Below are 60,948 nucleotides of genomic sequence, written 5' to 3' on the forward strand. Positions count from 1 at the left end.
GATCACACGCGCTAGCCAGCCCTTATTGGGCTTTTCTAACCCTGTTCCATTCCCCTCCTATACAGGCGTCCCAGATATAGGGGAAAAAGGTTTTAAACAGTGTCTACAATGGTGGACTGACACTCGAGAGGGGTGGGTCCCCCCCAAGTGCGTCTTCCCAAAACGTAGACTAGTCACTAATTGGAGCGAGGTGAGAAGTGTGTGACCAGTCACTTCTCTCACAATAGAAATAGGAGAGGATAGAATAATAATATAGGAAGTATAGAAAAGGGAAAAGGCAAGGAAAAATCCTTAGAGACAGACACAGGAGTTCATGAGACTCCTAATTAAACAAACAAGACAACAATACAATTGAAATACAGTGCATGCATCACAGTTCAAATGAAATCAACAGTAATCCCTTTCCTTTACTCGTGTGCTTACTCCAAAGTCACCTCCCTTAACCTCGTAGTGACCCCGCTCGGAGAACGACTTTCGTAAGTCTCACTACCAGCGGCCACGGAAAACAACTGACACCGGTCCGAGTTCCGTCAGCCTCCCTCTGCACAGTAGCCCACAAGAATGTGGCCACCTCTATCCTCACTCCCGTAGTGCCCCTATAAAACCCACTTATAAGTCTCACTACCACGTGATGCGGAAAACAAGCAATGCCCACTTGAATTCCCCCAGGAAACAGAGTCCCCTGCCACAAGACTAAACCCCCCTCACAAATAAACAGAAAACTGGAATTCCACCAGCCCCAGCGCTCAGGGTTGTGGTTACCAAAGAAAACCGGACTCCCCCCAGCCGAAGCTGTGGGTTACCAAAACCGGACTCCCCCCAGCCGAAGCTGTGGGTTACCAAAACCGGACTCCCCCCAGCCGAAGCTGTGGGTTACCAAAACCGGACTCCCCCCAGCCGAAGCTGTGGGTTACCAAAACCGGACTCCCCCCAGCCGAAGCTGTGGGTTACCAAAAAGCTAGCTAGGCTGTAAAACAGGCAACAGAAGACCCAGGCAAATCCCCTCAGGTCCACCCCCCTTTATCCCAAAAGGGGTAAAATGACAAACAGATAGACTAACAAACTGAAGACCCAGGCAAATCCCCTCAGGTCCACCCCCCTTTATCCCAAAAAGGGGAAAACAAGCAAGACAGAGAACCCCAGGCAAATCCCCCGCAGGTCCACCCCCCTTTATCTCAAAATGGGGAAACAGGCAAACAATTCAAACACACCCAGGCAACAGATAGACTAAAATGCAGGTAAACAAGTGAGTAACGAGACACCGGGCAAGATATTACCTGTCTTTGATGTCCTCCCGGGAAGCAGTCACAGACACGTGGACGGGTTAATCAAAGGGGCCGGAACATACCGGTGGCTCTGCAGAAGTCTCTACCGTGTACCTGGAGGTGATCAGTCTCCTTTCCTACCCCCAGGATTCCCCCGTCCGACAGCATCTTCCTTAGGACGGCTCACCGGCCAGAGGCCATAGCCCGATGCCCCACGTTGGAAAGCGCCAAATTGATGTAGATTAATTTAGAAATAAACAAATATGTTTAAATGTCTATCTGTTCCTGTCCAAATCTGAGATGATTAAATTGCGTATACGCAGAAGTAAGCTCACACTGACACATGGAGTTCAGGTTAAAAGCACTTCAGAAAATTTAATGCAATCTGGTTGGAAAACAGTTGTGCAGATCTTTTTAAAAGCAAAATGACATCATCATTGAATATCAGATAATAACAAATAAACATCATTAATTGGATTAAACGTTATGTGACTATATCAGTGTCCACCCATCAATATTATTAATTGGATCAAAAACTAAGTGGTTAGCTTCGTGTCCACCCACCAAGAGGTGGTATTATTTTGGACACGGGTGGGGACAAGGGGGTCTTGAGCGTCATTTTACACGGTCGGTGATGTCAGATCTCGTGGTCAGGTGCAAGGTCTCTTATGAATAGAACATTTCATTACTACAGTGTTCTCATGGCCTTCAATTTATACTATGTTGCGAGTTAGGGGAAAGTCAGCAGTTCCTGGGTTAGTCATATCTTTATGGAAAAATACAGTCTTTGTCTATTGTGTTAGATGTGCTGAGCAATTCTGTCATGTAATGTAGTTTTCATATGGAGAAGTCAGGTTATGAGGACAAAATGGAGGATTGAAGAAGTCAGGTTAGGAGGACAAAATGGAGGATTTGTCACAGCATCAGGTTAAAATGGAGTTAGTGCAATAATTCAATACAAGTACAATAAAGATTTTTAATAATTCTACATCACCGGGTAGCCCATTGATAGAGAGTATAAATTAACTTTGTGTCTGATGCAATCACTAAATCCCACAACTTTCCATATTTACAGTTTCCCGTATTTAAAGGACCACTATAGGCACCCAGACCACTTCAGCTCAATGAAGTGGTCTGGGTGCCAGGTCCACCTAGGATTAACCCTTTCTGCTGTAAACATAGCAGTTTCAGAGAAACTGCTATGTTTACTTTAGGGTTAATCCAGCCTCTAGTGGCTGCCTCATTGACAGCCGCTAGAGGCGCTTCCGCGCGTCTCACTGTGATTTTCACAGTGAGAAGACGCCAGCGTCCATATGAAAGCATTGAGAATGCTTTCCTATGAGACTGGCTGAATGCACGAGCAGCTCTTGCCGCGCATGCGCATTCAGCCGATGACGGGGAAAGGAGGAGTAGAGTCTCCAGCACCGAGGGAGCCCGGCGCTGGAGAAAGGTAAGTGTTTAACCCCCTTCCTTCCCCTTAGCCCGGCGGGAGTGGGACCCTGAGGGTGGGGGCACCCTCAGGGCACTATAGTGCCAGGAAAACAAGTAAGTAGATTTAAGTACCCAAGCCTATCTACAGGCGTGGTTTATGGAGTATATATAAAATAAATTTGAAACGTGTGCATGAAAACTCCCAGGGTGTCATTCAACAAATAATGAATTGCAGGGAATTGAAAATAAAATTGTGAAATGTAGGCTGGAATAGTGAAATTGAAGCGTCGCTATTTTTGCCTTAATTTTACAATTACATTTTCAATTCACCGTTTAGTGAACAAACTGTTAAAGGGCAACTTGCAGAGGTAATCACGGACAAAGTCTGCATGTCCTGAGCAAACCTTTTATTGTGTCCTGGTGAAGTTTCTATGACGTTTAATTTGATTTGTTATATGGTTAATGATAAATAGTGGTCGATATCAGTGGGCTTGAGTAGTGTGCAGGGTGTGGTGGACCGTGGAAACCTGTCAGTATTTTGTATCTATAAATATCTAGTGACTGTTAGTTTTAACAAAATGTTAACAATGACTAAAGGCACCCAGACCACTCCATCTCAATAAAGGGACCTGGATACAGCCGCCATGTTGTTTTATCCCTTCAATCTAAAACATTGCCATTTAGTAGATACAGCAATATTTTGATTGAAGACTTAAACACATTTCTAGTGACGATCTTCCCGACAGCCACTAGTTGCACTTCCATTGCAACAACCAAGTTTGTTTGGTCATGTGACATTCTACGTCCTTGACGACATCGGACGTCATCCAATGCAGCTCATAAGGAAAAATGAATTTAGTACACGATTACATAACAGGGGTGGGCGATTGCTTGCCCGCTAAAAGTTGGGGAACTACAACTTGAAAAAGTGCAGAGATGAGCTACAAAATTGATAAAGGGAATGGAGCATTTCAGTTACGAAGAAAGGTTAAAAAATTTAAATCTGGTTAGTTTGGAAAAACAGTGCCTGAGAGGGGATTTGATAACATTATACAAATATATTCGGCGCCAGTACAAACCATTGTGTGTAAATCTATCCATAAACAGGGCTATACATAGGACACGAGGTCATACTTTAGGCTAGAAGAAAGGAGATTTCATCTAAGGCAAAGAAAAGGTTTTTTTTACAGTAAGAGCAATAAGCATATGGAATTATCTGCCTGAAGGGGTGGTTTTATCCATACAGATGTTTAAACTGCAATTGGATAAATACTTGCAAAAACATAACATACAGGGATATAATTTCTAATTAGTGGGGTAATAGCTGCTTGATCCAAGGAGACATCTGGCTGCAATTTTGGGGTCAAGAAGGAAATTTTTCCTAGTTTATTTCAAAATTGGAAGAGCTTCAGACTGGGTTTTTTTTGCCTTCTTTTGGATCAACAGCAAAAGCATATGTGAGGAAGGCTGAACTTGATGGACGTGGTCTCTTTTCAGCTATGCAACTATGTAACTATGTAACTCCCTTTAGGGTATCTAAAGTGACACTTTTCAGATTTTGATTCTAAATTAACTCTTTTTTTTGTCCCAATATTTCTCCTTGTTTTTATTGTTTTGCAGTTCACCTTAGGTCTTTAGTCATACATAAAATTAAGTAGGTGCTACTTTTCTCTGGGGAGCGTGATCTTTGCCAACCTTTGGCAATGGGTGGAGCTTGAGCAAAGTTTCCATTACATTTGCTAAGCTAATTTACCCACAATCCATCAGTCTAAAGAGTCCCAAAGAAGGGCAAACTGCAGACTTCATGGACAGACTAGAACAACATGGCTGCACCCGGCTATTGGCATCCGGCACAAGAAAACGTAAATATAAATAAAGGCAAATTGCAAGAAAGGGATTCTAATCTTTAAAAACTATTTATTTCGGGGGAAGTTGAAAGAAAAAAAACATTACTGTGCTGCTTTAAAATCATAAACATAAGACAAGCTTTTCGCTTAACCAGCCCTTTGCTGAGTGCTCTATACTCTGACCTTAAAGGGTCCTCCCTGCATGTGACTTGCACAGCCTTACTAAACACTTCCTGTAAAGAGTCATCTAATGTTTACACTTCCTTCATTGCATTAATTTAATTTAGAATTTTGTATCTCCTGTTCTGTTAAAACATTGTTAGGCCTCACAGGACACCCCTGTGTGTGCTTAAAGTTCAGTTAACAGAGCATGAGATAAAAACTTGTAAAGTAAGTTAACATCTGATTGAAAATGTCAGGGGAGATGTGGCTAGGGTTGCATAAACAGAAACAAAAGTAATTTAAGTCATAAATGACAGAGAATTAAACAGTGAGACTGCGGGGACATGATCAGTACACCAAAACTGCTTCCTTAACCTAAAGTTGTTTTGGTGCCTATATTATAGTATATTCAAATTTGAATTTCATGGCGAATTCCTGACAGTTCTCTCTGTATTAAATAAATGTGTAAAAATACAGTGTGAATATTCTGCGCATATTCACCCTCGCTGTCTAGCAAAACCATAATGTGGCCATAAAGAGAGCGCCAGAAAATAGAATACTTTTTTTTTTTGGTGAAACAAAAAAGGAATAATTTATATTAATACATAGAACGCACAAGACAAAATGTTACACAAAAGAAAAAAACTATGCAAAAGGAGCAAAAGTCAAATATAGTGAAAGAGGCCAACATAATTTGATCATTTACACTGGAACAAAATACAATAAATGCACAAACTATTGTGCAACACTTTTATATACAGTTTTTCCCACATGTGAACGTAAGAGTCTCAGACGAGTGTGAAAGAATTTGTATTAGACAGTGTCATTACAAAAGCACAAACTTACATATTATTATTATTTTATTATTTATATAGCGCCACAGATTCCATAGCGCTGTACAATGGGTACATACAAACCAAGGTCTATTTGATGTTAATATTTGGCTATTATAACTCACAGAAATCTCATAAAGCTGACGTAATTGATGTGTTTTTATTGCCCTGCTTGTATTTTCTATGCCCATATAACCCTGCTGCCACGTGTCACTAAGAGTCCCACTAGTATTATACAAACGTATTATGGACCTTTACTACCTTCCCTGAACCTAGACCTTGCCACCAGTTTGTCCCACAGACTCTACCTATGTTCACTGTTGCTTGCACAATTTGAGGTATTAGGAATAAGTGGTGACTTTTAATATATTAACTGTGATATGAATCCAGTTCACCAGAAACCAAATAAAAATAAAAAAGAATTGAAAAAATGTACCAAATACAAATTAATGTAACAGTATTTAGGTTGTGTCCACTGGATGGAGAAGGAAAAGGGTAGTGATAGTTGCTCCGAATGGTTTTATTGAACATCTGTATGGGTTACATATATAATAATTTATGTGTGTGTGCATCTTCTATATATTATAGTAAATAAAAGCCACAGCAGACATACGTCACAGGTATCCTAGCCAGAAATGTTATATTACTTTAAAACAGACTAGAATTTATCAACGACCACTAATTTCACACAAAACGTAGAATGAAAACGGTTCCTTAGGCCATTATTTCATGTAAAATGCAAACCTGACTTGATCAGACTAAACCGGTGTGTTTTCTGCCAAAATTCTCTTTGAATCAAACCGAGTCAAGTATAACTATTTTCCTGTCCTGTTTGCTGCGATAGGTTTACAACAAATACATTGAATGTCACAAGAGGATAGAAGGTGTTATTATATACAGAAAGTTACATTTCCTAATTGGTCTGTGATCGAAAACAAAGTCATAGAGGTCATTGTGCGCCCCCCCACCCCCTGAATTTTAGCCGGATTTTTCCTTTCTGCAATAGTTTCCGATGCAAGCTTTTATTTTGTGATTCTGACCTATAGGCCAAATAGCTTTCTAAGAGCAGCTGCTGCGTGAATTTTACAAGGCAAGATGCACTCTCTGCCTTGGTTACGTGTAACAGGATATCTGCTCTGTGGTGGCCACCTCTTAAGGCTTGATGTCAGGAGGTTAGATGGCAACAGGATACTCCATGGAATGCAGAACTTAATGAAGGATAATACCGCCTGCGGAGATGAGTTCAGTATAACACTCTTTATCCGCTGTCCGCCAAAGATGGACCGAAAAGTCAAAATGTAATGCCACGCTCCAGAAAAGGTCGACTAGGCAGAAATCTACGGAGTGTTCAGGTGTTAGATCTTGAAAACATTTGTTTAAAAATATATATATATTTAAAGGAACACTATAGTTAGCTATACAAAGCTGTATTCCTAACACTATTGTGACCCTCTGCCCTCCGCCTCCACCCACCCCCTTCCAACCCATAGCAATTAAATTTTAAAAACCCTTTTAACACTCACCTTATTCCAACACCGAGATCCCTCGGTGGCTGAGGAGGAACCTAATGCACATGCACAGTGAGCAGCGCGCATGCATTAGGCCTTTCCCATCGGAATGCCTTGAATTAGTGCGTTCTTACAGGGGATTTGAAGACACTGGATTTGAAGACGGTGGACCCCTAGCGTTGTTACATGAGTTAAACTCCGTAAAACAGCAGGAAGCAGCCTCCAGTGGCTGCTGGTAGAGAGTCAATAGAGGCAGTCTTAGAACTGCCATGCAAACAATGAAATGTGTATATTGCAGGGTTAAGGGGACAGGAACAATGCACCCAGACCAGTTCAATGAGATGAAATGGTCTGGGTGCCTATAGTGTCCCTTTAAATGTCTTAAGTTTTTAGTGAAAAGTTACATTCCAATAAGCTGATCAAGCAAGTATTGGGAAGCAAGCCCGCAGGCACAGACTATAGACACCTAAATAACTACATTAAGAGGTAGTAGTTCTGGTGACTTTAGTGTCCCTTTAATTTGAAATTTAGTTGTAAAAAGACAAAATGAAAGCATAGCTTGCTTGAAATCAGCTATTTTGGCCTGAAATGATAAGTTTACTTTGAATTCACTTTGATGTTCATAAATTTAATCTTATTGCTGTTTTACTATATAAATGGATTTTAGGAGCAGTAAACCCTGATAGAGAAGCTAAGCAGTAAACACTTAGATCATAGCGGCCGGCAGGTTTTTATATGTACATCAATAATCGCTTGATAAAAGAGACATCGAATTTCTGTTATGGGAGGTTTACAGAACAAAGAATAGGGATGGGTTGTGTCAAGCGCCCTCTGTGGTTATATACTGAACTGCATGGAACAAAGTGTTGGCTTTGTGATTAAACATTTCTAAACTAGAGGATTTACAATGATAACAGGTAAAAGCATAAAAATACACAAAATACAATAATGCATCTCCACATGTCATACATCCCTAAATAGCTCCTGGTCCCAGCTAAGATCCCTGCAAATTGCGGAGCTATCGCATGTACAGAGCCCGAGAAATCGTCGTACAAAGTCTGGGCTTGAGGATCTGTACATACCCGAAAACAGCTCCATAGTTTCTGCCGGTGGTGCGGCAGCCAATCAGGAGAAAGTGTTTACATTGCCCCCTAGGAACACCTCTATTGGCTGTAACTCAGACGGCCACTAGAAGTGCCTTACTGAGTCAGTGCTGCACAGCTCTGAGGTGCTGAATAGTGATGTCCCGAACAGTTCGCCGGGAACCATTCGCCGGTGAACATAGCGTGTTCGCAGTTGCGAACATGCGCGATGTTCGGTCCGCCCCTATTCGTCATGGAGGTGGGAGGGTCTGGGAGGGAGGGTCTGCTGCTGATTGGCTGGAATGTGTCTGCTGACTGTGAGGTACAGGGTCAAAGTTTACTCAATGATGACGAATAGGGGGCGGACCGAACATCGCGCGTGTTCGCGACTGCGAACACGCTATGTTCGCCGGTGAACGGTTCCTGGCGAACTGTTCGGGACATCACTAGTGCTGAACTTTTCCCATTGAGATGTATTAATTAAATTTTGCTGTGCATGTGCGGTAGCCATCCAATGCTTTTCCTCATCATCAAGTTTGATCTCAGCCAAGGGTGTTGAGCCAGCTGTGACGAGACCCTATCAGCGCTGGAAAAGGGTGAGAAAAATCAGCTTGTACCTTGCTGATAGAGAGGCCAACCACCTAAATAGCTCAAGTAGAACTATAGTGTCAGGACTTTACATTTGTATTCCTGATTCTATAGTGTTCCTTTAAAGTGGTATTGTCCCCGTCTGGGGGATTTTTATGAATTTGACGGTGGTCTGTGGAGTGCGAGAGTACAGCATTGAGATCTATGAAGGACTCTGTGAAACAGTGGGATCCTCCACAGACACAGTCAATTCACTCCAGCCACCACTGATGACGACTGCGGGGATTGACACTTAGACTCCGCCCTCAGTCTAAGAAAGTCAGGTGGACGAGAAATACAGAGACAAACTGGTCCCTACTTGCTATATGCACATTGGGAATGTGGGTCCAGGGTCTCGTACAGTTGTATCAATATTTTAGATTTATGGGGGGCGGGGCCGGACCGCCGAGCTGGACGGTCGCAGGCAGTAGGAGCTCCTGCTGCCCCAACTTTAAATATGCCGGAAAAACTGAACTTCAGCCAAGAAACGACCGACCACCATCACGACCAAAGCAGAGGGCCTGCTGGAGCCAGGGTGAGGCTGGCTTTTTAAGCTACAGTCCCCTGGAGGAGAGGACTGCGATACCCCGGCCCTCTCCCGCGGTGAGTGGAGCGGACGGCCGACGCACCACTATCCCGCCACACAGCACCCAGACTGGGGCTCGAATTTGAGCGGATCCGGCCTTGGTCCCCCCCCTATGGACCGGGGGGGTGATCCCGGTCCCCACCCGGGGGCATAGCAGCCGAAAACACAGGCGCCACAGACACGCTTGAGGGCCCGACCGCACCGCACAAGATGGCGACTGCCACGTGCACTGAGGGCACCTAACAAGCACGGGCCCAAGAAGCCTGAGATGACGGAGGCCTCACTCTCCTACAGCTCGCCAAGCGATATCTCACCTGACAGAGCAATAACTTATCGGAAGACAGACAGCAGCAGAGGCTTACTGGACACGGAGTGGCGGAGACACCAACCTGCAGGGACTCAGCTCCATACCCACGAGTCTACCGCCAACCGAAGGGAGCCACACGCCAGAAAAAGCAAACCACCCAATGCCGACCTTGGAGACCGCTCCACCTGACTCCCAATAGTGGCAAGCCCAGGCGACACATCTGGAGAGGTACCCCAGCCTGCAAGACTACCGACACTGGGTCGCACTGAAGGGCTGAAACAAGCACTGGCCGATTATACGCTCACGGCCACCCATGAAGCAACAGACCCACCATGACAGTGATTCCTGAAGAATCTGCCGCTATACGAACTCTTGAACGGACTGGGTGATATTATGATATAAGATGTCTGTAGATAGCTGCCTGGCTTTAACATATATAACGCTTACATGCTACTCTGACCACAGCATACTGTTTACACCTCACTCATCATAACATATACCATGCTAGCGCTTAGGGCACCCTACCAGTGCAGAAACTGCTAGCCAGCCTGCACTCACACCTCGCCTGCAACAACTATGTTCTAGGCCATACTGTCTATTATGTGAACCCACAAGCTGCCATGTAATTATAACACGCACCCTTGCCTCCCCGGGTGAGTCACTAAGGAGCAATCCTGAATAAGCAACATCAGCACGCAGAACACAGCACCTACACATGTGTACCGCATCTACTTGTTTAAATAATTTTATTTAACTTGTATATCCTGCCTGCATAACTCATATAACTAATCGACTTAATATTGTTGTACATCTTCTTATCAGAACGCGACCTTTTAAAAAAAAAAATGTGCACATACAAACGCATACCCCAATGTACTTATTGTCTGACCAACACGAGGATTGCCTTTGGGGTACCCCGTGTAAAGCTGTAACATCTTATGCACTGCAAAAATAAAAAATTTAAAAAAAATATATATATATATTTTAGATTTATAGTGAAAAAAAAAGTATTTTGTTATTAAATTATTAGTTAATTGAGTATTACTTGTTTGTTTGTCTCGCTTTTACTATCAGACTTGAATTATGTTTTATACGCCATGTGCATGGCGTGCGTTTAATTCCCCAGTCTGGTGAAATGTAAAATATAGCGAACCATCCCTGTCCAAGGAATGCTGTTCTCACAAATATTAAAGGCATGTGACGTTTGTCATCAACAAACTCCTTGGAGGATATTTAATGTATCACGAACACAGAGTGAGCCTGTTTTATTGTGACAGTAATGCCGTGGTATGCACTGAGTCAAGATGAGCTATCTGAACACATCTCCAGATGTTCACAGTGAATCGCTGTGTAACGGCAGAAGATATTTGAACAACACCTGCTTGACAATGATAACTGAAGATACATAGTATACAAGCACAAATCAAGGTTAGTTTTGTGCTTCAATCTTTGTTTAGATTTGGAGAGGAAAAACTGTGCGAGACGTGAGGGATAAAAATAACAATTTTATTTTCCTATCTGTCTGAAAAAGCTACGGATGCTCATACACAAAAAACAGGAATTGTGGTGACTTGACAGCGGTTTGAAAATTAGCCACTTTCAAAAAAATTATCCAGGTCAGCTGTTTTCCAGCTTAGTTAAATATACAATTCCCTTCTTTTTTTTTTTAATAAATCCTTAAAGGAAGAGTATATTAAAAAAAATAATTGTGCTGATGTGTCTGTGATTTTATTTTATATTCATGGGCCTTCCATTTTTTGTAAACAAACAAAGTGTAAAAATCAATTGAACTCACTTTTATTCCAGCTGAGACAGACTCCACAAGGCTGTCGATCTACCTACTTTGAAGTAATCGAGCTTGATGACGTTCAACCAACGCTACTCTGCTCACAGCGAGGCATTGAATGCTACACACCCTATTTGTAGAGTGCGGGTGTTCACAAGTGGTCACCTTCAGTTAGCACATGCAGGTGTGCTGCCTACTATGTACTAAAGCGTGATGAATGATGCCAGATATAATACCATCGAAAATCGAAGGATCTGATGGAGGAAATGGTTCTAGTAGCTGTCTGCTTGACGGCCACTTGAGGAGTGTTTCCAGCCAAATGTAAACATTACTGTTTCTCAGAAACAACAACAGTTTACATTTTAAGAGAAAAGAGACAGCATCGATGCCTATCATTGATCAATCATAAAATTGTAATATAATGTGGTTGACGGATTTTCTTTAAAAGAAAAGAAAGAAAAATAGGTCCAAAGATTTTTTGGCAGCAATAACCTGATTGGGGTAGCCATTGTGGTTATATTGCTTAGATCAGGGGTGCCTAAGAGGTAGCTCCCCATATGTTGTAGAACTAAAACTCCTATGATGCTTGCATGTCTTTAGAATGACAAACCATGATGGAAGCTGTCGTTTTAAAACATTTTGGGATCTATCTGTTGGGAACCCCAGGCTAAGATGACTCATTTGACGCATATAAACATATAAAGCATTAGCCTAGGGTGAAGGCTATTTGGATTCAAATTGAGCAAAGAAAAGATGAAAACTTTGAAAATGACACTGTGGGGAATCCAAGTGAGGGGAAAATAGTGTCAAACTAGATCAAGCTCAACAAGTACCATTGCACCAGCCCAGATAGCTATTTGATAATTGTGAGTTTGTTTTCGGTAACAGTGCCATATTTTACAATATTTAGGATTTTCATAGTGGAAGTCAAATTGATGAAACAGCAGAGGCAACTGACAGATACAAATGTTTATGTGTCAATCAGTGGTCGTTTATTAATTCCCAAGTAAGGAAAGGTGTGAATCTGTTAATATGGAGACAAATGACAGGGTATTTCAAAACCTCAAGTGATGTAACCCAAAAATTATTCGTTCAAGTTCCATCGTGTCCAGTCATTTGGATAATCATTCCGTTGGTAGACAACATTACAAGGTTCTTTTTAAAGGTCAACCTTGGAGCCAACTTTCCTTTAAAAATTATAGAAATAAGCATTATTTTAAAACTCTAACAATAAAATATAATTATACTGTTTTAAAAGATAACATATTTTTTTGTAGAAACAGACTTTTTCCACAATTACGTTACACACTTAGTTGCAAATAGCAAATAATAGTTATTACTGCGTGTTGGGGTCCTGCGTAATTCTGACATTCTGATCCTCTTCTCTCTCCTAATGTCCTATTTTCTAAGAGCTCCGTTCACTGTGTGTGAGTTTATAACAGAGCTTCACAGCAATAAACCTCATAGTACTGTGTCTTTAAACAAAAATAGATTTGTGTAAATAATATTCTGTTGATCTTTTGCTAAACTAAATTTTTTGTAGGTCACAGGGCAATCTAGTCCTAACTACAACTCCAGGCAAAACCTCTAAAATAGCATTGGCCATTTGACATGTTGGAGGGTATAGGATTTGGGCTCCAAAACTGCTCTCGTAAAGAGAGACTGGCTGGAAAAATGAGAAAAACCACACACACAAACGCACACACACACAGACACACAGGCACAAAAAATAAATATTTATTCTGCTCTTATTGCAGGCAATAAGTATTCCTACACTAACTGAGCTTCAATTCACCAGATACTTTAGACCATTTGCAATTAGGAGTCACCTATGTGCAGGGCCGGGCTGGCCCACGGGGATACCGGGAAATTTCCCGGTGGGCTGGCATACTATTGGGCCAGGGCGCGGCCACCTAGTGCGCATCAGCCTGCGGGTCGCACGCTGCAATCACACGGTAACTGGCAGGTGGGGATGCGCTTTCCTTCTGCCGGTCACAGAGTGTAGCGTGGCCGAGCAGGTGGGCCGCGGTAGAGGAGCTTCTGTTCCCCTACCCAGTCTGACAGGAAGTGCTCACAGAGAGCACATGACTGCTTCCTGTCAGACCGGGTAGGGGAACAGAAAGTCCTCTACTGCGGTCTGCCTGCTCGGCCACGCTACAGCAAGGTACAGAGGGGGGAGGGGCTATAATGGGACACATGGGGGCTGGGGAGGGCTATAATGGGAGACATGGGGGCTGGGGAGGGGCTATAATGGGAAACATGGGGGCTAGGGAGGGGCTATAATGGGAAACATGGGGGCTGGGGGCTATAGGGACACATGGGGTTGGGGAGGGGGCTATAATGGGACACATGGGGGCTGGGGGGCTATAGGGACACATGGGGGCTGGGGGGCTATAGGGACACATGGGGGTGGGGAGGGGGCTATAGTGGGACACGTGGGGGCTGGGGAGGGTGCTATAAGAGGAAACATGGGGCTGGGGGGCTATAGGAACACATGGGGGCTAAAATGGGACATATGGGGGCAGGGGAGGGGGCTATATTGGGACACATGGGGGCTAGGGGGGTATAGGGACACATGGGGGCTATAATGGGACATATCAGAGCAGGGGAGGGGGCTATAGGGACACATAGGGACTGGGGAAGGGGCTATAATGGGACACATGGGGGCTATGGGGGGCTATAGGGACACATGGGGGCTGGGGATAGGGCTATAGGGACACATCGGGGCTATAGGGACACATGAAGGGCTGGGAGGGGTTATAGGGACACATGGAGGGCTGGGGGGCTATAGGGACACATGAAGGGCTGGAGGGGTTTAGAGGGACACATGAAGAGCTGGGAGGGAGATATAGGGACACATGAAGGGCTGGGAGGGGGGCTAGTGGAACACATGGAGGACTGGGAAAGAGGGCTAATAGGACACATGGAGGACTGGGTGCTAATGGGACACATGGGGGGGCTCATGGGACACATGTGGGGATGCTGCTGACACACATGGGAGGGCTAATAAAACATACAGGACTGGGAGGGGCTAATCGGATGCATGGAGGGCTAGGAGGGGAGTATATGGACACATGGAGGGCTGGGAGGGAGGGCTAATAGGACACATGGAGGGGGCTACTGAGACACATGGGAGGGCTAATGAAACACATACAAGGCTGGGAGGGAGCTAATAGGACAAATGGGGGGCTAATGAGACTTTGTATTAAAGGGACACTATAGTCACCAGAACTACCACAGTTTAATGTAGGGGTTCTGGTGTCTATAGCCTGACCCTGTAGGCTGATCATTGTAAATACTTCCCGTTCAGAGAAAAGGCAGTGTTTACATTGCTGCCTAGGAACATCTCTAATGACAGTCACTCAGACAGCCACTCGAGCTGCTTCCTAGTCCAGTGCTGCACAGTTTGCAGCACCTGTGTTGAGCATCTCTACGCTCTGCATTGATGAAATGCATCTCTATGAGTAGATGCTGATTGGTGCGGTGAAGCACTGCGTTTTGCCACACATGCGCAATAGCCTCCCAATGCTTTGCTATGGGAATTGAATTGGCGTTGACTGAGATAAACCAGTTGTCAGTCAAAGTGAAGGGCACACTCTTGTTACTTCAAAATAAATAAGATAACGTCCTTTTTTACTGCTGTGCCATAGCATACATTCACAATTTCAGTCCCATTACGAAAAGTTGTACTGAAACATTGATTATATGCAAATGCAGGTCTGCTTACAACTAATCCGCTCTTTTGTTTATTTTGAAGCCCTATGAGTGCTTTCTTTCTCGTTTGAGTGATAGTTTTCAGTTTTAATGTTTTTTCCCCACTTCCATATCTGCACACTATGCTGGCGCGATGCATTATGGGGCTGGTATAGAAGTTTTATCCAGGGCTGTTTTTCATTCCCAGTCCGGCCCTGCCTACGTGAAACCAGTAGTTGCTCTCTCTCTCTCTCTCTCTCAGATAAAAGCATAGTATATCATATTTCTTTCTGTTACGCCAGCTATAAGAATTCACATTCCTGGCAGACAAAATGCTATTATTCTGATATGCTTTATAAACTCAAGGAAGGTTCCTGGGTCATGCTGCCCTGACCATCATATCACATTTTATTGAAAAAGTCTGTTCTATCTCTGGAAAAATCAGCTTGTTTGTTTATAGAGAACGAGGAACGTGCCTCTCATTTCCTGCTCAGAATTTGTTTGCCTACTTAAAGCGGTCTTTATTAAAATAAAATTAATTAAACTTCATTACGGTTTGTGCGTCTGAGCTTGTGTGTTTGTATGTGCTTTCAACATTGCTTAAAAACTGCAATAATTGACATATGTGTACATAAGGTCACAGTTAGAACCTTATATTCGTATATAGATTATAGAAATAACTGGAATATTGTTGTGGTTTTAAGATTACTTTTTTCTTTCACAAGACACATCAGAGAAAACTGGGCATTATGAGCAATATAAATGGAATATTGGAAAAGTATTCAACGTTTTTGCAACTCGGTTATTTTGACCCAAAATTTGCAATCCTTCCATCAGTGTTACTCGATCCTTGCTGTGGCGAACAAACTCCAGGTGTTTATTCTCTAAACAACAAATTATAGCGGATAATGATACAGAAAATTATAATTGGCCAATCTATGACTATATCTGAGGTGGAGAATTTGTATAAATCAGCCATTTTTGGCTAAATTTTGCAACATTATTTTAGTGAATAATCCCATGCATAAATGTATTCACAAAACAGTGGGTTGCAATGGAGAGTGAAAATAACTTACATACAGGGTGTTCTTCGATCATGTGATTTATTTTCTCAGAACAACCCTAGCTTTTTGTCTTATATGTCAACATGATCAGGCAGAGTTTTCTGGGTAATATCATGAAAATATCTGACTTGCCAAGTTTGGCCACCAATGAAACCAGTAGAGATTTTTAAGGATGGTTATTTATTAGTGTGAATCGTTGGAATTCCAAAGTGAATTTCAAACGGAACACATGGCTTATCTGGGAAATTATTTTATTTTGTCTCTTTCGGTTGAAATTTGCTTTTAATTCACTTTGAATTCCTGACAGTTCTTATTTTTTGGAAATAACCCAGGTTTTTTTTTTTTTTACCACATTAAAGAAACACTATAGGGTCAGGAACACAAACATGTATTCCTGACCCTATAGTGTTAAAAACACCATCTAGCCCCACTGACTACCCCACCCCACACCTCTAAATATAATAAACTTTCCTTTAATCCAGTCTGCTTGTGCTGGCTCTGCCCCTGACCTGCCTGCTTGGCTGACATCGCCAGAAGTGGTGATCTCAGCCAATTACAGTGCTTTTCCATAGGAAAGCATTGAATTGGCTGAGATTGTCAAGGAGGAAGATCAGGGGCACAGCCAACCCAACTCTGGCCAGTCAGCATCTCCTTATAGAGCTGCATTGAACCAATGCATGTCTATGAGGAAAGTTCACTGTCTCCATGCAGAGGGTAGAGACACTGAATGTCAGTCACATTGTGCAGCACTGCCCCAGGAAGCACCTCTAGCAGTCATATGGGGAGCGGCCAGAGGAGGTATCCTTAGGCTGTAATGTAAATACTGCCTTTTCTCTGAAACAAAAATGGGTTTAATGCAAAAAAACCTGTGACTATACTCACCAGAGCAAATACAATAAGCTGGACTTGTTCTTGTGACTATAGTGCCCCTTTAACCCCTTAAGGACACATGACATGTGTGACATGTCATGATTCCCTTTTATTCCAGAAGTTTGGTCCTTAAGGGGTTAAGGTCAGTAAAATTATGTATGGGTCTTACCTTCACACTGCAATTGTTTTGGTACATGTGCAATTGTATACTGTAACATGTGCAATTGTATACTGTGGGTGTAGAGCTACTATGTGATTTGGGGCAATTGTGGGGAACAGTATTTTTAAGACTTGCTGTTGAATACCTGTAATTTCTCCATATCCTTCCCCTTCAGTGATTTGACTGGCAACAGTGATCTGAGTTTCCCGCTGCACACATCTACAATTGTATGATTTCTCGCAGTTTAGGTGTTCTAACAACAGAACTAGCATAAAATATCCATTACTTTGTGAATAGGCGGAGCACATGATGACAGGCAATTAAGCACAGCTAAAGAGATCTGTGCTGCATTCAATCCATCCAGCAGCAATAGACAAACAGAGATGTGTCGAAAAAAATAATAAAAATAGGGAAATATTATTCTTATACTTTCACAATCTGCCATAAAAGACTGTATTCAAATCCCAGCTGCAGTAACCATGGCAACATTTATCTTCAGAAATCGCATGTACGTAACACCTACCTGTGTACATTTCAATACCTGGGCATGTTAGGGAAACAAACTAGCTTGAGTAACCTCTTCATGGCCCCATTACGCGATTGAGACTGTAGTTTTACGCGTAAGAAAAGATGGTTATTTAGCTTAGTGATAGAATTAAATGTAGAACACAATACTTTGCCATTGAACTTTATAATTAAATAAAAAATATAATGATAAATGTCAGAATCAGATACCCTGGAGACACATTCCATTTCATACAATATAGAAATGTCAGACCAGGTATAATATTACAACAAAAGGAAACAGATCATTGTGAAGTGGTATTATGATATTAGCAGTATATATTTGTAGTGATTTAACTAAAAACACACAAAAAATATCAAATATACGTAGCTTTTTTTAAAGTGAAAACAAGAGAGATTTTGCAAAATATTGTGGTCTAATATATGGAGATGCTATACGTTTTGCAGTAACCATGGATACCAATGGAATCCTCACCTGCATGTCAATCACGCCAATTTTTGACATTTTGATATATCTCCCAGTAAGTCACCGAAAATGATGGACACATAACACTATAGACTTGGGAATACAAATATGAGTACATTAATAAATTAAATTTACTTACTATTTAGCCTTTGCAGTGCCTCTCTCAGTGGATGCCTTGCCTCCCTGGCTGACATCATCAGTCTTTATGATTTCAGCCAATCCACAGCCACTCCAATCCACAGCCAACTCACATAAGGGAGCACTGGGAGATTATTATGCATGCGCAACAAATCCCTGCGCAACACCAATCAGCATCTCCTCATAGAGGTGCTTTGAGTCATTGCATCTCTATGGGGAGTGTTCATCGTCTCCATGCAGAGTGTGGAGGTACTGAACGTAGGTCCTGCAAAGACTGCAGGAGACTTCATCCATTAAGTCCCTCTAGTGGCAGCCAGAGTGACAGCCACTAGGGGAGGACTTAAGCAGCAATGTAAACACTGCCTTTTCGCAGAAATGGTAGCGCTTACATAGCTCAGCCTGCAGGGCCAGTCTCTGTGACTGGGAACTACTATATTACGCGTTATTAGTTCTGGTGCCTATATTATTCATTAAATTGTACTATTGATAAATTAATTGCAAAATGTCATCAAAAATAGGTCAAGGGAAATAACTGCTTATGGGTATTTGTAGGGAACCTGATGTGATTTTTCAGAAAGCAGTTTCACAAAAAGGACCCCAAAATTTAGAATTAATACCAGTATACAGGCATAGTAGGCCACAAAAAGCTGGTTTATAGTCAGTGATTTGAAGTGGTCATGGTGGTAGGAGTATGTATGTGCAGTGGTTCAGTTTGAAACACCCTGCATACTGAGGTATTTGTAATTTTGTGCTGGGGCAAGTTGCCAATGTCAATTATGTGCACATTTTGTCGTTCTGTCGTTAGTGCGCACTGACAACAGACGTAGACATCTTTTCCCTTGCAGAGCAAGACTGCTTCCTCCTTCCTCCCAATGTGTGCACCCTTCTACCTTCCTCTGTTGTCCTCAGTATTTTTTTTTTTTTAAAGTGCTCCGCTCCATCCCTCCCCCCGCAGGCCCAAAACATGAGCTTGCGCTCTGAAACGAGGAAGCCTGTGATGGGATCCAGCAAGCCCTCAATGACATTGGAGGGGGCGCCAAAGATCAGTGCTGGGAGCTTCCCCTGGTACAGGAATCCAGTTAAGTAAAATGCTTTTATTTGCAGGTTATACTGCAAACTGAGGGGTGCAGACCTTCTCCATAGTATCCAGTAGGACATTGTACACCAGAAAGGTTCCCTCCTCCAAAAGTGTTGACGTAACCCTTTAACTTATATTTATATATATATATATATTTAATTTAATTCCCTCTAAGATACATTTTTTTCCAATATACACAAACTAGGCTTTCCTCGTAACCACATTCCTTCCATTCTCCTAATTAATATAAACATGAGCTTAATCTCTCTATAATCCTAAATAATAAGTTATTGTAATGCAATGTGCTGCATTCCAGTCCGTCAATGAAGGGGTTTAAATTCACATTAAAAAAGGATACTTGACATTACATGTTAACTGATCCTCTTCCACTGGACACCGGGGGTGGTCATACGTTTATTAATACTGTTGCCATTTGAGGAGGGAGGAGGCCTATGTTCTTATTGCATATATAATAATAATTGCGAAATGCAGGCTGTCAGTGTAAATACATATAAGGGTTATACGGTTGTTATTACTAAGAGGGAATGGTTGTTTAATTACGTGACTCTGTGCCAACTGTTCTCTAACTAGGTGTTAGCACGAAGTCCTGATGAAGCGATACATCTCCAGAATGTGTAATTAAACTCCAGAGGAGTTATTTACTAAAATACACCTCTTAATAAAATACTGAAAATCACTTAGAACTTGCTTTAACCTTTTTTTCATGAAATTCTCTGTTTTCTTTAAAATTTAAATTAAAATTGTATTAAATTACATCACAATCCAATCCAGACAAGGCAAAACCAGGGCACATCATGCAAATCAGGAGTAGAAATAGAAACATTGTTTCATTTCTTCTCATCTCTGTATGCTGACTGCCAGGAGTAAAGGGCGGAGCTTATAATAATTGTCAAGAAGCTAAGATGGATGCCCCCAGTTACAGGATAAGAGGTGTGGATTTCTACATTTAAAATTATGTTTCACACCTCACAAATGCACATATACATTTTTTTTTTAAAATACAGGGATAGGTAAACATGTTGAAAGTCGGAAGAAGTGACAGTTCCCCTTTGAATCGATATTTTAATTTCAACACGTACAACAGTACTGAAGTACCTAGTATTTCTTTTTATTGGATTAATATAATTTTACACCAATAAGCTTTAGGACCCCAAGTCATGTCAGCGCCTCATTTTCAAACAAGTTACATGTGGCAGATGCTATATCCGCGTACATGACAAGTTCGTTTAAGAGGCATTTGGCAATGGAATTTGCCTGTTACATCCAAACTTTTTTTGGCTGTGATTTTTGAATTCAGCTGTTAGTAAATACTTTATATCTGGCAGCTTTTCCTACTGGTGAAGCATGATGACTTGAAACATATTTCATAGTTGTTGTTTTTTTAGGAGCTTAGCATTGTTGGCGTATTGGAATGGATCACTGAGCGATAGAGAAATAAAACAGTAATCAATTGGTAATTAAACCAATGATTTCATTGTTCAAGATATTGTTGAGACAGGTTTTAAAATTATGGGCTTGGCACTAGCCTTTCAATTGTACAATTAGCAGAGTGACCCATTATTTTATTTCTGACCTCCCATCATATCAGATGGCTGAAGAGAGACTATTTTTCATTTTAAGGGAGTGTATCCTGGGGTGGGCTATGCCAGGAGTTTTTGTGTGATTTCATGACTTACTGATAACCATTTGTGATTGAAAAAATATTTAGGATAAAACAACATTTAATTTATACAAACTATTTGCAAAGGCAGTGTTTAAAATCTGATTTTTTTAGCCTTCCATATATATATATATATATATATGTATATATATTGTGCTTATCAAGTACAATAGAACACAGCTCATAGTGATACAATAGATACTAACACAAGGGTAGAGAGTCCATATGCAACAGTGTCAGAACTTCCAGGGCCGCAATGGTCACTATTGCGACAGGACCTTGGACTTCAGCTATCCAAGGTGATCGGGCCCTCTCCCCTCTTTTAGACAATACCTTAAATAATTTGACAGTTTGAGAGGGAGTGCTTGGTAAGTTCTCCTCGTGGTCCTGGTGCTCATTCAATGAGTCCGAGTGCTACAGCCAGGTTGTCATGGCAACGCTCTAAATGATTGAAAGCACACCGACTGGGCCAAGTGTCTGATGTGGGACCATGCACTCCTCCACTAGACCACCAGAGATCCTTCCAGGCCCTGTTATTTCTAGTTGCGAGAACTAATACGGAAGAAACAATATTGCTATTTTTTACAATATTGAATATAAAGAAGTTGTCTAAATTAGGAACAATCAATTCTCAGGATTTTTAATATAATGTTTACTTATCCCCTTTTTTTAACAAGTTAACGAGAAAATAAACTTGATAAAAATTTCATTTTGATCTTTTCATGCAATCTAATTTTGTTACAGTGACTTTGGAAGGTACATTTTTTTGAAAATACCTTAAGCCATTGGTTAAAAGTGTAAATTAAAGTTTTTATATGTGCAGGTGCCCCCATATTTTTTTTTCTCTTATGAATCATATTTTAGAATGTTTGGGTCTCAAGCCTCTGTTTCTGAATAATATGAAGACCACTACATAAAAAAAATTAAACAACAATGCGTCATAAATAATTTGTTAATGGTCTAACGATTCTACAAGCTATGTCTCTGGCTCTCACCAAATCAGTAAGTTTCTAGTGTTTACATTTCATTAGCACTGCTGGGAATTCTCCATAGCTATTTTTCATGGGCAAAGCAAACCAAGGTTTATAATGGGTGTGGTTGTTTAATTTTCTGTTGTAGAAAGCTGTCAGTTGAACAACATCCAAAAACAATGACATCGTGTACAGTGGTACATTTGGAGCAAAAAGGCAAAACTAATCTAAAAAAAAAAAAATAAAAAAATAAAAAAATATAGCAGCCAAATGTACACTAATTGCCCGGAGTGGCCCTTTAAGCAGGAGCACTACAGCACTAAGAATGTAATACTGAGATTATCTGAGATCATCAATCTTGATATCCAATAACCAACCCAATGCTTTCCCATAGGGAAACTTTGGGAGATTGGTGTGCATGTGAGATGCATTTGATTGAATAACCAAGTTTGAAGCACCTCTAGTGGTCTTCAGGAATACAGCCACTAGAGGTGTGTTAAGCCGTTTCTACAAAATTTAGATTATCAGTCTTTATTCCAGCTAACACCCCACTCTGACCTTGTTACTGGTGTAAATTGAAATTGAAAGAAAGTCATAACCTACAGATCAATCACTCTATGCACACACCAGAATTATATGAGTTTCTTATTATATGACGATTAGTAAACTATTTTTAACAAAAATTATCAGTGCAGAACCTGTCAAAACCTGGGTATTATGATAAACTGGCATGTCATAAATGTGACTAAATATCTATTTAATTGCTATTACTGCTAATCTTTTATTTTAAATGCAGTTAATTTATTTGAGAAGAAATGTCATATTGTATTTAATAACTTTTAATAATGCTGATGTGGAGTTTAAACAATTAAGGAATGTATATGTTACTTAGTGTCACACAGACATGATTATTTAGTGAAATGTGAATATTGGGGACCTGTAAATTGTACATAATTGCAGATAATTAAAATCTAAGCTGCAAAATTGAAGATTAAATTGCCAGTATGTGCCTATAGCAGATTTGGACATTTCTTCGCATGGGATATTTTTGACTCGGTGAGTGTTGAAATTCAAATTTTATTTTGCCAATGTTTGGAGTTTAGAGACTAAATCTACAAAACATGCAAATTGGAAACATTCACCAAATTGTCTGATTTGATTTAAAGCCGCTCTATCACATTTTTGGCTCATTGCATATTTTGAAAAGACCCCATGATGGTGACTTTGTCGCTTGGTGTGCGGTGGCTGTGGCCCGGGTCCATGTTAAGATAGATTTGAATTACTTGAAGCTGTCCCTCGCAGCCACCGCAATCTGCATTTGTTAAATCCTCGTCAGTTCCTGGAGCTTCATCTTCTAGGAACTCACGTCAGTGTTGTAAATTCGCGCATGCATAGTCACTGTGTGGATATAATAGCCTCAGTTTTGCGATTTAGATTTCAAATCGCTACAACTTAGAATTTTGAGAATAAACACCCATTAATTAGCTATAGAATCCGCTCAATGAAAAAAAAATTAAATCGTAGCTATAGTTATATTATGAGAGATGCAGTACTGATATAGACAGTACATTTAATGTAAATTAATTTAACCTTATATCCGTATATACTACTATACATTGAATGCTGTGGCTCGTAAGCATGACTCCGCTGCGGCGGGGCGCAGGACATTCGTGGTGTTTTAATGGTGTTCTGTGAAGATTTGTGCTTTTCATTTACTGATTTAACGTGCATTATCCACCCTAATAATAAGTTAATGAGGGAAAGTGGAGTGGTCACTAACAGAACATAGACAGTTCTGATTTAATTGAGTTATTTCCCCACACACTGACCATCTGAGTCTGATAATGGTGCTCTGTGGGAATCTGTCATTTATTTACATGGTTTAAATAGGATTTTATTTATTTAACAGTTTATTGAGGAGAAATGACAAGGGGATGGTGGCACATTTTATACCAGACTAACTGAGCTGGTAAAACAGCTGGTAAAACTGTTAATCTAGATAATTGTTTATTATTATTATTATTATTATTATTATATAATGTGTATATATATGTATATATATATTATTTTTTTGTGTGTTTTTACGTTTGCATGTTAGGTATTTTGTCCCAAACCCTCCCCCGTAGTACCAACAGCAAAGCGTTCAGTTTAGTAAGTTTCAGCCTAGAGGCAGCGCGCGCTCATGGCGGGAAGGGTCGCGCGCCTCTCAGTCCCCGCCCCCTCCCTCGCGCGCTCTCGCCGCCCCCAGTCCCTGCCGTACGGACGCACGCACGCACGGCTGCCGGGGACGCGCACGCACGGGCCGCTCACTCTGCTCACACACAGAGCCTGGCAGATCCCGAGCGGCGCTGACCGGGGCATGGCTGCCAAGCGGAGCCCGCACCGCGCTGCCCCCGCTCTGCCCGCACACCGCCTGCCGCGGGAGGCTTGATGGGGCTCTGGGGAGCGGAGGGCCCGGGAGGAGAGCCGGGCTGTGTCCGAGGTGAGCTGCTCCGGGGGGGGGGAGGCTGGCGGCAGGGCCCCCCAGGGTCATCCTTCTGGGAGGAAACTTTCCAGGCTGGAGAGGGATGCCAGGCCTCGGAGCTGCCGCAATGCCCAGGCTGGGGGGGCCACAGGCAGGGAGTCCAGGCACTAACGGGGGCTCTGCTATGGGTACTGGGTTATATAATGAGCAGGCCTGGCTGCAAGCTCGGGGGCTATGGGGGTACAGGGGGCTTTAATAAAGGAAAGGGGCAGGGAGGGTATTTATACAGGTAGAGGGGGCAGTGAGGGTATTTATATAGGTAGAGGGGGCAGGGAGGGTATTTATACAGGTAGAGGGGGCAGGGAGGGTATTTATACAGGTAGAGGGGGCAGGGAGGGTATTTATACAGGTAGAGGGGGCAGGGAGGGTATTTATACAGGTAGAGGGGGCAGGGAGGGTATTGATACAGGTAGAGGGGGCAGGGAGGGCATTTATACAGGTAGAGGGGGCAGGGAGGGTATTTATACAGGTAGAGGGGGCAGGGAGGGTATTGATACAGGTAGAGGGGGCAGGGAGGGCATTTATACAGGTAGAGGGGGCAGGGAGGGTATTTATACAGGTAGAGGGGGCAGGGAGGGTATTTATACAGGTAGAGGGGGCAGGGAGGGTATTTATACAGGTAGAGGGGGCAGGGAGGGTATTTATACAGGTAGAGGGGGCAGGGAGGGTATTTATACAGGTAGAGGGGGCAGGGAGGGTATTTATACAGGTAGAGGGGGCAGGGAGGGTATTTATACAGGTAGAGGGGGCAGGGAGGGTATTTATACAGGTAGAGGGGGCAGGGAGGGTATTTATACAGGTAGAGGGGGCAGGGAGGGTATTTATACAGGTAGAGGGGACTATAATAAAGGAAGGGAGGGTATTTATACAGGTACAGGGGGCAGTGATGGTATTTATACAGGTACAGGGGGCAGTGATGGTATTTATATAGGTACAGGGGGCAGTGAGGGTATTTATACAGGTAGAGGGGGCAGTGAGGGTATTTATACAGGTAGAGGGGGCAGTGAGGGTATTTATACAGGTAGAGGGGGCAGTGAGGGTATTTATACAGGTACAGGGGGCTTTAATAAAGGAAGGGGGCAGGGAGGGTATTTATGCAGGTAGAGGGGGCAGTGAGGGTATTTATACAGGTAGAGGGGACTTTAATAAAGGAAGAGGGGAAGGGAGGGTATTTATACAGGTACAGGGGGCAGTGAGGGTATTTATACAGGTACAGGGGGCAGTGTATGGATACAAAGAGAATGAGATACGGCTGTATATAATCTAAAACAGAAAAAAAAGAGAGCACATAGTGTGATACAGTAAAACAAATGCTACTGTGCTGGGATTATAATGCACTCACGAGATCAAGGTGAATAATGCGCCCCAAAAGGTGCCTGCCCCGATGAATTTGGGCGACTTAACGCCTCCAGGGGGCAGTGAGGGTATTTATACAGGGGGCAGTGAGGGTATTTATATAGGTACAGGGGGCAGTGAGGGTATTTATACAGGTAGAGGGGGCAGTGAGGGTATTTATACAGGTAGAGGGGGCAGTGAGGGTATTTATACAGGTACAGGGTACTTAAATAAAGGAAGGGGGCAGGGAGGGTATTTATACAGGTAGAGGGGGCAATGAGGGTATTTATACAGGTAGAGGGGACTTTAATAAAGTAAGGGGGGAAGGGAGGGTATTTATACAGGTAGAGGGGGTTTAATAAAGGAAGGGGGGCAGTGAGGGTATTTATACAGGTAGAGGGGACTTTAATAAAGGAAGGGGGGAGGGAGGGTATTTATACAGGTAGAGGAGGTTTAATAAAGGAAGGGGGGCAGGGAGGGTATTTATACATGTAGAGGGGTCCTCTGAGGGTATTTATACAGGTAGAAGGGACAGTGAGGGTATTTATATAGGTACAGGGGGGTTTAATAAAGGAAGGGGGCAGTGATGGTATTTATACAGGTAGAGGGGTGCAGTGAGGGTATTTATATAGCTACAGTGGGGCTTTAATAAAGGAAGAGGGGGAGTGAGGGTATTTATACAGGTAGAGGGGGCAGTGAGGGTATTTATATAGCTACAGTGGGCTTTAATAAAGGAATGGGGCAGTGAGGGTATTTATATAGCTACAGTGGGCTTTAATAAAGGAATGGGGCAGTAAGGGTATTTATATAGCTACAGGGGGGATTTAATTTATGAAGGGGGCAGTAAGGCTATTTATATAGCTACAGGGGGCTTTAATAAAGGCAGAGGGCCAGTGAGGATATTTATATGGGGGCTTTAATAAAGGGATGGGGCTTCTGAGGTTATCTATACAGGTGCAGGGCATTCTGTGAGGGTATCTATACAGGTGCGTGGGGGGGGGCTGTGAGGGTATCGATACAGGTGCGGGGGGGGGCTGTGAGGATATCTATACAGGTGCAGGGGGGGCTGTGAGGGTATCTATACAGGTGCAGGAGGGGGATGTGAAGTTATTTATACAGGTGTACAGGGGGGCTGTGAAGTTATCTATACAGGTACGGGGGGGGGGTCTGTGAAGTTATCTATACAGGTATGGAAGATGCAGTAAGGTTGCTTAGCTAAATTGGGGCTGAAGAGAGAATTTATATTGGTGCATGCGTTGAGTTGTGAGGACGTGTGTGTGTGTGTGTACACAAGGGGGTTGGAGGTATTTATAAGGACTGGGTTGCTTATAAATGCACATAGGGAGACTGGACGTATGTCTAAAAGTGCATGGGGCTGTGGAGGTTTTTTTCATAAAAATGCAGGGGGCTGTGGCAATATTTATATGGGGACTTTTTATGTGCTCGGGAGGTTATAAATGTGCAAGGGGAGACTGGATTTTTTTGTTTATATAAATATGTAACGTGGTACTGTTTTTTCATATATATATTACAGGGAGAACTTATAAGGGTGTGGCAGGGAGACTGGAGGTATATCTAAGGGTACAAGTGTCAATTGTGAGAGTGGCTGCAGACCTCCGTTGAGAATTTAGAAATTTTGTTATTGGCAGCTCGATGCTCATTGTATGTCTAAATGGAGCATATCCATTAAACAGAATACTGGATGAACTTGATTTGCAAGTCTCAAATCCCATGATCTGCATCTCTATACCAAGGGAAAAGGAGAGCTTTAGCGGAGCAGCCTGTGCACATTGCATTGATAACTTTATCCTCGAATAGCCAGGTCTTATTGGACGAACCACCCTTAGGGTCCACTTTGCCTTATCCTGACATCTACACGTGCATTGCTTCACAGTCCCTGTTTATGTTTTGCTTTCTGTGTCAACATTTCCTAAATTATCTACCTCTTTGCTTTGTAATCCTTGAGTTTTGTTATTATTTTCAGCAATGTTGATCAGGATCAAAATAGATTTTGCAATAATTTTATATAATAAGTGACAACTGAAAAAAATATATATATTTTTTGCATTTTGTAAGAATGTTTACCTAGAACAGCAGATTTCCAACCTACTTTGTGTCCAAGTGGATGGATTATACCAGAAAGGTACATTGATGTTGTAGCTGTATCTTTTAAGATATCCATGTTGAAAACGTTCATCTCTTGAAATGTATTTCCTTACAGTCCTCCGAGTACGTGTGTGTGGTGACGTTAGAATTTATTTTTGAATAAGTCGTAAATGTACAGGCTTTTTGAGAAACAGTTTTAAATATCTGGCTGATTCGTGTAATAACTAAGCGACGCGTTTGATCTGGTTGTTTGAATATCTTCATGGAGCGAGAAAGTATTTTATCACTCTATTATCTTATTCTCTTACAAGTTTATTGTAGTTCAAAGTACTGATTGCTTTATTGGCGCAAGAGAACATTTTGATTGTAGCCGGTGTTCCTTTTTTTTTATTTTTACTGAGCAACATAGCAATAAATCTTTGTAGATGAATGGTAGCGCTTTGCGTATCTGGCTTTGTGATATTTTTTTTCCCTCTCCTTTGCTGATCTAAAAATACTGCTCGTCAAAAGGAATCCACTTGCTTATAGTTAATAGGGCAGCTAAGTGAACTTGGCATTCTGCAAGACTTTGGTGTAACTCCCCTAGAACAGAGTATGGTTCCATTAATTTTTTTTAAATTTTTTGTTAAAGGAATAAGAATCCTTATATTTCCAGCACAATCCCTTGGTTTCAACATCCATTGCTTTGTATCCTGTTTTGGGGCATTGTCCGCCAGTTTTTAGATGGTTTTATAAGCGTTTTGTCAGTTCCACAAATAATCACTTTTATTCCATTAATGGTTGAATGAACTGTGCCCCAGCTCCCAAACCTTAACCCTACTTGACTGATCTGCCAGGACTGTCAGAAAGAGTTTTGCCTCACACTTTGTCATGAAGGAGTTACATTTTGTCTGTAATATGTGCAGGGAACTAGTTTCTGAGAACTCTGACAAAAGCTGGTAGCCATCTTTTTTTTAAAACATTTTAGAGTGAATAAAATCCATGAAGCTTTTTCCATTTGAAAAAGATGTTAAAAAAAACCCAACCAAATAGGACCCAGCAAAACCTTTTGAATTCCACCTTTGAATTTTTAGGGAAACTTCCCCCTAGTGGACAGTAAACAGAGCAAGTGGTGACTGTTAACTATAGACCATAGGGGGGAAATCCTGATGTTTACAAGTCCCTAGACACCCATGTTCATGTAAATCTAACTTTTCTTAACAGAAGTCGAGCAGATGATATAGAGAAAATAAGCATTTTCAGACTATCCAAAGGATTGTCCTTTTTTTGGGAAACGTTTTAAATATTTTATTTTAAACTCTAAAGGATGAGCCCCACATACTCATCATGTTATGGCTGTATCTGTTGGACCTCTCAGCACATTTATCAGCTTGTGTTCAATAGGGTTACGAAGTCATGTAACATGTAAAGCATTTCAGTAGCTGACAAGCTTGCAAACATGTTTTCTGTAACCTGACAGAATGTGCCATGTTACGGAGGGATAGGCTGCTGTGGCAGGCATGCAGGCAGTGAGATGTTGTTGGTCAAGGCATTAAAGCATTTACAGGTGCAAATGTATATATTGCTATTGCTTAAAAAGGATGCGTTTTTTAGTTGTCTGTGAACAGGGATAGTTTAAGGCTAGAGGGAAATGTCATACATGTTTAACCATGCCTTTGTCCTTTTATGTGTTTCTTTGGTTCCTTTTATTTCAGCTGTCTTCTTTACTGGACTATAGAAAGTCAATTTTATGTTTATCTTCTGAACTGTCACATAGGATGGGTCTTTCGTTTTGCTAAGGTTTTTAACTTGATCTCTACAAATAGTTTTTGATTAAAAGCCTCACAGGTCTCCATTAATGTTTCTGCTCTGTTTTTGTAGTAAGCCATTAATGTGTTGTGCATTCTGTAAATGTTTGATGCAAGGATGTTTTGTATTACTACAAATTAAAATGGTATTTAAAAAGGTGCATGTAATGGTTTTATCGTAGTTTAGCAACTTGCAGAGTTGGTATGTAGAATGGAATGTTAATTAATATACTATTTTATTTTACAGGAAGCAAACTTTTATCCAGCACCTTCTTTAAACAATGCAGAGATAAATTGGAGGATTAATTATCACTGTGTAAGCGGACACCATCAAAATGAGTGTCCAGGGGAAAGGTTTCCCTTTGGACTTGGGGGGAAGCTTTACTGAAGACGCACCAAGACCACCTGTTCCTGGCGAGGAAGGGGAACTGATTACAGCAGACCCTAAACCGTTCAATCACAGTTACTACTCAGCAAAAAGCGATGGGATCAAAAATGAGACCTCCACGGCCACTCCAAGGCGGCCAGACCTTGATTTGGGCTATGAGCCGGAAGGCAGTGCTTCGCCTACGCCTCCATATTTAAAGTGGGCAGAATCCTTGCACTCTCTGCTGGACGATCAGGATGGAATTAACTTGTTCAGAACTTTTTTGCAGCAAGAAAATTGTGCAGATCTTCTTGATTTCTGGTTTGCTTGCAGCGGCTTTAGAAAGCTGGAACCCAGTGACTCCAAAGTGGAAAAGAGGCTAAAACTGGCAAAGGCGATCTATAAAAAATACATTCTTGACAGCAATGGCATTGTGTCACGGCAAATCAAACCAGCAACTAAAAGCTTCATAAAAGATTGTGTCTTGAGGCAACAGATAGACTCAGTAATGTTTGACCAGGCCCAAACAGAAATTCAGTCAATGATGGAGGACAACACTTACCCTATATTCCTTAAATCAGACATATATTTAGAATACACTACTGTAGATGGAGAGAGTCCTAAGATTTATAGTGACCACAGCTCGGGATCTGGGACGGGTAAAGGTCCTTCTGGATATTTGCCTACCCTGAATGAAGATGAGGAGTGGAAGTGTGACCCAGGCATTGCAGATGAAGGAGAGCGAGACTCTTCTTCAAACAGGATTAACAAGAGGCTCATTCTTGAAGCTGCATCACATTGTATAGCGCCCACCAGAAGGTTGAGCGACTCTCTTGAATTCAGGTATGTGTGATGTAAACTCCTCAGTATCCAGAGCATTGTGTCTGGCTTTCAAAGCGTTGATGGGGCCTGTTTTAAAATCAGTGCTCTTTTGGGGATTGTAGCACAATTTCACATACTAGGAACCGTGCCAGGGAGCTCTGGCAAACTTTAAGGTGGCAGAAATAGTAAATCAAGTATCTTAAAGAAACTCGTATACTTTTATTGAAAACTATTTTTATTTACAAGATAAAGTAAGTTTTATACCCTACGTTAAATAAAAGGCTATATTCCTTTTTACAAGTTTTTGCTGTCACATAGAAACATAGAATGTGACGGCAGATAAGAACCATTCGGCCCATCTAGTCTGCCCAATTTTCTAAATACTTTCATTAGTCCCTGGCCTTATCAAAGTCTCGCCCTTCTGCCTTTGCCAGTTCCCGTGTTATTATGAGAATGTATTGAGGATGGATTACTCAGTCTTGAGGGAACATTGTATTATGTCTATGAAATAGTACGATGTCTGAATGTACTTGGTCAATGGTGAATTCAGGGTACACGTGGGAGTAAGTGCGGACGACATACTACACCCCTCGTGATTGGCTAGAGAGCAAGAGTAGCATAAACAGGAACAAGTGGGAGGAGAAGTCTGGCTCTCTTACATATATTCATATAATTGTACATGCTGTGTATGTTATTTCTTTGTCCTGTAAGTAATTTAACTAAAGATTCATACAAATTCATTGCATATTTACTGCGAGTAAAACCAATGTTAAATTTCAGGAGACATCTCTTGTTATTTTTCTTGTGCCACAAATTGATGAGTAGTGTTTTTTTTTTTTTTGTGTTGCTTCCCCCCCCTCATTTCATTTTTCAACGGACAACCCCAGACTGGAGATGACCTTAAAAAATAATAATAATAATAATTATTTATTTTTTTAAATTTATTTAATTAAAACTTTTTTTTTTGGTAGTTCAGTGTTAAACACAAGCTTAACAATGACATTTAATAAAATATATGATAAGACTTGTAGTCAAGTTAAGCTGTACTTTTTTTTTATTTGTTTAGTAAAATGAAAACACATGATAGAGATCAGTTTAAAAAGAAATACCATTGAAATGCAGTATCCAAATGTATGAGTGTAGTGTAACGTAACCGTGGTCTCTCTTCACTAACAAAAAAAGTGGGGGACCAACACAAATGATAAAGGTGACTAGGTCACAATCATGAGCATTAGCTAAGAAGTGCGTTAACATATGAACAAATTGACCTGACTGGTGTGCCAGTGTTAAAGAACGAATAGAGCTAAAAACTAAGAGGGCTAACCCTCAACGATACAGAATTTTTTTGACCTGCAGTATCTGTAATAAAGGTCTCAATGACCGGCGCTAGGTTAATGAGCAGCAAAGTGGATTCCTCAAACCAGATTAGGGTCTTCCCCTTTACAGCCGCCTGGAGTAGGGCCTTGTGTTGTAGTGATTGGAACTGGACATTGAGGTCCGGAGCTGCTGTCGGCGGCACACCTACTGGTTTAGGTATGCAAAACATGCCGTCTAGTTTTAATGCTTTTATGTGTTTAAGTGGTAGGAAGGCTGTGAATAATTGCCAGAGAAAGCCAGGTATGTCTACTATCCCCAGCGACTCAAGTACACATCTTTAGGTTGTACCTTCTTCGTGGATCCTCCCAAGGCATCCACTCTACTTTTGGCCCGCAGCTTTGGCTGCTGGAGTTCCTCGATTATTTGTTCCATGAGTACTGTGCGAGGCCTCCAACTGGGCAATCTTTGTAGTTGTGCCCTCCAAGGCTTTCTTAAAGTGGGCCATGTCCCCTGCAATATTTGTGTAGAGCTTGGCAAGCATTGCCTTCCACTGAGCTGCGGTGAACGGTTCCCAGTCCTCCGTTGTGTCGTTTAGGTCCCAAATTCTGACTGAGCGAAGCCCTTTCTCCTGGGGGGAGATGACCTCTTTTAATTATGCTTTGTTTGGAGAAGAGGAACATTAATCGGTATCCCATTATCCAATAGTTTAATCTGTAAGCAGCATAGTGAATGGGGGCCGAGAAGCCCTTGCACCATTACATATAGAAGATTCCTGGATTTTTATGGTAGTTGGAGTGTCCCTTCATAAATTTCTGAAACAGCCAGCCTGGATTATAACATTTGGATTTAGCGACTGCTTCTGTAAAAGTGAGCATTTGTTTTTCTTTTCTTTCACAAGGGAAATAAATGTTATATATTTAATCTATAAAGTACCATATATAACAAATGTTTGGTTTACCACCTTGTAATCTTTTAATTGCTACCTTATCTCCTGCGTTACTTATTCTCATATTCACCTTGGTATATCTGTGTTTATTTGCTATGGTATCATAATACTTTTTTAGGCAAGTGCTAAATGATTTTGTAGTCCTGGTTTAACTCCAACATTGTCTATATGGTGGTGAGATGCTTAAATGGTTACTCCAATCATAAACCAGTTTGTTAAGAAAACATTGGATTTGTTTAGAGTAACCCTTCCAATGATTGTTTCCACAGTTTAATATAACAATAATAATAATAATAATATATAATCTCGCGTACCTCCATTCCAGAGCTCATGCCAAGTTCTCAGCCAAGCCAAACACTACTCTTAGCTGCCAGGGGTGTGAGGTGGGGGAGGATACTATACATGCTATGCGTGTTAACATCAGACGTCCATTATGCATAGAATTAGTATTAGTCTTTCTGTATCTCTTATTCTGGGCTGGATAATGACGCTGCTAGATGTTGAGTTAGAGGACTGGCAATAGAAGGCTTAAACTCTGTATTCGCAGCGTTTTCATTTCGAAACACTGCACATCGAGACTTCAGTGATTTTAAGTGGTCATGGTGTCTGAAGTGCTCATTTTGCTGGGAGCAACCTTTTAAGGTGCAGGAAAATGAACTATCCGCTTGCTGCCTATAGAATGACAAAGCGTTAGGAACTTGACATTCTACAACAGGGGTGCCCAAAAGGTAGGTCCCCAGATTTTTTTTAAAAACCACCACTTCCATGATGTTTTGTCATTCTAAAGGCATTTTAAAGGTATGCAAAGAATCATGGGAGTTGTGGTTCTACAACTTCTGGGGAGCTACCTTTTGGGGACCCCTGCTCTACAACATGTGGGGATTTACCATATGCCCATCCCTAGCCTAAAGTCTATATATTACCCAAACTAGCCTCATGTTGATGAGTTGCATTACTAACGAAACAGCTGTCGTTGAGTGGTTATCTGTCTTTGATCCTCTTCCTGAGTTGCGCTTAAAAGCGGTTGTATACAGCAGATATATGGTGCAAGGAATCAATGTATAAAAATGAATAAATGAGGCAAAAAGGTGGTTCTTTGTTGAATATGCCCACCCATAATCCCTTGCAGTAGTAACAAGTCTTATGGCTTGTTTGGTGTGTGCAGACCTGTGTTTAACAATGTATTTACTATTACCCAGACAAAAAAGGCTAAACTGTGATGCGTTCGTTCCACAGACTGGGCCAAGTTTCAAATCTTCTCATGCATTTCGTGTGCCAACTTGTACATTCATAATAAATTTTACTATCTACTGTTATAAAATTTATTTTTTTACATCACCTCATCTTATATACCGCTTTTACAGACCTCACTGGAGAAGAGGGAAGTATTGCTTAAAGAATTACTCCAAGCTCCATGACCACTTCAGTGATTTGTAGAGGTCATGTTGCCTGTAGTCAAATTGTGCATTTGAAATGCTTCACATACTGAGTTTAACTGCTCTGCCTCCAGAGGTTTCCTTCACTTACGGTATAGTCATTGGGTTGTCCATATCCAGTCCGGAACAAGAATTCTGTGTTTATAGCTATACACAGTCCCTCAGTCATTGGCTGAGAGTGATCAGCTGAAGATCTCAGCCAATGAATGAGTGGCAGAATCGGTATCCGGCTTCTGCAGTTCTTCTAAAGTTCTCAATGATGTTACCCTTGTTTTAGAGTAGACCCGACGCCTGACTGGACTTATTACCTAGCAACGCGCATTGTAGTCCTCATCTTAACCCCTTAAGGACTGAGGACGGTTCAGGACCGTCATCGGCATTTTTGCATTGCCGACCGAGGACGGTCCTGAACCGTCCTAACGGTCCAATGTACTTACCCGATCGCCGTCGTTCCCCCGGCGGCGATCGGCGGTGCTCCCGTTGTGGGGAGACTGCCTGCAGCCCAGACAGTCTCCCCATGGCGGATTAGGACCCCTGTGGCCATGTGATCGCCCAACAGGGCGACCACATGGTCACAATAGGTGTCCATGTCTCTGCCTGCAGGGGGACTGTCTGTGCTGACAGGCAGTCTCCCTGCTTAGTGTAAAATCATAAAAAAAATTAAGTTTAAAGTTAATAAATAAAAATAATAATTATATATGTGTGTGTATATATATATATATATATATATATATATATATATATGATATATAGACGTATATTATATATATATATATATATATATAATATACGTCTAAATATCATATATATAATGTCATACTAAGTGTATTTTTATATTAATATGTACATATATTAATATAAAAATACACTTATAATTAAATTACACACGTGCATATATATAATATATATAATAACTATATATATATTGTGTATATATTATTATAAACTACAAATAATAAGTAATTTAAATTAAACTAAAAAAATTAAAAATAATAATAAAAATTTTAAAAAAAATTATATATCTATACGGAATTTTATTCTAACTGTATTTTGATATTAATATATATATATTTATATCAAAATACACTTAGAATGAAATTGTATATATATCTATGTATATATAAATAAAAAAAAAGAATACGAACTATTCATATGTCCATATACAAAATTACATAAATAATTATATAAATATACACGTAGACTTCAAATATATAAATATGCATATATATTTAAATTCTACGTGCGTATTTATGTAATATTTTTACATAATTAAGTTATTTTATTGATTGCAATTTAAGGGACCTGCCTGCCAACCCAGGCCGAAAGTCCAGAGAATTTAATTTGCTATCACTGTATTTTACCCTGTAACGTTCTACGACACCCTAAAACCTGTACATGGGGGGTACTGTTTTACTCGGGAGACTTCGCTGAACACAAATATTAGTGATTCAAAACAGTAAAACATATCACAGCGATGATATTGTCAGTGAAAGTGACTTTTTTGCATTTTTCACACACAAACAGCACTTTTACTGATGATATAATTGTTGTGATACATTTTCCAGTTTTGAAACACTAATATTTGTGTTCAGCAAAGTCTCCTGAGTATAACAGTACCCCCCATGGGTCATATTTTTACATTGAAAATGGCCAGGTTGGTTACGTTGCCTTTGAGAGCGTATGGTAGCCCAGGAATGAGAATTACCCCCATGATGGCATACCATTTGCAAAAGTAGACAACCCAAGGTATTGCAAATGGGGTATGTCCAGTCTTTTTTAGTAACCACTTAGTCACAAACACTGGCCAAAATTAGCGTTCAATTTAGTTTTTTACTTTTTTCACACACAAACAAATATGAACGCTAACTTTGGCCAGTGTTTGCGACTAAGTGGCTACTAAAAAAGTCTGGACATACCCCATATTGAATACCCTGGGTTGTCTACTTTAAAAAAAATATGTACATGTGGGGTGTTATTCAGCGATTTATGACAGATAATAGTGTTACAATGTCACTATTGATACATTTTAAAAATATAGGTTTTGAAACCTCAATATCCTACTTGTACCTATAGCCCTATAACATGCAAAAAGCATGTAAACACTGGGTATTTTTAAACTCAGGACAAAATTTTGAATCTATTTAGCAGTTTTTTTCATTCGCTTTTGTAGATGAGTAAAAGATTTTTTTACACAAAAGTCAAAAAACATGTATTTTTTTCAATTTTTCATCATATTTTTTCAAAATTAAATTACATGAGATTATATAAATAATGGTATGTAAAGAAAGCCCCGTTTGTCCTGAAAAAAATATATATAATTTGTATGGGAACAGTAAATGAGAGAGCGGAAAATTACAGCTAAACACAACCACCACAAAAGTGTCAAAAAGATGCCTGGTCGCAAATGTACAACATCGCAAAAAAAGTCCGGTCCTTAAGGGGTTAACCACTGCAATGGGCTGTCATGGTTATGATGCTTAGAGTACCCCTTTATAGAGATACAGGGCTCCATAACCACATCACTTGGAGTGAATATGGTACCTGGGTCTATGGCACCAGATCCCACATCAGTTATGCGGTTTACCCAACGTTTCCCCTGCATTAAACCAAAGCCCTCAAATTACAATTAGATGGAGTTGTGCTTTCTCATGACCTACTAGCTCTCAGCAGGGATTTCTATCAGTAAAAGGCTGAGCGTTCTGTTTTTTTTTTAAGCATGTTTGATTTTTACCTGGAGTCCACCAGGCTTAGATGGATGGTATAAAAGTGTATTTTTGTATAACATTATTCAGTTATATTTCTGCAGAATTTTGCATTGCACAATCCGTTATAAATTCAGATGAGTGTTCCAGCTAAATGTTGTTGTATTCTTTGCGAGTGTTTGTGTGGTCAATTCCCCCACCTTGGCTATTGCAAAAGGTAAAAATCAGTCTATAAAGTCACAGCAAGATGTGTTTTACACCAAAGCATAGAAAGTATGTTTGAGAGCAGCATTAAATGTGCATGTCTTTTTATAACAAGAAATAACAGGTGCTTGAGAATTCAGTCGTCACCTTATGTTTTTCTTTTCTTCTTCCATTTATTAATGGAAAAAATGTAAGCCAACCTCCGCAACTCTCCACGAGGAATGTTTCTCTATGCAGCAAGCTTTCGGCTTTATTTCCTTTAATGACTCTAAACACGTTAACTCTTGTAGTTCCTCAGGAGTGAGCAATATGTGGCATATATTGTTTCATGACAGTCCCTTTCAGGTCTCGAAAGTTTAAATGGCTGATCGTAAGCTGCCAACTACCTGCAGTTGTTGCCCGCTCTGCCATTATAGTGCAGCTTGCATTATTCGGCTAGTTTTGCTTTGCATTTAGCAATACTTGTGCAGATACTTAAGCTGTGGTGGGGAAAATTTTGCTTTTCGGAAGGCTCCTTATTAAACATTCCACGAACAGAAGCATTTAGGCAGTGTTCCTTTGGAACACATGTGTATATATATCTTTGTTTTTGAAGACATCGGAAATCTCCTATTCCCACAAATGCTATCTGGAATCCATACTACATGGTGTCCAGGTAGCTATTTACCATCTTATTGGTCTGGCCTGTGATCCAGTTTGCCAGTTGGATCCATACATGATTACAGCCTAACGGCCAAAACGTTGTATCCTTGTGTCTGCGTTCCACAATAAAACTATCTTGTCTATCCTCCACTGCGCAGCCTGTGGTTCTTCTCTTGTGTCCCAATCAGTAAACTGTAAGAAGCGTCCTTTTTAATTTTTATGATGCAGAGATCACCAACTGCATGGTCCAATTAGGGGAGATCTGGCTGTACCACATGTCATCCCCTAAAACAAACTAAAAAGGCTCCAAAACAGAAGTAAATAGCTTTCCTGCATATTACAAATAAGCAATTTGTTCATCTTTTTGACATTGTCTGATACAAATGTTTACCAATCTATAGTTCAGATAATTGTGATTTCACATCCCGTTGTTACTTTGTGCTGGCCAATTCAATGCGTCAAATCAGCCACCGATCGTTTTATTTTAGTGACGTGTCAGTGGATCAATTAATTGGTTATATATGTTGAATCTCATGTCCTGTAACAGTTTTTGCAGAGTCAACTCCGACATTAGCAGAGCTTTCCTATTCCGTTGTAATTATTGCAGTTCCCTGCACAAATTGGAAAATTTCAATCATTATGGAAAAAATCTCCTAACTTGTTTTAACTTTTGAGTAAATCTTTGAAGCTGTCGATACTGTGGAAATCGTGTTTAAACAATCAGCTGACCTGATTTTCCTGGAAACCGTACCTGCTGAAATCCCAACTTGCTGATTTTCCATTTGGCTAGACGCCATCGAACAAACCTTGTGCCCCCTGTTTACTCTGTACATTAAAGATCTGTTTTATTTCTGATTCTATGCTGTCTTTGTAAAGCTGCTTTCAAATTCATCAGAGTAACGCGTGGACTAATTTAAATGAATATATTAATAAAGTATGGAGCACTTCAAATGTCACACAATTACATAGCCTACTTAGATGCAGGGAGAGAGACAAATGGGCACCTTACAACCAAATGTATATAAAAATAAGCATGCCCTCCAATATGGGCAAGTATAGGTGACTTGCCTAGCCAGACTTTAAGCTTATTTGGTAAGTGTTTTACTTTGTATACAGTGATTTCAATAGCTATAACACTCTTGGGAACTTTATCTATGTTGGAACATGTTTTTTATAGTTTTTTTTCTCTCTCTGATTTCCAAAATCTTAGACAGTTATATGACTGACAGGCTTGTAGGGACACTCTAAGCACCAAAACAACTTTTAGCTTGAGTGTTTTTATGTATAGATCATGCCCCTGCAGTCTGCTTGATACTCTGCAATTTAGGAGTTAAATTGCTTTGTTTATTCATCCCTAGACGCACCTCCCTTGCATGTGACCTACACAGTATTTCCATTCCTGAAAGTGAGATCTAATATTTTAACTTCTCCTGTATTGTTAATAGCCTGCTGGAGTCTGCAGGAACATCCTGTGTGTGATTAAAGGACCACTATAGTGCCAGGAAAACAAACGTGTTTTCCTGGCACTATAGTGCCCTGAGGGTGCCCCCACCCTCAGGGCCCCCTCCCGCCGGGCTGAAGGCGGAGGGTTAAACACTCACCTTTCTCCAGCGCCGGTCGTCATCGGCTGCACGCGCATTCAGCCAGTCCATAGGAAAGCATTCTCAATCACTGAAAATCACAGTGGGAAGCGCCTCTAGCGGCTGTCAATGAGACAGCCACTAGAGGCTGAATTAACCCATATGTAAACATAGTATTTTCTCGGAAACATAGCATGTGACGGCAGATAAGAACCATTCTGCTATGTTTACAGCAGGCAGGGTTTATCCTAGATAGACCTGGCACCCAGACCACTTCATTGAGCTGGGTGCCTATAGTGGTTCTTTAATGCAGGAAACAAGAACACCGAAAGCGTATTAGATATACTCCACAATGAAACAATATCTAATTATATATAAACAGCTTGTAAAAGCTGCAGATCTCTTGTCTGTAGCCTTTGTAATCCCTCCCCTTATAACTCTGCCTAGACTTCCTGTAACTGTCCAATCACAGACTTTCCAATGCAGCTCAGTGAGACATCTTTGCAAGACAGGTGCTTTGTGGAATTGCTGCCTCTTGAGTTTAGCTTCACTGAACTAAACAACCAGGAAGCAACAGGATCGGTTGCCTGACTGATGGCCTGGATGATGTAACCAAGTTAATTTATAAAAGTGCCAAATTCTATTGAAATTTGTACTTATTGTCAAAAGAAGAGCACACACTCTTAACACAATGCTCTTCAACAAAGCTAAAGTTGTTTTGGTGCTCAGATTATCCACTTTATTACTTTGATTTATAAAGCACCAGCAGATTCTGCAAAGCTATACATAAGGTGGACTAATATTTGCAACAAGATCGGATTGATGGATGTTCAGGGACAGAAGGTGGTGAGGGATCTGCTCAAAAGAACTTAGTCTAAAGAATATAATAATAATTAAAAAAAATATTAATGTGTCTGTGCATTTAACAGTACAGGATTTAGAGCTACATTGGCCTCTGTCTTAGTATACATGTATTTTGATTTGTATTATTGATACTAATTGTGCTGTCAAGTTTTTTTTTTTTTGTGTTTTTTGTGTTTATATATGAACCCTTTTGCTAAATGTATGTAGGTTTTTTGTTGTTTTTTGGTAATGTAACCTTTTTCAATCTGATATTCTATTTTGTGATTTTGTTACTGTCAAACTTATTGTACATACTGCTGGAATACCAGTCTTTTTTTTTTTTTTTTTCCTCTCCCTACCACGAATTTCCATCTCAGATATTCCAGTATGTGTTCAAACATTTGACATTCACAGTGTGACTAATGGCTGCTGCTGGGAAGGGGAGAAATGAACTTGGGGGGCAGACCTCTGAGGGGTTCCCTGTGGGGCTTTCTTACCTTCCAGTCAACCTTTTTGAGCAACCTGACAGAATAAACACTGCTAAAGGCCTCCCGCGTGTGCAGCACTTAACCTTATTTATGCAACCCTAACAATCATGCACTCAATTATTTCCCATGCACCTTGCTTCCAATAGGCACCTGAGATGCTTCCCTCAGATTCGTGTTAGTATGATATAGGCAGCACTCAGCATTAGATTAATGATTTCCTGAGCTCTTTGCAGTATTGGCATCCTAACACAACGTTGTAGTAAAGGCTTAAAGCTAAATATCGGCAAATGAATCTGTTTACTGCCTAGTTGCATCATGTATTTTTCCCTTAATTCTAAAGCATGTGTCTTTAACCCTTTTGTGTCAGTGTCCAGATTACTTACCTGACATTTGCTTGGCTACACTTTCTTTAATTGGAAAATGAGCTTAGTGACCCATTCTTTTAGAACAAGTTTCTCAAAAACACCTTAAAGTGGCAGTCATGTGGGTTTTTTTTCTTTCACTTTTCCTTATGCTCCTTCTATCATGATTTATAATCCTTTCCTTGTCCTTTGCCTTTTTATTTGGTAAATTCTATGTTTTTTCTTAGCACTTCATCTTAAAACCTGAGAGCCTCCATTTTATTCTCTTCTATCCATGAAGTGTGCTTTTTTGTGGGAATCTGTGGACTAATGGTTTGTGTGAAAACTGGCTCAGCAACTTGAATGGAACTTTGCTTAAGCGCTGCCTATTGCCAAAGATCACGCTCCCCATGACTACAAGCTGTCCTTATTTTGTTACGTATAATTAAAAAACATAAAATAAAGAAATAGTGGAAAGAGACTATGAATGACTGTGCCACTTTAAGTTTGAGGTAATAAAATATCCCAACTCTCATGAACCTTGTCCACGGACTTACCGTGTTTTTGAAGTCATCTTATAGTGGTTGTACGTGGCTAATGGTTGCAAGTAAAGTATTTGAATACCCCTCCAGTTACATACATTATAGAAGTGTAGCTGTAAATTGGTATCGTTGTGGAAAATTGTAATTTGGGGAATTATAATTCAGAGATTGGCTCTTTCTTACTGATGTTTACGTATGTGGCTCTGTTTGTATAAAGATGTGTCCGTTCTTTCTCCAGGCTGGCTGAGAGCAGCCGTTTTGATTGCTATGGTGACCTGGTGTGAGGAAAACAGTGGAATGTCACAATCATTTTCTTGGGGTGGGGGGATCGACATCAGGTCTAGTTACGGTAATACACCATCTCAAGAACAGCTGCTGAAGGATTTTATTTTTATAGACTTTGCTGCTAAGCTGTTTTTGATCTCTGCTTCAAAAGTCAAGTAATGCGCCAATGAAGAGACGTTTCCCCTTTATATACAGCATTTCTGCACTCAGTAAATTTTACAAAGTTAACTATTGCTGAGCTTTTTCAACTGATGTTAACCATCCTAACTTACCTTGAAGAAAAAACCTCCTCCTGTATGTATATAATGTATCTTTATATCCACTCCAGCGCTCACTGCTTTTAATTTTTATAATGCAAAACATGTCTGTTGCTATAAAAAGTACATATCATTTTTATGATTTTTAAATTGTGCCAATTTAAATTTAGCTTCATAGAGAATATTTTGCCAAAACATTGAACTAGCTGAAAAAACAGTAAATGAATAGATTAAGCCGTTTCACAACGCCATGAGTCTAGCCATAAAGAAAACCAACCTGAAGGCTGCAGATACAATATATCATTACACACAGCTAAAGACATCCCATCTACTAGAGTGTGTGTGTGTGTGTGTGTGTGTGTGTGTGTATATATCTTTCTATACATCTGCTTAGAATTCACCTGCAGACCTTAAGAAATAATCATCAGCTTAAAGTAGTGTTTAAGTAATTATATTCTGGCTAGTAAAACTATTAAGTCTATAAAATAATGGGGCACTCTAACCACCATAGCTACTACAGCATTTTACAGTGGTTATGGTGCCAGATGTCTTATAGCAAAGAAACACCATTGCCCAATTACAAAAATACAATAAAACATGAATGCATTTATTAATTGGGCTTGTATATAAAAAAACGGTTGCCAAAGCTCCAAATCTCATGTCTTCTGTCTTTGCAAGCTCTACCCTGCCCACATTTTCTGTGGCTGTCCAATCACAGTCTTCCCAATGCAGCTCAATGAGAAGTCTTTGCAAGGCAGGTGCTCTGGGCAATTGCTGCCTTTTCAGTTTAGCTTCTCTCAGTTAACCAAACCAGGAATTAACAGGAACTGTTGTCTAATTGACAGCCAGGAGGTGTACCAAGGCTAATTTATAGCGCTCCAATCACGTAAACAGTATCGCCTGGATATTATATCCAGACTACACTAAATTCACTCTGGTTGTATGTTATACTTAGTGGGGGTAAGAGAGCACCCTCTAGAGTGTGTAGCCGCTTTTTTTTTATTTTTTTTACCTAATTGTACCTATAAGCGCACTTTACACAGCAACTAATTTGCACAATTTGTTAATTTATAGAAGTGCCAATTTTAATTGCAAAAAGACCATCTTCACACCCACCTAGGTTCCTACTAAATTTATAGCATGTTCCTCCAGTTGTCTGAGATCTTGCTCAATGACACTCTTGTGCCCTCTACATGTTACCAGTAGCTCAACTCTCCGTTAATTTGCTCTAACCATCACTTCAAAATTCACCCTGTAGCATCATGTCTCATATCCCCATTTTATCCTTTAGACTGTAACATCGCTGGCTGTCTAACCAGGCACTTTGTATAAAAGGGCTTCAATGGCTAGATCTCAGTTCACAGGGAAGACCCGTTTACCGTTTGTATTGGTCTTTGTATATTGTATGTTCTACATTAAATGTACAGCACTATGGAATAAATTGGTTCTTTAGAACTATGAATAAATAAAGCACTTTAGGAAATGAGTGTCCATTTAAGCTGCCACATGGTTTAATGTTTGTGGCTCTGGGTGTCCTTCAGTTTTGCCCTAATATGTTAGTCAAGGTTATACATCAGCGTTAGTAATGCCAGTTTTGTACAACATTGGACATTTTTATTGGCATTGGCTGAACTGTATTTTGACTGAATTGTTTATACAGAGAGGACAGGATTATACAGTATAACATTTTATTCATTAGGAAATTAGTGATCAGCCAAACTACCTATACCTATGCTTTTTATATACCCCACACAGGACAGCCAAGCCCCTCTAAGCAGGTGCCTAATTAGAATTATTTAGAAAGCGCCAACAAATTCCGTAGAGCTGTACAATAGGTGGCCTTACAGACAGGTACTTGCAGCAAGATGAGTTGGATGCAAAGTAACAGAGGGGTTTGAGTTTCCTGCTCAAATCTTACATTCTATATGGGATATATTTTTCCGTTGTGGGTTTGATACTTCTTGTGGCTCCAAAATGCTGGGAATGGCAGCGTAGTATATGCATGTCAGTCCTTGCACTTTCCAAAGGTTATTTAGGGTAACTGGCACCTTCAGACATTAATGTTTATTTGCTGTCCCTTGTATAAGTGCTAAGCATTTATCTGTTTCATTGCAGTTCTCAGCAGGGGGAAAACCAACTGCTTTACCTTATCATCCGGTGTCATTTATGTCCTGTTTGATCTTATTCCACAAACTACATTGCTTTGAACTGTTTTTATCACTTTGCTTTGTCTCTCACTTTGTAGTGGCATTTTGTTCATGATTTACTGCTTTATAGTCTTTATAAAGCATACTCTTTCACCCTCCCCTCCCCAGGGTAGGAAAAAATCAGTCTTTTTATAGTAGAGTATTTTCGCAGTGTTCTTTATTACCGTTATCAGGGAAACAGTTTGACAAAGCAGCTCTGCTTGTTGGTCTTTTTTTTTCTTTTTCTTCTACAATTCAGGAAGAAAGTAATTTGAAAAATACAAAAACTGCCTTTGTATTCTCCTCACCCTTTCTTTAGAATAAAATTATTTCTTTATGAAATGACTTTGCAGCATGTTGATCTGCAGTTAAGTGTTGAATAAATCTTTTTAAAATGTCAATTCTTTTTATCAGGGGCTCTTAATTTCAAGTCTTGCGCTATTAGAAAGGCATAAAACGTAATCACCGCTGTAAGCCTGCAGAGTCTATAGCACACTCAGGGCGGAATTTCTACTCACTGGGGCGGAATTTTCACTTGCCAATGGCTAGTAAAAATTTAGAGCTCATGGCAATTTGCACAGTAGGCATTGCATAGTGTTGATTTTAGTACCACTTCTTCTCAGTGAAGTGGTCTGGGTGCAGTGGTCCTTTAGTTTTAACCCTGCAATGTAAGAACTAGTATTCATATAGCGCATTTCTCACATCTGGACTCAAATCTGGGAAATAACCAAATCTGAATAATAGAGGTTATTATTACCCATGGTACTCTTTTATCAACCTTGGAAAGGATGAAAGACTCAGCCTGGGATTTAAACCTGTGACCTTGCAGTTTGAACACGCTCTGTAGTCAAGGCTTTTACCAACTGAGCTATGTCACCTGCAATGTTAACCTGGTAGAGAGTTAGATGCACCACAAGTGATTGTCTCACTGGCAGCCGTATGAGTTTCCACTGCACTGACTAAACAAAACCCGGTCATGTGATTCGGTGCATGCGCATCAAGTCCCGAATGCTCCTATTTAAGGAGCATGGGATTGGACAGAAAGGATGGTGGAGATGTAAGCCTCACAGAGGGAGCATTGGCACAAGAAATGGGTAAGAATACCCGATCTGACTAGGGACAGGGACACTAAAGTCTTAGGAATTCAGGTTTGTATTCCTAATGCTTTAGTGTCACTTTACCAGGAAGCCATGACTTCTATGAAAATTACACTTTTTAAAACCACCAATAACTTATGTTAACTTTTTGTACGATGCTTTGTTTTCTTTTAAATGTATAAATGATTTAGCAGTTTATACCACAATCTGTGTCAGTCAAGGATAGAGCAGTGTTGATTTTTACATTTTATTTTTCAGGCCTCTCAAATACGTTTGTTGAATATATGGAATTTGTAACTAGAAGTCCTAGAAAGTTATTTTGAAGATTGGATTGGTATTTGACACAGGCTATTATTTTTGTATGCGTTTAAGGGACAGTAATTTTTACTGTAATCTGGACTCACATGGTTTTAGTACTCCATGCTTTACCATCTGCAGTCAAGCTAGTTCCTGATTCAAATAACAACTGAATTAAGATAACAGGTAGGGATAGTGTGTCAGGTTGCTAATATACCGTGTGGGTGTGTGTGTGTATATGTATCCCCCATACATATATTAGCAACCTGAAACAAATAACAGATCACTTCTTGTGATTTAGCAAAGGGGTATGTGTATCATTTCATAGAGCAGTAAGCATAATTGTACTGTTACAGTGCCACCTAGTGGAGCTAAAAAATAGTGTTTGTGTAATAATGGTATTTCAGTAATATGCAGCTATTATGTTCTGAGGTGGATTAATGTAAAGGCCACCACGACATAGGCTTGTCTGTGGCATCTGCCAAACAACAAACTGTCCACTGGAACGTTTTGAACCACATAGCATGTTGGGGATAAGTGGACTGGTAATACATATGGTCTAGCTCCAAACATAGTATATTTTTAATAAACTTTAACACAGGCTATACTGCTTATTCAGTTATTCCAAAATACACTTTAAATAATGAGTAATCTTCTCTAAAACGCCTCTTTAAATTCCGATGTTTTTATATTTTAAATGTTTTTTTTTTTTTTTTTTAATTTATTTTGGTTGTGCATTAATGAAAATTACATATAAGCGTTCTATATGTCACAGCATCGTAAACAAGCTTCAATACTATACATTTAAAACTGGAAGTGACATTTGAGGAACAGGCACATTTTTATATTAATGTTTAAACAAGCTTTAACCATTTAGTTGCGAAAAGTCCCGTTATGTATAAAATAATGATGAGTAACACAAAATGTTAACGTAGAGTTCCTTTAAATGATAAGAATACGGTAGCCTAAACTCTGCGGTTAGGTACAGGGGGCACGTTACAAATTGCTATGGGCATCAGGAGAGAGATTATCTGGTGAGACAGTGTTATCAAGGCATATTGGGTAGGCAGACATTAACATTGTCAGAGTTGGCGGCTAAACATCATATTGTTAACTGATCAGGCTCACACTGGTAGTATATTATGCTTGCCATGAGATATCTATGTGCATGAAAAAGATAGCATTAACTTAACTGGCATACAAACAAAAGAATTAGGTCATTGTTATACCACTGTCTTATCAAGGCTTGGAACAGGTGTAAGGCAAGTTGTCAGTGAAAACAAGCTGTATATTAAGGGATCTGTGGCCTTCGTATGGGGCTGCTCACCCTATGCCTGTTAATGGCAAGCCGCTAAGACTGGAACCCACTAGTCCACCTTTTTGTATGGAAGGAAGCCACCAGCCCCAAGTGCCTGTGTGCTCCCACCCTGCTCTGGCTGTATAGCGGCATAGTCCAGTTACCGGACCATGGTCTCTGGGACTTCTCAGTGCTCGTGCTCTGTATTGCCAGGTATGGCTTAGCTGGCGATATTCAGCAGGTCTCTTTGTTTTCAGCGATGTTGTAAGGATTCGTGTAGCGGGTTGTAGCTGGACGAGATGCTTTAGGTAAGTCTGCTTTTGAGGGCTCGTGTCTGCACTGGTGTGATGGGCGAGATGTCTGTCCGCTGCAAGCCTATTCAGCCGGTGAGGTAGTCTCCGCGGCTTTCGTCGCTTCAGGATTGTCGGGGTGAGTGTCGGCTTTTAGGAGGCTGCCCAGGCCGCTTCCTAGTGCGTGTGTGTTCTCCTCTGGCAGGTCGTCTCCTTCTGTGCCATTTTTGGGCCTTGGTTGCCAGGGGGGGTGTGCGCTCTTGTTGGATGCCTGTTAGCTCCGCTGTGAGAGTGCGGATATTAGATTTGTGTGCCTGGGCTTGCTGCTCCCTGAATGCCATCTTCTCCCAGAATTTAGCAAATAGCGCATCTAGTTTGGCAAGGAGGTCAGTCCCCTCCATAGGTCGGGCGTGTGTGACGGCGGCCATTTTGCCGGAGTTCGCCTCTTCCCGCCGTCGATGGAGCTCCCTGTTTGGGATTTTAGCAGGTAGTTGTTCTATCAAGCTTTGACCGGGATAACCCCCACCGGTCCGGGGATGGGGGAACAGGGTGATTGGACAGCTGCCCTTCCGATGCAGGGCCGGGGAGAGCGGCCGCCTCCCCCCAGTCCCCTCACCTCTAGGCCGCGTCTCGCCAGCATAGCCTCCCGGTCTCCGAGGATCTTAGAACGGGTATCAGGCTTGTCACCAGGTCTCGCTTATCTTAGTCAGCGCTTCCCGGTTTGGTTTTCGGCTCGGATTTGGCAAGGATCAGCAGTAATGTGGCCCATTAGACGGTAGCCCAGCTTACATACGACCCTTAAATGTTTTTTTTGTGTGCCTTGTAGTGCCAACAGAGCCCTCCGCAGTGATCTTAATTTGCCGAATAATGCCAGTAAGTAATTTATGGGTGCCCGACCTTGAAATTCCATGTAAAACAAGCCAAGCTTACTAGGACATTAATCCTTATAATTAAGTTTTTGTATTAGTAATGTAATGGCTTCTTGTTATTCTCGACAGAAATGTAATGTCTGAATTTAGTTTGCAAAGTGAAAGCTAATCATTATTGATGGACAAACTAAGACCTTGGACAGCCTGTTCAGATTTAATGCTATGCCATTTTATTTTTCTTCTTCAAATGACTTTGAAATGCAAACTTGCCATCTTATGCAACATAAGTCACTTGTCTGGTGGCCTTATTACTTGTGATCAGTTTTGCACTGGTCTGGTCCAATTATTAGAATATGTTTTTCAAATAACTATATTGTCTAAGCTGCCAGACAAAGGTTGTTGTAACATTTCATGGGGAATGTAGAAGGTAAGTATTTGCAATATGGAGTAAATCTCATATGGTGCAGTGACAGTATTGGTTTAATTGAGCAATTTGTAAAAATATAAAATGTTCATGTATTGTCTTTTTAAACTGTTTCTTTGCATGCACTATATCCATGATGGTTTGGCTGCTTACTTTTTCCAGCAATTTTACAATTTGTATCCTTAGGAGCTATTTTTTACTTGACTTTATCTGAATTTAAAGCCAGTATGGTAACTGCCCCTTTAACTTATCTTTTTAATCAATTTAATGAACGGAAGCTGGTGGACCATACTGTTAACCCCTTAAGGACACAACTTCTGAAATAAAAAGGAATCATGACGGAATAGATCCGTCATGTGTCCTTAAGGGGTTAAGTACATGGAATGATTCGAGACAGCTCTCCATGATTACAGTCCTGGCCGCCTTTTAGCTTAGTATGTTTTATTCTCATATCACCTCTAACATCCTGTTTATTTATTTTTTCTTCATAGGCCTGGGACGTGGAGAGAGCCAGTGAACCCTTACTATGTCAATACTGGGTATGCCGTGGCACCTGCCACTAGTGCCAATGACAGCGAGCAGCAGAGCATGTCAAGCGATGCAGACACTATGTCATTAACAGACAGCAGTGTGTAAGTGCAGTGCTTCATGTATTAATCAACAGCTTCATACTTTGTTTTTAGCACACTTTATTAAACTGCAAATGTTTTGTAAATACTGTTGGAACCTTGACAGCTTTAATGCTTTGTGTTTTAAATTGAATAATAAAATAACTTGCTCTGTATGCATGCTGGGCTGCTTTCGGCAGTGGGACAGACATTAAAGGATATGATTAATAATACAGTTTGCCCGTGTGCTGCGTTATATTGTAGGAATCCATGGCCTCTGTTCATGCATGTTTCATAATCCACACATTTGGAAGTCGGTGGTAGCACGTACAGCTATTGAACACGATCAGCTTTACATGTAGTGCTATGAAAACACATTGCAAATAGCACACACATGACATCAAGCATGCCTTTGCAGAGTTTCCACCATTATTATTATTTTGGGAAACCAGGAGAGCAATCTCAGACACTATCGTTTTTTTTAATTAAATTTTTTAATATGAATTATCAATCTTTATTTGTGTAGCCCTTACAATTAGGCTAAACTATGCAGTGTGTGTGTATGTATGTATGTGTGTATATATATATATATATATATAATCTATCTATGTATATATTTATATTTTGCATAGATTGTATACCCATGACCATTGAACAATCCTACATTTTTCAATAGAGGTTGTAATGGAGGCTTGGGCAAAATGTATCCTCAAGCTGTTGAAGTATTACCTCTCCTGATATTTTGCCGACCTGGCACACAAAGCATTGTGAAAGTTGTAGATATCTTACAGCTGGGGGCTATATTTTCTCCACATTTTATTTCCAGGGAATTGCTGCAGCTTTTGTTTGCAGTGTCTGCTTCTTTTGGATTTACCAGTAGCTTCAGTTGTTTGTAATTTCTTCTCTAAATCAATTTGTTTTTCTTTCAGTGATGGGATCCCCCCTTATAGACTCCGAAAGCATCATCGCAGGGAGATGCAAGAAAGTGCCAAAGCAAATGGACATGTGCCACTACCTCACATTCCTGTAAGTCACAAAGGACAAGCCATTTTAACAGTTAAAATACAGTAACACCCCAAATAAAGGAAGCTGTACTCCAATAGAAGGGGGGTCCACTTTTTTGCCTTTTTTCATTTTTAAATATGATTTAAAGGAGAGTTCTAGTTGGAAAATAATGTGTAAAAGGCAAGAGTGTCTGCTGCAAGAACATATTTGCACCTTTCCCTTCTATACTTGGCATCCTGATGAGTCTGCTGGATAAATTCCGAAAATGGCAGTGCTGCCTGATCACATGACCTTATTTTCTGAATCCTAATTACACAACCGTATTTAACGAATAGGTTTTTTTATTGTTGGATTTTGACTTCTAGCAGCTAATTTTAGCATCTCCCTTTTAATTATTCTACAGCGTACACATCACATGCCAAAGGATATCCACGTCGATCCTGAGAAATTTGCTGCTCAGCTAATAAGCCGCTTGGAGGAAGTCCTGAGAGACCGGGAAGCTGAGCAGAAATTAGAAGAGAGACTCAAACGCGTTCGAGCTGTAAGTCTTCAGTCATTTATTCATCATGGAACTGGATAGTGCCGCTTTTTTAGATTCCCCCCCCCCCCCCTTTTTGGACTCATAGTGGTGAAATGTTTGAGTGCTTGGGGGTGCATACACGAGTTCTACAAAAATACATATAATCCAAAGGACACCAATGAACACCATTGTGGTTCCTTTTGGGGAGAAAAATACTGTTACGATCATTTTCTGCCATATGTTCTGTTAATTTGCTTTTAGAGGTTTTACCTCTTGACTCCCATTCTGCATAGTGGTCACTGCCTTTTTTTTTTTAACATTCTGAAAATCAAACGCTATTCATTGTTTAAAAGAATTTACAATTGCAAGTTTTCAGGGAGGCTTACGCTATGCTTACTGCTTATCCTGTAATTTATAATATTTTTCCATCTATTACACAACATAAATTCCTGTGAGAATGCAGGATATTTCACAGATCCCTCTGCTTGGTTTTAAAAGTTCTTCTCAAATACCTGTGAATTATATTTTTGTCTTTGTATATATTGTGTTCACTGCCATTTTTATATATGGGTGCATGTTAAATTACCTCAGTTAAGTTATTGCTGTATATTATGTGTTCTTTAAAGTCTTCCATGTGATCATTCCATGGCTAAAGTGTACTTTTACTATATACCTATAAGGAAGAAGAAGGGGATGATGCAGATGTCTCTTCAGGACCTTCGGTGGTCAGCCACAAGTTGCCTTCAAGCCAGCCATTGCATTATTTCAATTCTCGCTATTCTGAAATGGGTTGTGTTGGAATGCAAGTCCGAGACGCTCATGAGGAAAATCCTGAATCTATCCTTGACGAACACGTGCAACGCGTCATGAAAACTCCTGGTTGCCAATCTCCAGGACCTGGTCGCCATTCCCCAAAGCCACGCTCACCAGATGGTGGCCACTTGAGCAAAGCCCTTCCTGGGTCAACGGGAACAATGCAAACCGGTCACAGCAAGCATTTGGCCAAGTGTGGCTCAAAATTAGAAACTGCAAACTTTCCTCACAAGTATGTCTATCACCATGTTCATCCGCATGGCAATCCACACAGCGGGGTGAAACCTAAAGACCCAATGGAAGTTGAAGCCACACAAAGAGTTCAAGGCAACCTGGCATGGAACGTGGACTCTCAAAACTATGCAACCAAATCACGCAATTATGCAGACAGTATGGGTTTGGCCCCCAATCCAATGGATTCTTTGGGCTACAGGTATGTTAACATTCATTTTCTCATTTTTCCTCTTTTGCATACAGCAAATATATTTCACACTGTGAATCTCTCTAACAAACTACAGCTTATATCAATATCAATGATTTCTGCACTATTAATAAACATCCAGCTTTCATCTATGCAAGAACTCTGGGGAACTATAAAATGTCAGAAGGATTTAACCAGATTCTTTCAAGGAAAATGTTGCCTACAAGATTAGTGGTCCTTTTTTTACATATCCTGTTTCCTCAGTGCCTCTGCAGAAAACTAATATCCTGTTAAGGGTTCTGCGAGCACCCATTCCACTTTCCCAATAGGTGTTTTTATTAATTCTAGCATACCTTTAGTTTCTTTGATTTTTTTTTTTGTTTGGGGAGGGGGGGGGGGGAGGTGGGGGGCTAAATTAAAGACCTTGATCTAAAGTGTCCAAACATATATATATATATTTTTTTTTAATAGTTTTATATTTCACTTTATATTTGAAAAGTTATTCCATTTCAAGATGGCCCAGTCCATACTAGTTGCAGAATATAGATACATCTATCGATCTCTCCCTCTCTCTCTTACACACTCAATAATGAATTGTAAACTAAGAAAATTAATTTGTAAATGTGTTGGTTCTGATTAGTCCTTTGTCTTCCAGTGGTAAAGTAAGTATGCTTGCCAAAAGGAATGCAAAGAAAGCAGATTCAGGCAGGATGGAGAGTGCAAACCATGACATGCCAGCTGTGCCAGAGGATGCAGAGAGACACCAGAAAATTCTGCAATGGATCATGGAGGGCGAGAAGGAGATTAGCCGACACAAGAAAACAGTTCACAGGTAGGCAGGCATATCTCTTGATTTACCTCGGTGTCTTTTATTGCAGCATTAAAGGAATCCTCTGTAGCCATAAGCTTTAACTATGTGATCCTAGGATTTCAGCTTACCCTGAGCTTAATCTGTGTTTGTCTAACCACAGCTCTTCTGGTGCCAAGAAGCCACAGTCTCATGATGTGCCTAGACCAATTTCTATTGAGCGTCCCGGTACAGTACACCAGCGGGTTAGCGCTCAGCTCCGCAATGTCGTACAGCCCTCTCATCCCTTCATCCAAGACCCTACCATGCCTCCCAATCCTGCACCTAATCCACTGACGCAACTGGAAGAAGCACGCCGAAGGCTTGAGGAAGAGGAGAAAAGGACTGGAAAGATACCACCGAAACAAAGGTATGTGACAATTCTGTGTCTGGTTGTGATGAGCACCTAGTTGGATCTCCCATTCCTGTAATGTATGTAAATGTGTGTGTATTTATGTACATACATAATTATTATTATTATTATTATTATTTTTTTTTTTTTTAAATGCTTGAAAAGTATTACCAAATATTTTTTTCTTTCTTTCTGTGCTTACTCTTTCTGTGGCTCTGTATGACCATTCAAGTACAACGGTTATCTGCGTCTGGATTTTTCATTTATTTTTCTATCCGCTCTTAAATAGGATCCAATACATAGCATTTAGGGTAGAAGCACAAGAAAATGTGTTATAGACACTACCAGTGTGCACAGGATATTATTTAAATAAATAATGGATTCTTTCATTTTATCCTGTACCTAAAAAGCTGAAGGACAGAAGTTGACAAAAACAGAACACTATTGTAAAACAACCAAATATGTTCCACACCCATAGATGTGTATGTTTGGGATGGGGCATGTTTTGCTAAGATGGTAACTGATTCACTGCAAACTTAACTGGCCAATTTCACATTGTGTAAAAAGGTTCAGTGCCTTTTCTCATGTAAAAATGTACTGGTAAATGCATCTCCTCCTTGGCATTGTATTTAGAGTCCAATCTGTGAACTGGCTGTACAGAGTTCTATTTTATAACCCTGCAATGCAGATACATTTAATACAGTGTGTATGGGGACAGATATAAGTAGGCTTTAATAATCTGAAAGAGTAATGTTAAATTAAGCAGAAATGGGGGTTTTAATAAAAAAAAAAAATTGTCAAAGAAATACTCAACAAAAGACCTTGGTTTCCATCTTGGGTCTCGCTGAGCTATAGATTGATTTTACTACGCCCGATTGCCTCAGCCGTAATGGTATTACGAAATCGTGGTGGACTTTAAATGCTGTGGTACAAACCTTGGATCACAGACACAGCAATAATCAATATTAATTTGTGGGGTTTGCCGTGTCCCTTTAACACTCATCATTGAAAAGATCAATTTGCAGTTTAGATATGTGTCTTTTTGTACATTGGGATTGTTTAAACTCCCCACTAGTTTTGACACATTTGTATGCTCTTTGGGTCTTTTCCCATTTCATTAACTAACTAAAAATGTGGATTTATAAGCTTTTCGTTTTGGATTTATCCAGAAGTGTGCAGTAGATTGTTTTTCACATGAACTCAAAGATAACATGGTAACACGTACATCATTTAGTGATGTTTCCTGAAGTATAAACACTGGTTGAAGCTTTGCTTCCTTAAAACACAAGAAGTGATAAACAGCCCACCCCTTTATACCTAGAGGACAATGTCAAGGTTGATCTTCATCTGTAACTGTTATTGGCGTAAATAGAAAGTCATGAAGTGGACCGTTCCAATCATTAGAACCCAGTGACAAGTGAAGCCAATAGACAATGTGTATTTTGAAGTGTTAATGTAAATGGCTGCACCTGGGCAGGAAGTTAGGAGTGCAGAACCTTTTCTAATATGTAAGGTTGTTCTGCAGGTATGTCCAAGAAGTTATCCAGCGAGGCCGTACTTCTGTCAGGCCAGCTTATATTCCCATGCTGAATGTGGTACCAGCGGTCTCCGACATGGACCTCACAGAGTATGTGCCACTCTTCTTTCATGTCTCCGCTTGTCTTTAGATGTTGCACCCTAGTAGCAGTTACTCCTTGTGTTTTGTCTTGTTTTTAGCCTTGTTAAAGCTGGATCTTAGATGTGAGTTTTCTCTTGAAATTGCAAGTTATTTTGACCTGCAAAACTTTTTGTTTGTTTTGTTTTCTCGTTTTATTTTGATCCATATGTAGCTACATCTGTGCATGTTTGTGAAGTGTGGGTGGTGTGAAACAAGTGTGTGTGTGTAATATGTTTTTATTCTGTGCGGTCTACACACTCTCCATACAGAAGTAGTTTATTACATGTTCTCTTATGTTTATCTCTTTTTCTCTGATATATAACAAACTTATGACCTCACAACTACTTTCTTAGAAGCACGGACCGGTTATTTCATATACACATAAAAAGGCAAAATCTTTTTTGCTGGATTCCTTACTCAAACATAAACTCCATACGGGAGGCATGGATACTTACAGAAGTGGGCAAATAGTGTTTGCTGGCACAGTTTGAGTACTGGGTTGTAAAAAATAAATCATTTGTATGAAATGCCCTGACTTTGCCTTTTCAAATTGAGTTATTGTTGTATTGGCCATGACGTAATTAGCCAAATATGCGCATGTGTAATTAGTGTGCTGTGTTCCATAGTACTCTTTACGCCAACTGGCTATAGTTTATCTTATCAAAGACAAAACTAATGCTTGGAAAATGACAGTTAAACAATGACTGCACAGGAGTACAGGTAAAGAGTAATATCAACTCAGTCCACTTTCACATAGACACAAACTGAGATTTTCTGTTGTCTGTTTTTCTTTTTACTCACGAGACATGGATTGCTTAAAATGCACCTGTAATGCTGAGTGTGACTTGGTTTCACTTTGGTTATGTAAAGTTCACCATATTTTGCTTTATTTGGCAAAGTGAGGCCTTCCCATCTTTAATTGATTAAGCGCCAACCCACAATTCCTAGTGTTCACCCACACGCAAGGAACTGTCTGATGCTTATTACAGTTGTTCTAGGATTGTGGAACTGTCCACGGCCGGACACTGTGCTTTATCTGGAGGAAGCTACCTTCAGGTAAGTGTGTTTAACAGGGTTATTCACTAAAGTGAGACTTTAAGCTGAAGTCAAAGTGAATTTTAAATTTAAAGGAACTCTTAGGGTCAGGAAAACAATAGTGAATTCCTGACCCTATAGAAATATAAAATGTGACGGCAGATAAGAACCATTTGGCCCATCTAGTCTGCCTCTAGTGCTTAAAATACTCTTTAGCTCCCCTTAAATACAGTAAAAACTCACATTATTTTGCGCTGGCTCTGTCCCCAATCTGCCTCCTTGGATGAGATCATAAGAATTGATGATCATCGCAAACCACAATGCTTTCCCATAGGAAAGCGTTGTATTGGCTGAGATTTCCAATTCTGATGATCTCATCCAAGGAGGTGTCAAGTCACCCTGGCCGATCAGCGTCTCAGAGATTATTTGAATCAATGCATCTCTATGGGGAAAGTTCAGCGTCTCCATGCAGTGTGTCGACATGCTGAACGTCCTTGCTGCACACTGAAGCACTGACCCAGGAAGCATCTCTGGTGGCTGTCTGAGGACTGGCCAGTGGAGGAGTTCCTAGGATGTAATGTAAACAGCCTTATCTCGGAGTCTCTGTTTTCAGCAAAAAAATCTGCAGGGACAGGCTATAGACTATTGTGTCAGTTTAAGGTGAATTTAGCCAAACTGGAACATTTTCTTGGTCAGGTTTGCTTTCTATTTCTATTATAGCTACTCTGACCTTAAAAAGGACAATATAGTCACCAGAACAACTACAGCTTATTGAATTTGTTCTGGTGAATAGAATCATTACCTTCAGGCATTTTGCTGAAAACACTGTCTTTTCAGAGAAAATGCAGTGTTTACATTACAGCCTAGTGATAACTTCACTGGCCACTCCTCAGATAGCTGTTAGAGATCCTTCCTGGGTCATGGCTGCCTAAAATGCATCCAAACATTGTGTCTCCTTCCTCTGCATGCAGACACTGAATTTTCCTCATAGGGATTCATTGATTCAATTCATCTCTATGAGGAGATGCTGATTGGCCAGGGCTGTGTTTGAATTGTGCTGGCTCTGCCCCTGATCTGCCTCTTTGTCAGTCTCAGCCAATCCTATGGGGAAGCATTGTGATTGGATCAGACTACCACTTCTGATGATGTCAGCAGACTGCTTGTTTTTCTGAGGCAAACGGCATGAAGAGTTACAGCTTTTAGGCTTGAATACAGTAAGATTTTGCTATATTTAGGGAGGCATGAGGGGCCCAGGGGGAGCTAGATGGTGGTTTTAACAGTATAGAGTCAGGAATACATGTTTGTGTTCTTGACCCTATAGTGATCATTTAATGAAGCAGTTTTGGTGTATAGATCATGCCTGGAGTTTCACTACTCAATTCTCTGCCATTCAGGAGTTAAATCGTTTTCTTTATCAAGCCCTAGTCACACCTCCCTGCATGTGACCTACACAGCCTTCACAAATACTTCCTCTAAATTGAGATCTAATGTTAAAACTTCCTTTATTGCACATTATGGTTTTAATTTAGAATTTAGTATCGTTGTTGTCTTCTAGGTCCTGCAGGAACTTCCTGTGTGTGAATAAAGCTCAATTTACGGAGTGGTGGGGAGAAAACCTTTTAAAGCAAATTACCATCTGATTAAAATTTAAACCATTTTGTTTTTATGCAGGCTGTGTCAGTCACTGCCAGGGGAGATGTGGCTAGGGCTGCATAAACAGAAGTGATTTAACTTCAAAATGGCAGACAGTTGAGCAGTGAGACTGCAGGGGCATGATCTATAAACCCAAACACCTTCATTAAGCTAAAGTTTTTTGATGTCTATAGTATTACTGTAAATTTGAATTTCTGTTTGGATACACTTTGAATTCTCACTTAAGTAAATAACCCTGCTAATCTATGCACTAGCTGGATACTTGTCTGTAGCCAGCTAGTTTTTCATATTATGATTCCACTTTTATTATGGCTTCAAGTTAACAGAACTCAGCTAAACTTCACAACGTTTTTTTATGTAGATGCAGTCCTATGTTGTGTATTGGCATATGTGTCATGCCACAGTAAGTAAATAAATGCTCAGAAAGCAACACCATATTACATTTTGTTAAAATACCATCTGATATATTGGTGTGTGTCTGTTTCCTGTCTCAGCTTATGATCGTTTTGCTGCCAGTGCTGTTTATTTGCTATGGCACCAAGCATATGGTACCAACTTACCTGGTTGCTGTGGTTTTGAGAGCCTGAATCACAATTTTGTTTTAACTTATTGTAATATAGTAAGTTGTATTAATATTATGGTCAAAACATATCAAAATGAATAAAATAAACTCATTTTAACAACAAACGTAGGCTTTGTGAGTTACTCTCGGTTCATACTGGTGTTTCCTTCTCCCTTCTAGGTTAAAGCCACAGAAGAAGACTGGAACGGGTGCTTCCCAGCCCTGTGACAACATTGTGGTGGCCTATTACTTCTGTAGTGAGCCAATACCTTACAGAACAATGGTTAAAGGTCGCATAGTGACCCTGGGACAATTCAAGGAGCTGCTGACTAAGAAAGGGAATTACAGGTAACTTAAATTAATGTAACATTCAGATATATTATGACAGTTGTAGTAAGTTATTGTGCTGCTACAGACCCCCAATATCCACTTCAAGCAGGAAGTAGCTAATCATTGACTCCCCATTTATTCATATGGGCAAAGCATACCCCGTGTGCACTGCTTACCCCCATAGGAACACACGTAAGGGTTTTGGGGTTGTGAGTCTAGTTCAGTGTCATTAGTACTACTTTTAGTTAAATGTTTATTTCTTGATTGCCAGCCAAATTTAGAAGAACACTCCAAGCCCCATTATTGCTGTAGCCTGCTGTTGTGATTATGGTGCTAATAGTGTGCTATCGCCATAACTTGGTAATAACTGGTTTTAGCCCCTTTGACTGACAATTTACCTGTGTACCTGTGCTGCATCTAATCTTCCGAATGAGAAGCTGGATGTCTCTGTAGCACAAAGCACAGTTAATGCAGCACTGCACTCGTTTGCTGAGAGAGACAGTGAATTAAGTTTTGTAAGATCCTGCTTTGTTCTGTAGAGCAATTTAGCTTCTGCTGTTGAAGAGCAGATGAAGTGGATGTGGTGCAGGCAACAGACAGGGCCCTGGCAAGTAAACCATGCTAAAATAGTTTCTAATATTACTGTGGATGGCACCATAAGCACTACAGCAACTTTTATTATGGCATGGCACAAATGTCCTATATATCTCACATTTTCACTATTCTATTATTGCTGCTATTTACTTTAGTATTCTAATTGATTTTTTTTAGTTTATTTTTTTAAATGACTGCAAACAGTGTATTAAATAAAAATAAAGCTAATGAAGCCTGACCCCTTGTCTCTCTCGCGTTACAGGTATTATTTTAAGAAAGTTAGTGATGAATTTGATTGCGGAGTTGTGTTCGAGGAGGTGCGAGATGATGATACAATTTTACCCATTTATGAAGAAAAGATTATTGGTAAAGTGGAAAAGATTGACTAGGAAAGTTCTTTTTGGCAAAAGTGCCAAACAAGAAAGACATGCTAAATGGAACGGCTGCGGGAGAGAGGATTTATCATGACACAGATGAAAAAAACAAGAGCGGGTTCTGTAACCGTACGTCTGAGGCCCCCTGGCCTACAATCCTTTGCTGATGTATTTGGTGGTACATTATTGGGAAGCTTGGTTTTATCAGACTGCCAAGCCATGTTTAAAGGCTGCAGCTTGGAGTCATGCATTCTGCTGGTCTCTCCAGATTAGTAAATTTAATGTAGCAGTGTACAGTTAAACTAGAGATTGTATCAGAACCTTTCTTTATAAAAAAAAAAATCTGCTTATTTTTGATACATGGTAATAAAATGGAAAGATATTTCCTAGATCAGTGCTCTTATGTAAATTTAAATGCTCTGCGGTGCTGAAGACGCCACATTTGCCAGCTATCTGTAAGGTCAAAAATACATTCTGCAACCTGTAATTTATTTAATTCATGCAATTGTATAGATGTTTTTCCCCCCTCCCTTTCTGTATCCACCACTTGTGTGTTTTGGTTTTTTTCCCCCTGGATAAATCCTTTGTACTCAAGAAAATATAAATTTTGCACACTAAGCTTAGATGCAGGCATCAGCTGCTAGATTTTGAGGAAACACAAAACTATGGAACAAGCCAGCCTTTGGAATAGAAAAAAATCCTCAACCTTTCCTTGACTAATTCTCACCCATTTTTTGCAGCGGTCAAGGACAGTGTTTGACAGCCCCATGATAGGCAAAATTATGGCTGTGGGGAATCTCTGAGCTGGGATGGTGTATTGTAGTGCGTTGGCTACTCCATCTAAATATTTTAATAATGGGCTGCGTTATTGTAGCAGCTGCTAGCCATAAGGAGGTAGACTGGCGTTAAAGTGCAAGTAGTGAGTGACCGCTATCATGTCTTCAGAAGCTAGTGCAGCATTCGGTTTTAATGGTCAAAGTTTGGCAAACAAAACTTTTTATTCTTTTTCTTAATTTGTTTATTTTTAATATATATTTTTTTTTAAACACAATGATCTTCTTAAATAAAGGATGTGATTCCACGTAACCCCCCTGTTTTTAATCTGCTAAAAGT

At 40.4% G+C, this 60,948-nt stretch overlaps 1 protein-coding gene across 2 annotated transcripts; it reads left to right on the forward strand.

The window, feature by feature from the left end:
* The first annotated feature begins 24,393 nt into the window (after positions 1-24,393).
* AXIN1 (axin 1) lies at positions 24,394-60,595 on the forward strand. Of its 2 annotated transcripts, XM_063430687.1 has the most exons (11): positions 24,394-24,562; positions 30,080-31,042; positions 49,556-49,696; positions 50,602-50,698; positions 51,081-51,218; positions 51,878-52,443; positions 53,087-53,263; positions 53,403-53,648; positions 55,156-55,257; positions 58,718-58,885; positions 59,724-60,595. In XM_063430687.1, exons 2-11 carry the CDS (start codon positions 30,168-30,170, stop codon positions 59,848-59,850), a joined length of 2,637 nt encoding a protein of 878 aa, XP_063286757.1. In that variant the 5' UTR covers positions 24,394-24,562; positions 30,080-30,167; the 3' UTR covers positions 59,851-60,595. The 2 variants fall into 2 exon arrangements, with proteins under 2 accessions (XP_063286757.1, XP_063286758.1); XM_063430688.1 differs by lacking the exon at positions 55,156-55,257.
* Positions 60,596-60,948: the final 353 nt, after the last annotated feature.

Source organism: Pelobates fuscus, chromosome 8 (assembly GCF_036172605.1).
Source record: "Pelobates fuscus isolate aPelFus1 chromosome 8, aPelFus1.pri, whole genome shotgun sequence".
Lineage (NCBI taxonomy): Eukaryota > Metazoa > Chordata > Amphibia > Anura > Pelobatidae > Pelobates > Pelobates fuscus.

Bases quoted from the DNA above. Each gene is read 5' to 3' on its own strand.
- AXIN1 (XM_063430687.1), top strand. From the start codon at position 30,168: ATGAGTGTCCAGGGGAAAGGTTTCCCTTTGGACTTGGGGGGAAGCTTT. The intron at 51,219-51,877 runs GTAAGTCTTCAG...TATACCTATAAG, and splicing joins GACTCAAACGCGTTCGAGCT to GAAGAAGAAGGGGATGATGC. The intron at 58,886-59,723 runs GTAACTTAAATT...CTCGCGTTACAG, and splicing joins ACTAAGAAAGGGAATTACAG to GTATTATTTTAAGAAAGTTA.